We start from the raw sequence: 72089 nt of genomic DNA, 5'->3' as shown, positions 1-72089 counted from the left end.
TAATCAGTGGATATCTCAATTAATTCAGTATTACCCAATTATTCTCATGTATTTTAGATATTCATATATACCAATATTCAAAACATGCACAACAGATATAATATGAATATAAGTGCAGAAATATAAAAAGAGATAGAGAGAGAGAGCGCAGACACCGAATTTTTAATGTTGTTCGGCCAAACTTGGCCTACGTCCTCGCCTTGGACAGAACACCCAAGGATTTCACTAATCCCGCTCTTTTAACTGAGGCAGAGCTTCCCGTTACAAACCCGCTGCTTATAAAAGGCACAACTTCCTCCTACTCCGCTGCTTACAAGAGGCACAACTTCCTCCTACTCCGCTGCTTACAAGTGGCATAACTTCCTGCTTCCCCAGTTCACAACTCGAACCGTCAATACAATAGATTTATAAAATTCATGAACACTCAAATGCTTCTCATCAGGCTAATGAGTACAATAAAATTCCTAAAACACATTCATAGGAAATAACTTGAAGCTCAATGAATGTATGTGATGATTTCAACAATAATCAAATATATGATCTGTGTATATAAAAGTATGTATGATGAGTTTTCTCAAAATCGACACCCAATGCAATATATCACCAAAAATTGATTTTTCAAATAATATGTGTTGGAGACCTAGGGTTTTCTCAAATAACTTTTGGCATGAATAAAAGAATATTAAATCTTTGAATAAAAATAATATCAAGAATGCTTCAAAGATTTAAAGTCCTAGAATGAACTTCTCCCACAAGATTTTTCAAACAAAAATATGAAACTTAGGGTTCTAGCTCTCCTAATAAAATATAAAATAAAAATATGAGAGAATAAAAAATTTTACAATGAAGATTAAGTGCCAAAATATAAAACCTTGTATACCAAACCTCAATATCAAACATGCTTAGCAAGATGTGTACGTGAATGCCCTTGAACAACTAAGAGAATGCCTAAAAGATGTTTTAAATTGATAGAGTGTAGGCAAAGTATGCAAAGGCTTTCAAAAGTATGCTCAAAGTGATCTTCCCTTCTCTTGTTATCTCTCCTAGGGTTTTGCGTTAGTGTATATAAGCAATCTCACCATCTAAAAAATTTCTGGTCGTTGGATCATTTAAAACATCACATTTACATATGTGTCCGTGCTGAAATGCCATTCTACATCACGACATTCCTCAACAAGAGCACGCATTTGTCGATGAGTGTACAACACCCCTTCGTCGATGAGTGTACAACACTCGTTCGTCAACGAGAACCTGAGTTTGTTGATGAGAGACCTGTCTAAACTTTTGGGCTCTCGGTATTTTTTTTGTTGATGAGACAACACTATTCATTGCTTAATGGCCTTCATGCATTCATCGACGAGGCCTCTAAAATTTGCCTCTAAAAATTCATTCAACCTAGAACTAATGTAAATGAATCTTTCATGAAATGCATGAGTCCTAAGGTCTTTCTAGGGTAAATTTGAGCTTCGAATTATATCTTATGAAATATGTAAATACAAGTGAGATTAAATACACATTACAACTGAAAATCTGAGGTGTCTTCATCCTTTTGCACTTTTAATTTCATGGAATATGCCAGGTCATATGCGCTTCAAATTTCTCATGGCTTCCATAGCATTCGTACCATCCGTGCGTGCTAAATAATGATCCTTCTAAAAGACTCAATGCATAGATGAGATAATTTTGTTTTGTCATTATCAAAACGAGATCGGACTCAAAAAGTCAACACATATTGTTGGGGCCTATTGTTTCCGCTAGGGGGATTTAAGTAGATAGAGCTAATGTAGAGTTCATTTTAAAACTTCCTCCCCTACTTTTTTTAAACAAGTTAGATAGTCCCTAGGGCACGCTGATTTTTTACCGATGATTCATCGAGGACTTTAGAAAAATCCATCAACCCTTGACCAACTTGTTAGTAAAAGATGCACCCCTTAAGTTCAATAAAAATTGTCTTACTGAATTTGAAATTCTGAGGACTCTGCTTTTTTCTGCCCTGATTATGCAGCCACCTGATTGGTCCTTCCCTTTCAAAATCACGTGCAATACGTCAGATTACGTCATAAGGGCTGTGTTGGGGCAGGGATTTCATAAATTTCCCCACATCATATACTATGCTAGTAAGACTCTTCAAGGACCTCAATTGAACTGCACTGCCACCGAGAAAGAGCTTCTAGTAGTAGTATTTACGCTTGATAAATTCCGCTTTTATCTCCTAGGGTCAAAGGTCATCGTGTAATCCGATCATGCCACCTTGCAGTACCTTCTTACAAAGAAAGAGACAAAACCTAGGTTGATTAGGTGGATTTTTCTTTTGTAGAAGTTTATTATAAGATTCTGGATAGAAAATGGATGAAAAATGACGTAACAGATCATTGGTCACGCATTCTAGTTGAGGGGTCTACTGACCCCTATCTAGTTTGTGACCCCTTTCCCGATGAACAATTCTTTGCAGTGTCTTCCTAGCTCCCATGGTTCGCTATGATTGTGAATTACTTAGCCATAGAAACCATTCCTTATGATTCAATTATCCAGCGATGCGATCTCAAAAGTGATTATCCCTGCATAATTGAGTTTGATCATACTTTAGAGTGCAGTGGTTACTTTAGTGGGAAGAAAATGGTGGCCAAAGTGCTTCAAAGCAGATTCTTTTGGCCCACACTTTTTCGGGATGCTCAAGAGTTTTGCAGAACATGCTTGCGGTGTCAGTAGACCGGGAATATCTCCTAGTGTATCATAATGCCTTTGAACCCCATTCTAGTGCTTGAGCTCTTTGATGTGTGGGGGATCAACTTTATGGGTCCATTCCCTTCTTCTAATGGGTATATGTATATACTTGTTGCGGTGGATTATGTTTCGAAATGGGTAGAGGTAGCCGCGACTAGGACCAATGACCATCGAGTGGTCGTTAGATTTATTAAAGGTCTTTTTTGTCGTTTCAGGTGCCCTCGAGCTATCATTAGCGATGAGGGAACTCATTTCCTCGATTATTATTTTGCAGAACTCATTTGAAAATATTCCATCACTCACAAAGTAGCCACACCATACCATCCCTACACTAGTGGACAGGTTGAGGTTTCAAACTGTGAGATCAAAAACATCATTGAGAAAATTGTAAGGATGGATAGAAAAGATTAGTCATCTTGGCTAGATGATACTCCGTGGGCATATAGAATGGCCTACAAGGCCCCGGTCAGTATGTCCCCATATTGGTTGATCTATGGTAAGGTCTGTCACCTCTCGGTTAAGTTAGAGCAACACGCCTATTGGGCAATTAGAAAGTTCAATTTTGACATGGTCGTTGCCAGTTCCTATTGCCGCAAGAGATCTGAAATAACTCGTCTGAAAATGCCAAGATCTATAAATATATGAAGAAAGATTTTTATGACAAGCACATTGTCTTGAAAACTTTCAAGCCTAACCAAAATGTATGGATTTTCAATTCGAGGTTGAAATTATTCCTGAGTGAGCTGCGATCTGGATGGCATGGTCCCAATATCGTGAGTTATGTGTTTCCACATGTGCAGTCAAAATTGAGGATCTGAAGACTAATACCCTTTTTAAGGTGAATGGTCAGTGTCTAAAGCCATGTGTGGGAGGGGTTAGTGAGGGACTCATATAGGAAATTTCTCTTCGTGGCCCGATGCATCCAACTTTAGCATTCTTTGTGTCTGGCTGAGGATGGTAAGGTTAGTGCTTTTGGAAGGCAATCCAAGTGTTTTTATTGATCTTGGTGTCTTTAGGTTATACATTGTGGGATGTGTAAGAGTCTAAAGTCGTTAGTTTAGGTCTTAACTCTAGTGTCCCAGTCAAACTAGGTGCGATTAGGGCTTCCTTATATGCAACTAGGTCAATCTCTTAGGGTCTTTAATTAGGGAAATGTGACAGTATTCATAGAATAGATCGACCATTAGGTGACTAGGACCCCCACTAGGTGTGACCTGGTCACCACTATGTGTTCCTAGTGACCATTAATTTCTAGGCAAGGCTGACCAGGACGCGACCATCAGGCCATTTTGGCGCGACCTAGTTGCTAGTTTCTTTTCCACAATAAGTTAAGGGTCTGCCATGGGCTTGACCAGCCTCAATCTAGTGTGACGTGGTCGAGTGTGTTACAAACAATTTAAACATGGCCCCAATTTATGACTATCTTTTTGTCATTCGTGCCTGGTGTACTGATTTTTTCATCTCTAGTATTTTGGTTTTATGCTAGGTGTGTGCTTGGGCAGGTACACTTGTTTTGCCTCTTGTCATTGTGTAGTATTTCCTTCCCCTGTCTTCTAGGTGTTTTCTATCTTTACATTAGTAGGGACACTAAAGTCTTAAGTTGGGGGTTATAGGGTTAGGAAGGCACTTCACATTGCATTTAAGGCACAAATATGACATGTTTTTAAAAATTTCAGTGACCATTATATTTAGTACTCCATATTAACACAATCTAGGCCTTTTACATACTTTTATATAGCATTTTGGTTAGAATTTCATGTTGTATGTGTTGAATAGTTTTAATATGATCACTAACGATGAAGTAAGTTGTTTGTGCATAGTTTCATGAGGTGTAGCTAGTTTTTCCTGTTGACAACCTAATGAGAGTTAATGGTTAGTTCATTAGTTTTAATGTTGTTATATTAGTTTGGGTATTTACATAGTATATTACAAGGCTTAGTCACACTTACACATGATTTGTTTCACTTTGGTGTCTTTGTGAGCACTGAGAGAACAACTGTGGTGACTATGACACCTTGTGAGGATTTTGTTAAGCCTTTCATTTTTTATGAGAGTTATTTACATGAACTCCAAGTTCATGAAACTCAACTATTCTTCTTAGGATATTCTTTGTATGCTAGTCACCTTATTTGCATTTGCTAGCCTAGAGGTGACGTCTAGTAGGGAGATATAAACCTAGGTCTTGTAACCTACTTGAGATGTGAATATTAAGCCACCCCTAGAGATGAGCATAATTCATGAACTTTCTTTTTGAGTTTAGTTTTCTATCGGTAGCACGAAGACAATATAAGTTGTATTGATTGCTTTTCTTGGCCATGAAAGTAAATGGAAAAAAATAAAGAAAAGAAAACTGATGAGCAGAGGAAAGAAAAGAAGAAAACGATGAAAAATACATAGATACTTGCTCCAAATACAAAATAAAAAATAGAAAGAGAATGACCAAGCTAGGATTACAACACACCACATTCCTGCAAATATCAAGCTTCTTCAGGTGCTCCAATGCATATGGATGGAGTCACGCATTGGTTTATGAATTATCAATCTAGGGTGGTCTTGGTAGGATGTGGCGAGTAGGTGAGAAGGCGCTAGGGTGAAGGGCTCGACACTTTGATAGTAGCCTAGATCCCATTCTCCTAAGACTAGATCACTCCATTTTCTTAGTTGGTTCTTCGATATATGTGATATGTTTGATTATGCATGTTTTTCCTCGGATACGAGGGTGAACCCATTTTCATGAGTGTTTTTGAGAGTATGCCGGTGAGGCTGAGTTAAGACAACCGTTTTCTAGGTGTACTAGGATTATTCGAGTAAAATGAATCGTTGACCTTACACATGCCTTGTGATGATGCTTGTTTATACTTAGATTTATATGATGATATTAACTCTGAATATGAATTGCTGATTGATTCTTTAAGGGGTATGTTTCATGATGGCTATATCTTGTTGAGGCATGTATGAGTGATTTGCTTTGGAGTTGTATTTATAATGGGTTATTTGTAGAGGAGCATGTTTGTAATGATGTTATATATCTTTATGGGAAGTGTTACTGTTGTGTTACTTTTTGAGCTTACTTGATGATTCATTGGGATAGGTGTTTGTGGGTATCGCTCTGGAAACCCTCACGAGACTACAACTCATCTACTAGGGTCATATAGAGGTTCAAAGCCTTGTTGCATATGGTAAATGCAATCGTGTTTCCCACGAACAAGGAGTAGTTAGGAATTCGTTTATCTTTTATAGGGTTTTCTTAGTTTTTCCATGCTCTAGGACTAGCAAAGTGTAAGTTGGTGGTTGTGATATGTTCCTAAAATATGCTATTTTAGGCCCCCATTTACCCATGCAATGTTCTTATTTATGTTGTAATTATCCATTCTTATCATTGTTCAGAGTTACACGTGGTGTGTTTCATGTTTCAAGATATTGGAGCTTAAACTAAGGAGTTAAGTAATACAAGGAGCCAATGAAGTAACTTGGAAGTGCAAGGCTACACCAAGTGCTCGACCAGGTCACCAAGTCCTTGATCTAGCTAGGAAGACTCCAAAGTGCTGATTAACAAGCAGATTCACAAAGTATTTTGACAAAAGGCGCAACCAAGAGACTTGGAATGGGCGACTAGGTCGATGAAGCCATCAGCTGAACAAAAAATTAATTGAATACTTTCAAGAGTGTCTCGACTAGGGCGCGACCAGGGGAAGCTAAGGTGTGACCAAGTTGATTGCTATCGTGTTCAGAAATTTGCTGCACGAGATTTTGGGTGAAATTTTCCTAATTTGAAATTGATCGCGTGTAAACCCTAATTTGTATAAAATCAAGCTTCAAACAGTTGATTAGGGGTCGCCCTTAGTTCCTCTTTTGTCCCATGACAAACCTAGAGTGTTATTGGGTTGTCGTTAGAATAGTTGTAGCATAGATTGGTTTACCTTTTAATTCCTCTTGGCCCAGTGACAAACCTTGAGTGCTGATTGGTTGCCATTAGATTAGATTTCAATTTCATTGTCAATTTACTACTTTCTTTAATTTCAAGTGCAAGATTCAATTCCATTCATTCCTGTTCTAAATTTCAATTCAAAATTTCAATAAAAGTCATGATTTCAATTATGTCTTTCAATACCTTGTCTTTAATTTCATGCACCATGAGTAGCTAAATAGTTCACTTCTCTGGTTGTGATGAAACCCTAGGCTAAGAACTGCATAGCTAGGATTCAGGAAATTATGCATAATAGGGCATGGTTGTGAAAAGGAATCTGTGTTTATTGGATAGTATACCCCGTTCTCTCGATTGTGCTCCAAATGATTGGTGTGAACCCGGCTACCTTATGCCACTTGAGTGGATTACGTTAAAAAGGGAATTCATGTTCGCTCGATAGGGTATACCTCGTTCTCCCTATTGTGCTCCATAAGATTGGTGCGAGCCTAGCTACCCTATGCCACTCGAGTGAATTACTTATCTTTGAAACCCTAATATGGGATAATTGGCTGAACCTAGTTATGGCTCAATAAAGACCTAGGGTGGACTCATAACCAAGGAATTTCCTTTCAATAAGTAGTTTAATTCACTTTTAATTACTTTCGTAGATTAATAAACAAATCAAAATTCAGTCTTTTCCTTTTGTTCAAGCGTACTAAACTAGATTAAATTGGTGCACTACTGCACTAGAGTCCTTGAGGATCGAAACCTGACTTACTCATTATTCTACTAATTGTTGGAGTCATCTTGCCAGTGGTCGACCAGCTTCTCTAGGCGGTCAATCGGTCTCCCCAAAGTTTGAAAATTTAAGTTGTAAAAATTTGATTGACTAGATAATGGGGATTGGCATGTCTTACATGTCTCTTTTTTAGATGTTGTGACACATGGAAGACATCCAGATGTCCACTCCATTGTAGATGCAATGACACATGGACAACCTCCGGATGTTCCCTATTGTTCATAACTCCTTTGCAGAAACACATGGATTATTTGAGGACCTTTTGATTTGAAGACCATCTACTATTTGGATGGAAGGTTTTATTATGTTGATTTGTAATTACTTGGATATTATATTATTTTCTTGGATATGTTATTACAAGAATATTAGGTGCTTAAAGATCCAAGAGAAGTGTTGAAGCATGATACAATTCAAGACCCATATGGGCCCCACACAGCTCCATTGCGCCCCACACAGATTGGGCCGCCCTTTTTTTTTGTGTTGTATTTAATTTGTAATCTTGCAAGACAACTTGCTTGTTTGCATGTGCATGTTTAGTAAGTTGTGTTAGTAGTTATTGTGTTTTAGTAAAGTTGTGTGTGTTTGTAAGTTGTTTTAGTAGTTAATACGTCTAGTAAGTTGTTATAGTGTTTATTGTATTTTCCTCCCATGCTAGCTTAGCTAGTTAAAGCTTTGTCTCCCCCTTCCCCTTGTTAGTCTATATATATGTCATGTATCATTGTAAGAAAGAAGCATAATATTGTTATTGAATTAAAAAGGTATTTTCTTTGTGAAGCTTGTTAAGCTTGTCTGATCCTTGTGATTGTATAGTGAGAGGCTAGATCATTCTCCCAAAGATCAGGTGGTGAGAGACCACTATTCTATCCAACAAATCCATCTCCACATATCCCACACTCATAGCACAATCATATGCACCAAGATACACTCCATAGCCACCAATCCACCATTACATTGCTGCATATATATTGGTATATCACAACTTGCACGAAGAACTTCAGACGAGATCTAACTAACTTGAGTAGTATATCGTCAAGCCATCCTTCATAATTATTGGTAAATTCAACATTCATTTGAACCATTTCATATACACACAGTAGTTCCACTTCCATTATTGTATTTTAAAGCTTGTTCCAAGGATTTTCTAGTAGGATCTTAGTTTGTGGTGAACATAACAATTCATCCAATGATTTCTTTTAGTAAGGTTGTTCTTTTATTAACCCTTAAACTAGTTGTGAACTCCTGCTTTGAAGCCCACCATCCCATTTGAAAAATAGCCCTTGAGTTCCTACACTTTATTCACAATCCGTGGGAGTTCAAGCGGCTAAACTCAATAATTCATTCAATTGAACTACTACTGCCACTCAGGAATTCTGTTTTGAAATTCATTAGGTGATTGAGGTCATTGGCTCAGTCAACTGAACTGCTATTGCCCATCTGGAATTTTGTTTCTAAATTCTTCAGGCGATTGACCCTTAAGTCCAGGCGACTGAAGTCACTCCGAACCTTTATTTTTCACTATTAATTCACATTGTTTGAATCATTTCTTAATCATGTGTAAGAATTTTCTTGAAAATCTAAACTTCTATGTTTGAATAGCACATTTGAGCAAAAAGATTACAATATTAATACTTGCTAAGCTTAAAATCAATTTTGGGAATATTGTTGTGCTGAACATAGAACTTTCATTCTTGAAATATTGAAATAGAATCTTTTCCAAGTTTAACTTGTTTCCTTTGTGAAAGAACTCTTGGGACTTATTTATGAACAACATCATACACCTTTTCAAAATCCTTGAACATGTGAAATATTGTACGATTTTTTTTTGTTTATATTGGTTAATTAAATTATTAATTTAAAGTGTATTGAGTGTATGTGCTTGTGAGGGTTGAACCATAGGAAATAGGTCGACCAATATATTGACCTTATGGGTCATATCCCGTTTTGATTATGACAAATACTTTTGTATTTAATGTTTGCCGAGTTTGTGTGCAGGATCATATTGGCAAAGTTATATGAAAGCAAGTGGTGACTTGAAGAAAATAAAGACCCAACATATTTATTTTTTGTAATTTATATTTCATTCAATTTGGGTCTATAATATTAATCATGGTTTGTAATAATTAATTCATTGCATGCATGATAGGATAGATAAGCTCAATGATAATAGTTTGATCATATAGGAACCATAAGCTCAAAAAGGCCTTAGAAAAAACCTAGGTCATTGCACAAGCACTTAGGAAAGTCCCCATTATCATATATGCTATCAGGGGAAATCAATTTTCAAAAATACAACTTAAATGTTAATATATTAAACATTCAGGTGACCAAACCTTGGCATTGAAATCGCCTCGGTCGACCGAACATTAGGAAAGTCAAAATGTTGACTTGACTTTGGGAGACCGAACTCAAAAGAACTTAGTGTTCTCGGTCGACCGAACCCATAATAAGGAATTTTCCAACAACTTGGGTGCCCGAACTTCGCGGTCATTCTGACCTCAGGCGACCTAATATTGAAGTTCGGCAGACTGAAATTCTGATCAGGCGACCGAACCTCAAGCAGGGTGGAAAATCACCTTGACCAGCAGACCAAACATGTTTTGAAGCACCCGAACATGAAAATTCACTTTTTCTCTTCTGTTTGTTCGGGTGACCGAACTTATGGCTCGGTTGACCGAAACTCTCGGGTTGCTCAATTTTTACCAAGGTTAAACCGGGGTTATTTTTTATTAACCTTACTTAAACTTTTTCAGAAATACCAAAATGAGTCCGGAATGGTTATGGTTTTTGGAGTGTCTATATATACTCCCTCATTTGGTTTAAATAGCAATTGATTAGCAAACATCATTAGTAATATATTCTATGAATTTTCAAATACCCATTTTTCACATACAAGCTTACCACTTCCATTCTTACTCATCATACTTGTTGAAAATCATTCAATAAGAGTGTTTTAGAGATCATACTATAAACTTACACTCTCATTGCTTGTATTTGATTGAGATTGATTTTATTGAGAGTAAGCTTTAAGTTTTCCCTTGTGATTTCGTCCATAAGTCATCTTTGGGAAAACTCTCTAGAGCTTGTAATTCTTGCATTATTGTTGCAAAACTCAAGAGCTTGTATTGTGTTTGTTTGTGAAATATTTTTACAAACTAATTTCAAATATCTATTGTGCTTGATTTTTGAGAAAAATATTTTTTGAGATATTTGCTTATGTGTTCAAGATCTTTTATACTGCTCCTTGTGATTGATATTGTTATCTTGATTCAAAGATCCTAACACATACACTCTCACATTCTGATTGCTATACTTGCATTTCACTGAGAGTAGTTCTTTAATCGACATTAAGCTTATCATATCCCATCATCTTGTAGTGTACTGATTATATTGGTACAAATCTGCTTATTAAAGAAGCATATATTTTTGTACACGAAATTTGATTGATTACTTATTGTATTCTAGGTGTGGCTTGAAGGGGTGTTAATCCAACCTGAAAGGATTGGTTGTAAAGCTTAAGGTCAACCTTGCTTTAATTTGACCTGGATGTATTAGGTACCGTTCTACCCTTTAAGTGAGTCGTAGTGGAATCCTTGTGTTTGTGAGCCAAGGCGGAGATGTAGGCGCATTTGCCGAACCTTGATAACATATTTGGTGTTATTACTCTTTACTTGCTTTGTTGTGCATGCTTGAATATTTTAGTTGCGCAATTTAAATTTCAGCTACGTTTATAAATTCATTTAATTATCTACTTTAGATGGACCCTAGGTTGTGCAGTTGGACAATTGACTTAGGGGAGAAAAATTTTAAAATACCAATTCACCCCCCTCTTGGGATTACAGTAAAGTCAACATTTAGAATCGGAGCCTAGTTGCTTAGACCTAATGATTTTTTTGCAAAAAAGATTAATATAGCTCATCATACTATAACCCCTTTTCTCGAGGGACCCTCTTCCACACGTCCTCCTATTTTTAGTAGTGTGAATTATACTTTATGGAAACAAAGGGTGCGCATATACCTTCAAACTGTTCATTGGAAGGTGTGTAGAGTTGTATCTAAAGGAAATTTTGTTCCCATGTGTTGATTTAGGTGTAATCCCAAGAGGGGGTGAATTGGATATTTTAAAAAAATAAACTTATTTATCAATCAATCCCTATTTCTATGTTTAACAAATTAATGGCTGGAATTTGATGTTGATTTGAATTACAAAATCCATGAATTTTTTTTTTCAATTAAGTGCATGTAAAGTTATTCAACAAACACAAGCAAGCTAGAAATTGAAATATGATGTGGAAAATAAAAAGGATAAGGGAAGAGAGAATGCAAACACAATTTTCTGAGGTTCAGCCAACCCGGTCTACGTCCTCGCCTTGAGCAACCCACTCAAGGATTCCACTATAATTTCTGCTCCTTAAATTGGGATGGAGCTTCCCTTACAATCCGCTGCTTACAAGAGGTGCAACTCCCTCCTAATTTGCTGCTTACAAGAGGTACAACTTCCTCCTAATCCACTGCTTACAAGAGGTACAGCTTCCTCCTCACACCCGGTTCACAACCCAAACCTTGTTTACAATTTAGGCTCAAATATGCAAACACTCAATATTGCTTCTAACAAAAGTTGGTGAGTACAATTCAAAATCCTAGTACATTGACATATGATGTAAGCTCAGAATATAGGGAAACAATACAATCGTTTATGTATGATATGCTTTAACACACAAATACTATTTTTATGAAATCTCCTAAATAAAGATACATTTAAGCACTTTGGAGAATTTTAGGGTTCTAGTTCACTTGGTAAAAATGCACAAATATATCTTTTGTGAACTTATCAAAAAGCTTTGAAGATTATATCAATTACAATAAAAAAGGTTCCTTTCAAATATTCAATCTTAACACAATCTTTGTTATATGCAAGCATGTACATATATATATATATATATATATATATATATAGATAATGATGTTCAACACTCACAAACTGAATATATTGTTGTTCAGAAAAATATCCCTCAAAAGAATGTTTATTTATAAAAACCATGATATTTAACCAAGCGTTAATATATCTAAAATATAGATCCTTTAACAACCACACACTAGAATCAAATCTTTTTAACCAATAAAAAAAAAACTTAATCAAGTAGTGAGATTATCCAAATAATCTATGTGAAAATATACTCACTATCATTCACCTGGCTTATTTCAACAATAAATTTGGAATGAGAAGTTCTTTGAAAAATATATTTACTCTTGAATCAAACACTATTCAACCAATAGCTAAAACCTTTCTCAAGTAATGATCTTGAAAAAAAAAATATTTATATATATATGCACATTCAAGATCAATTTCTTTAATGATATTCAATAACAAATAATGAGATGATAAATTCTTGAAAATAATAACTTGAATGATCAAACTTCAACATTAGAATGAAAAACTAGATGAGTAAACAAGTTCCTTTCAAGATTCTAAGTTGATTTGCCCAAGCTCGATGATTAGAAGTTGATGTGTAGGCAATCGTATAACAATGAGAGCAAGTTTCTCAATATTCTTTCAATAATATGTATTCTTCTCTTCTTGTGTGTCTTAGCTTGGTTCTAGGGTTTAGATATTTAGTATTTATAGTGTCTTACCCTTAGGATTGATCTCTACCATTGGATCAAAGAAAAAGCTCACGAGTTCTATTAATAAAAATATGATTTTTAAACTTTCCCGCGACTTCAGGCTACTAATGTTGAAGTTCAGGCTCCTAAAGTGACTTCAGGCAACTGAAGTACCTTAGCCTTCTTGCTATGTTTTCCCATTAATTCGTCAGGCTACCAAACTTAATCTTCAAGCTCCTGAAGAAATTCTTCAGGCTACTAAGGGTGAGTTCAAGCTACTGAAGTCCCCTTTTTCTCAATTTTCCTTTTTTTTTTTTTAATTTAAAAATCTATTTTACTTTCTTTCTTGGCTCTTTTATAAAGGTACTTTCCAAGGTTTCAAGAATATTTCTAAGTGCATAAAAGTCCCCTAATGATATACATGACATGCATGAATCCTAAAATCATTCTAAGTCATGTTGAGCTTCAAATTAAATCATACGAGAATGTAAATACATAAGTTCTAAATACCCATTCCCAAGATGTTCTTGAACTTTGCTGCTTGCATCTTGATTCTTGTACTCTTTGATTTCCATGGAGCTTTCCAAAATGTATCAGCTTTACTTTATGGCTTCCATGACTCGTTATCTTTCCGTGCATGCTTAATATAGGTCCCGTTTACAAACTCAATGCACAGATCAAATACCAAGTGATTTGTCATTATCAAAATAGGATTGGACTCGTAGAGTAAAACATCTCCCCCCCTTTTGATGATGATAAATACACGTGCAAAAATATATAATGGGTTACGCCTAACAAGACTCCCCCTCAATTAATGCATCCAATATTCAATGAATGACAATATGCTCATGTTCGTACACAAAGTGTTTAACCTGAATCCAAATGAAATATGAAATATGGTCATAATGAATATGCTCATGATGTTTCAACTATGACATCAATAACAGTTTTTCCCCCTTTGTATATCTCACCCTTTGCATAACATCAATAACAGTTTTTGCTCATTCTTCTTTGCTTTTGATTTTTGTGTGTTATTATTTTTGCTCCTGATTTTTCTCCCCCTTTCGACATCAACAAAAAGGTGTATAATAATAAGACACGAATGGACATACCTTTATGTTCTTCTCCCCTTTGAAATCTTAAATTTTTAATCTTATTCAACTATTAGATTTTTAACAGACTTTACTTCTCCCCTTTTACATCAACCATCCCCCTTGGTAATGCATAAGATTCAATGATTATGTGAGGATACCAAATATTGATTCATGTGATATCAAATGTGGACTAATGTTATATCAAATGAGAACAAATGTTGATTGATTTGATACCAAATGTGAATTAATGTGATACTAACAGTTGATTGATTTGATACCAAGTGATTACATCTTAAGTGACATTGCTCCCCCTGAATTATTATCTAATATATTTTTAGGCAACCATGTTTATTTTAGCTCAAAAAAGTATCTCTCATGTTTTATTCATTTAGGCGCATACACATAGTAGCTTATGCAATAGAAAAATCTCTCCCGCTTTAGTGCTCATCCAAAAAATTTACTCTATTACATATCTCTCACCTTTTGGATTTTCAAACCAAGTTATGTTGAAGATATTTGCTTTAAGTACATTCCAAAAAGAATTATAACCAGAAGGACTAACCATACAGATTCTAATTATATCAATGCATTTCAAAACAAGGTCATGTGGTTAACTCAAGCAATTTTTGGCAATGCAATATATTTTTCATTTTGCATATTCAATAGAATCATCAAAATTGAGTGTGCATGCTACAGAAAGTTCACTGCACATCTAAGCATAATAAGATAGGAAATCATTTCGAGATGCTCCCCCTGTGAATTTTAATACTTGCATAGATGAGATGAAATGCTTATACTTATCAAGGATTAATTTCACTACTAGTTCAAAGTCATATAAGCAATCAGTGTAAACTATTTTAGACCAATCATAGTGATGCTATGGTGCACATGAGTTCTCTATGCTCTTTTTCTAGGAATGGAGCTCAGCTCCCCTAAATATTTTCAAGCATGCAACAAGTTTAGTTCAGTATAGTTTCAAAAATACCACATCATGTGGTTAACATGTTGTATCAAATGTGCACACAAGAATTTACACATATCATTCATGATTTGATACCATATGTAAACACAAAATACGATATTTAATGTGCTTATGCTGATGTTTCAGAGCGATAGTATTTTCAAGTTAGATTGCTCCCCTTCGGTTATACTCTTATCATAATCTTATATTTTTTCCTTGTAATCATTCTTCACCAGTTTAGCCAAGTGTTCTAAGATTTGGAATGATTTATACTTGATTTTACCAAATTTAGCTTAGAAAACCAAAAAGTCATAAACCATTTTACTTCTGAGTTATAAGCCTATACTGCTTCTTTTCTTATGCATCTCAATGCACAGTTTTCCAAGTCATTTGCATTATCATATAGATTGAAACCTATAGCATATAGCTTAGACATTTGACACATTCAAACTCTTCTAATAGATTTGACTTGAATTTTGAGAGCTTGTGAAGTGAGATTTGCAAATACTCTTAGCCATTTAATTATCATTAAGTTCAGAAGAAGATTCATTGTGTGTCGACAATAATCAGAATATTTTCATGGAAGTAGATATATCCAACTACATAGGCCAAAGAGCAATTTGGAGAATATTAATTTTTCAATATTGCTCTTTAGGTGTTTCTAATTATCCAATTATTGGACGGTACCTTATAAGTATGTCTTCACTTTTAAGCAAGGGTACTACCCTATAATGGATGAATCTTTATCGGATATGATCATGGTATGGTAAAGATTTCTTGTGGAGGATGTTGCTTAATCACATATCAAACTTAGGGATTTTTATGTTTTAAGAACAACGGGAATATTCATTAAGAATGTCTTTGTAAACAATTTTATTCCCTTAGAGAATGCCCTAGATTTGATTATAATGGGATATCTTTTAATAAACACTTGAAAGATATAGAGTTTATGATTATTAGTGCTTGTGGCTAGAGTGATGACTGATTTTAATCCTTTGAGGCTCTAAGAGTGAGTTTAGGATTAGATGATTTTTAATATATGATTTATTCCTAAGGCTCAGTCTTATGCATTGGACATGATCTGCTTAACTTAAGGATTTTAATATTTAAGCATGTGTTAAGCACTAAGAATTATTCGTTAAACAACAATGCTTTAATCCATTTTGGAAGTGGATTTATTCTTCAATGTTATGACTCATGTTACTCATTGCAAAGTATAAATTTCCCAATATTTTAGCTGTTAATCTCTCAACCTTCACCTTGAATACATCTAGATTTTCCTATTATTCAATGTTTTAGCATTTCACCTAATCATTACGATATAAAAGCATTAGGTAATTAGATTGGATATCTTGATTAGAGAATCATATTGGCATAACTTTCTCATAGGATTCTTAGTACAATAATAGTGTAGTAGATACACATACTCAGATTTACATTTTAAGCATGCACTATTCCCAAGCCTATTAGTTATCACGTCCCCCTTTTATTTATGTGGTTGATTTCACTAAATTCTCAATCCAAAAGTCTAATGAGGAATTTTTTTTTTTTTTTGGGTTTTTTTGGTACACATTTTTCTTTGATTTGCCAAACCTATTTGAGCTTCACACCTTTCCTTTTAAATGGACAATCAAATTTAATGTGTCCTTTATTTTTACATAATACACAGGTGGTGTGTGCATATGGACTGGAGGAGGTACTAGCATAGAATTTTGACTCTTTAAAAAAATACCACATGTATAGGTTCTTTCTTCACCTATTTTCAATTCCATTGTAACCTATACCTTCTTTGTCTAAGGTCATCTTTTGGGAACCTAAGAGTTTGTCAAAATTTTCTTTTCCCTTAGTAAATGTGTGGATGATCTTAGCTTGATCCTCTATCTTTCTTTCTAGGTCTTGAATTTTTGGATTCTTTAAGCCTTTGCAAACAGCTTGTAATTTTACCAATTCATCGGTCACTTTGTTTGTTTTGCATTCAAGTTCAAAGATTTTAAGATCTTTTGCATTATCACTCGAAATCTTAGATCTTAACTCTTTCAGCTCTTTTGCCATCATATCATTCTTGTTTTCTAATTTCAAGATTTTCAAGTCCTTTTCTTTTTCAACACAACTTTTTGATTCTAAATCCTTCAGTAATGCCTCATTCATGGTTACTAATCTCTTAATTTCTAAATCTTTTTCAATCTTTTCTTTTTCCGAAGAAGTATGAGACTCTCGAAAATCCTCTAACTATTTTGCTAAGTCTTTATTTTTACTTTCCAACATTATTTTCTTTTTGATCATCTTTGTTAACATTTTATAAGCCTTAACAAATTCCTTTTGTAATTCCTCATAAGACGGCATGTTATCATTATCAGATTCATCATAATATTCACTGTTAGAACTATCACAAGATGTGTCACAGTCATTACATGAATCATTTTGAGAATTTGAATGAGAAGTAGAGTGGGTAGAGTGTACCTCTTCATCAACCAATGCAACTAGGCAATAGTTTCCTACTACCTTATCACTTGTGTGTGTATCTTCCCAAGTAGAGGACTTCTTTCCTTTGGTCTCTCCAAATCTCCTATCGAGTTCTTCCCATATCTCCTTAGCACTTTGACATGACTTGATTTCATGAAAAACATTAGTATCTAAACCAAGTAATAGAATGTTCATAGCACTGAAATTTATTTGCATTAATTTCATGTCATTCTCATTCAGCTCATATTCAGATTTAGGGATTTCAATATTGTCAATAATTTTCATAGGAACTAGGTTTCCTTGATCAATTACTCTCCAAGTTCTCCGATCCATGGATTTTACAAAAATAGTCATTCTCATTTTCGACTCGGTGAAATTTTTACCATAAAACATTGGAGGTCTTGCAGAGATTTGTTCCACACCAAATGGGGATACACCAAAATAATCCATCAGGATCTTTTTACAAATTAACAATTACGTCTATGTACACCCACTCTGATACCAATTGTTGATTTAGGTGTAATCCCAAGAAGGGGGGTGAATTGGGTATTTTAAAAAAATCTTTAAAACTTATTTACCAATCAATCCTTATTTCTATGTTTAACTAATTAATGGTTGGAATTTGATGTTGATTTAAATTACTAAATCAATGAATTCCTTTTTACCAAATTAAGTGCATGTAAATTTATTTAACAAACACAAGCAAGTTAGAAATTGAAATACGATGCGGAAAATAAAAAGGATAAGGGAAGAGACAATGCAACCACAATTTTACAAGGTTCAGCCAATCCGGCCTACATCCTCGCCTTGAGCAACCAACTCAAGGATTCCACTATAATCCCTGCTCCTTAAATTGGGACGGAGCTTCCCTTACAATCCGCTGCTTACAAGAGGTACAACTCCCTCATAATCTACTACTTACAAGAGGTACAACTTCCTCCTAATTCGCTGCTTACAAGAGGTACAGCTTCCTCCTCACACCCGGTTCCCAACCCGAACTGTGTTTACATTTTAGGCTCAAATCTGCAAACACTCAATGTTGCTTCTAAAAAAAGCTGGTGAGTACAATTCAAAATCCTAGTACATTGACATATGATGTAACTTGAAGCTCAGAATGTATGGAAACGATACAATCATTTGTGTATGATATGCTTAAACACACAAATACTCTTTTTATGAAATCTCCTAAATAACGATATATGTAAGCACTTTGGAGAATTTTAGGATTCTAGTTCACTTGGTAAAAATGCACAAATATATCTTTTGCGAACTTATCAAAAAGCTTTGAAGATTATATCAATTACAATAAAAAAGGTTCCTTTCAAATATTCAATCTCAACACAATCTTTGTTATATGCAAGTATGTATATATATAGAGATAATGATGTTCAACACTCACAAACTAAATATATTGTTGTTCAGAAAAATATCCCTAAAAAAAATGTGTATTTATAAAAACCAAGGATATTTAATCAAGTGTTAATATATCTAAAATATAGATCCTTTAACAACCACATAGTAGAATCAAATCTTTTTAACCAATAAAAAAAAAACTTAATCAAGTAGTGAGACTATCCAAATAATCTATGTTACTCACTATCCATCACCCGACTTATTTCAACAATAGATTTGGAATGAGAAGTTCTTTGAAAACTAGATTTACTCTTGAATCAAACACTATTCAACTATAGCTAAAACCTTTCTCAAGTAATGATCTTGAAAAAAAAATATTTATATGTATATGCACATTCAAGATCAATTTCTCTAATGATATAACAAGTAATGAGATGAGAAGTTCTTGAAAATAATAACTTGAATGATCAAACCTCAATACTAGAATGAAAAACTAGATGAGTAAACAAGTTCCCTTCGATATTCTGAGTTGATTTGCCCAAGCTCGATGATTAGAAGTTGAAGTGTAGGCAATCGTATAACAATAAGAGCAAGTTTCTCAATATTCGTTCAATAATATGTATTCTTCTCTTCTTGTGTGTCTTAGCTTAGCTTTAGGGTTTAGATATTTAGTATTTATAGTGTCTTACCCTTAGGATTGATCTCAACCGTTGGATCAAAGAAAAAGCTCACGAGTTCTATTAATAAAAATATGATTTTTAAACTTTCCCGCGACTTCAGGCTACTAATGTTGAAGTTCAGGCTCCTAAAATGACTTCAGACGACTAAGTTCCACTTCAGGCAACCGAAGTACCTCGGCCTTCTTGCTATGTTTTCCCATTAATTCGTCAGGCTAGCAAACTTAATCTTCAGGCTCCTGAAGAAATTCTTCAGGCTAGTGAGGGTGCGTTTAGGCTACTGAAGTCCCATTTTTCTTAATTTTCCTTTTCTTGTTTTTTTTTTTTAATTTAAAAATCTATTTTACTTTCTTTCTTAGCTCTTTTATAAAGGTACTTTCCAAAGTTTTAAGAATATTTCTAAATCCATGAAAGTCCCCTAATGATATACATGAAATGCATGAATCCTAAAATTATTCTAAGTTATGTTGAGCCTCAAATTAAATCGTGCGAGAATGTAAATACATAAGTTCTAAATACCCATTCCCAAGATGTTCTTGAACTTTGCCGCTTGCATCTTGATTCTTGTACTCTTTGATTTCCATGAAGCTTTCCAAAATGTATCAGCTTTACTTTATGGCTTCCGTGACTCGTTATCTTTCCGTGCATGCTTAATATAGGTCCTATTCACAAACTAAATGCACATATCAAATACCAAGTGATTTGTCATTATCAAAATAGTATTGGACTCATATAGTCAACACCATGAAAATTGAAGATAAGGTTAAAGTCCCTAAGAAAGAGGTAGAATATTCTGATGATGATATGAAAGCTATAAGTATAAATGCAACTGCAATAAATATTTTATACTGTTGACTTGATGTAAATGAGTTTAACAGGATTATGGTATGTTCTACTGTCAAAGAAATTTGGGATAAGTTAGAAATCACTTATGAAGGTACTAGAGATGTCAAAGACAGTAGGATTGATATGTTGACTAGTGAATATAAAGCATGTAGGATGAACACTAGTGAGTCTATTCAGAACATGTACACACGATTTACTCATATCATTAACTCTCTACATGCATTAGGCAAGACATATCCCACATATGAGATGATTAGGAAAATTCTTAGGGATTTTCCACCTGTGTGGGAAGCTAAAGCTACTGCCATTACTGAGGGTAGAGAATTAAAAGCTATGTCCTTAGATGAACTGATAGGATCACTCATCACATATGAGTTGGCAATTAATGAGATAGTAAATGAGAAAAATAGAATAACGAAAGTGATTGCTTTGAAAACATCAAGTAATACTTCTAGTGAGTGCTACAATTGTAATAAATTCGGGTATAACAAACTTGAGTGCCCGTTGCTAAAAAAATAATCTAGGAAAAAGAATAAAGTTATGAAAGCAGGCACCTCGTGGGATAAACAAAATAGCAGTGATTTAGAGGTTGCTAACTTGTACCTAATGCCACGGGATGATGAGGTATTGTCTTCTTCTTCCTTATTTCCATATTATTCTGATAGTATGTCTACGTATAAAGAATTGCAATATGAATATATTTGTGTGTCAAAATTGTTAAACAAAATGACTAAGGAAAATGATGTTTTGAAAAAGAAATGTGAAAATTGGTCAAAGCTTGTTGAAATGGAAAAATCTGTTCATTCTTCTTGGCAAGAAGAAAAGAATTTGAAAATTGTTGAACTTAAAAGAAAATTGGAGGATAGCTCCAAGATTATCAATAAATTTACAGAGGGCCAAAGCAATTTTGAGAAACTTCTTAGGGCCCAAAGAAACTCACTTAGCAAAGAAGGTCTTGGATTTAATGGGATTGAAAATGTTAGGTGAAATGATTTGTATATGGGATATTTTACTCGCAAATCAAAATCCTACATTCCACCTAAAGAATTAGTTAGGCAAATAACATATTTTAAATGTAAACAGATAGGTCATATTCAATTTGATTGTCCATTTAGAAACAAAAAAGTGATAATTACGAAAGTGTGGAGAGTTAAAGGTGAATCAAGCACTAACCCCTTTAGACCCAACATAATTTAGGGACTAGCGTCAGTTACTTAGATATTGTTGTAACTATGCTTAAGGTCGTCCTCTTCTAAGGACAAGTAGTATATGGATAGCAGTTGTTCATGACATATGACTGGTAATAAGGCCAAGTTCGCATCCATCACTCCCAATGAAGGAGGGTTCGTGACATTCGGGGACAACGCAATAGCGAGAATCATCGGAGTAGGTAAGGTTGGTAAGGAATCTTGCCTCATTATTGATAATGTCTTACTTGTTGATGGCTTAAAACATAATCTACTAAGTATTATACAAGTATGTGACAAAGGGTATAAAGTATCTTTTGGAAATGATAAATGCTTTGTTAAGAGTAAATCTAATAACAAAGTACTTTTTACTGCTGAACGTCATGAAAATGTGTATACCACTAGTTTAGATAATTTAGCTTCTCAACAAGTTACATGTTTTTCCGCCATAAATGAAGTTAGTTGGTTTTGACATACACGTCTAGGACATGCTAGTATGGATCTTTTATCAAAACTTGTGAAAAAGGATTTAGTTAAAGGCTTACCAAAAACACATTTTGTGAAAGATAAAATTTATGATGCATGTCAAATGGGCAAGCAAACTAGATCAAATTTTAAGAAAAAGAAAATCATATCCACCACTAGACCTCTTGAAATGCTACACTTAGATTTGTTTGGTCCTAATCAAGTTCAAAGTCTAGGAGGAAAATTGTATGCATTCGTAATTGTAGAAGATTTTTCTAGGTTCACATGGGTACCTTTTCTTGCACATAAAGATGAATCATGTGAGCAATTTACTAAATGTTGTAGGAGAATTCAAAATGAAAAGGGCTAAAAAATTACACACATTAGAAGTGATAAGGGAAATGAATTAAAAAATGATGGCATAGAAAACTATTGTGACTTAAAGGGCATATCACATAACTTTTCTACACCTAGGATCCTATAGCAAAATGGTGTTGTAGAAAGAAAGAATGGGTCCTTGCAAGAAATGGATAGAATCATGCTTAATGAACATAAATTACCCAAATATCTTTGGGCCGAAGTAGTGAACACTGCTTGTTAGGTAATGAACCAAGTATTAATCAGGCTATCTTTTAATAAGACAGCTCATGAATTATAGAATGGTCATAGACCAAATATTTCTTATTTTCATGTCTTTGGTTGTAAATGCTTTTTACTTAGGGATAATGAGCACCTAGGAAAATTTGACTCTAAATCTGATGAGGGTATATTTCTAGGTTATTCACTTAACAGTAAAACATATAGAATATTTAATAAAAGAACTTTAACTTTTATTGGATCTATCCATGTTGTATTAGATGAATCTAATCCTTCTTCCAAAAGAGATGATGAAGATGACATTGAAATTAGAAAAGGATTAGATAAGCTATCTATTGAAAATATTGTGGACAAAAATTCAAAAATTAATGATAAATCAATTGAAGATAATAAAGTTGAAAGTGAAGTTCAACAGCTGCCTAGGGATTGGAGGGAACCACCCTTTAGATCAAATTATAGGTGAATCTTCACGTGGTGTAGCTACCCGATTTTCCCTAAGAAACCTAGTGAGTCATTTTGCATTTTTATCCTAAGAAGAACCCAAAAATATTAAGGAAGCCATAGAGGATGAATATTGGGTAATGTTTGTGCAGGAAGAGCTTAACCAATTTGAAAGAAGCAAATTTTGGACCCTAGTTCCTAGGCTCGATGTTCATACTATCATTGTAACTAAATGGGTTTATAGAAATAAAAAAAATGAAAATGGGGTAGTAACTAGAAAAAAAAGTTTGGCTAGTTGCCCAGGGATAAAATTAGGAAGAATGGATAGATTTTGAGGAATCCTATGCTCCCGTAGCTAGAATGGAAGTTATTCGTATGTTGCTTGCTTATGCCGCTTTTAAGAACTTTAAATTGTACCAAATGGATGTAAAAAGCGCCTTCTCAAATGACTATATAAATGAAGAAGTATATGTAGAACAACCACCTGGATTTGAAAATCATAAATATCCTAATCATGTTTACCAGTTGTCAAAAGCCTTGTATGGATTGAAACAAGCTCCTCCTAGAGCTTGGTATGAGAGGTTTAGTGGGTTTCTCCTAGATAATGGTTTTACAAGTGGAAAAATTGACACTACACTTTTCATCAAATCTAAAAATGATCATATGCTCCTTGTTTAGATATATGTAGATGATATTATCTTTGGAGCAACTAATGATGAACTGTGTAATCAGTTTGCCAAATGCATGCAAGGTGAATTTGAAATGAGCATGATGGGTGAACTGAGTTTCTTCCTAGGACTCCATAATAAACAAGCTAAACATGGAACCTTTATATGCTAATATAAATATGTTAGGGACTTGCTTAAGAAATTTAATATGGAAGATGGTAAAATTTTGGGAACTCGTATGAGCTTTTCCACAAAACTTGATAAAGATGGGCAAGACATCCCTATTGATGTGAAACTTTATCGTGGCATGATTGGTAGACTTCTTTACCTTACAGCTAGTCGACCTAATATCATGTTTAGTGTGTGTATGTGTGCTAGGTTTCAGGCCGCTCCTAAGGAGTCTCATTTGTTAGCGGTTAAAAGAATACTTAGGTACCTAGTTGGGACAGTTGAATTAGGTTTGTGTACCCTAAGTACACATCATTTGAGATTTTTAGTTGTGTTAGCTTTGGTGTATTCCCAATAGGGGGGTGAATTGGGTATTTAAAAAATTAATCCTCTAGGTCAATCGGTTTAAGAGCAGTATTACTTAACCTAGGGTCTGTCTATGCAATTATAGACCTAATCATTCACAATAGTAAAATATAAACATTCATGTGCTGGAATTTAAAATGTGGATATTAAAAGCATGTACAAGAAATGTTATCAAGGTTGGGCCAACTGTGCCTACATCCTCGCCTCTAGCTCGCAAGCTCGAGGATTCCACTAAAGCTCACTTAATGGGTGGAGCGACATCTAATACAACCAGGTCAATTAGCACAAGACTGACCTCAACCTTTACAAATTCTTCTTACGAGGTGGAGAAGGCCCTAACAATCCTTATGGGCTAGATTACCGCCCCCTCAGGCCATGTCTGAAATACAACAGTATTTTTCACAACATAACTGGTACAGTGATTATACTTCTTATGTAAAGTAGATATGTTCCCAATATAATCAATCATATACACGTCAACAATATAGGTAATGTAAGCTCAGTGATGTGAATACATGTGCAAATAACACTTAACAAGATATGAACATAATAATGTTGAAGAGTGTTCCAAGCAAGTTGTATATTTGAAACGAGCTAAATGAAATCTCTGAAACCTAGAGTGTAGTCCCAAGAGGGGGGGGGGGGGTGAATTGGGTTATTTAAAATTCCTTAGGTTCTTTTTAAAAGTTCTTGACTTTTTACAATCTTTTAAAGACTTCTTATATTTTTGTTGATTAGGCAATCCATACAAGCACTAACTTCTATTCAATCCACAATAAACACAACCAATTAATTAACTCTTCAAGCTAAACAACCACAAGCAATTAGTTTTTTCTTTTTTTGATTTGCAATATTCAGCAGCCCTGTATATAAATGTGCAAGTCCTACAGTTGGCTTTTGAACTGAAGACTAAAATGACATCCAAACACTTTTTCAAGATGAGAATTTAAATAAACCTTCAGCTAATAGGTTTTGGGTTAACCAATCAACGTACTTCCTTATGGTTTTCGCAAAAAAATTGATTAACCAACATACTCCAATTAGTTTTTTGTTTATTTAATTTCCAATATGCATTGTTTTTATAATTGAAAGAATTACAACATCCACATAGTTTATATTTTTTCTAGAATTTAAAGAGAGAAAGGGAAAGAGAGTGACACCACTGTTTTTATGGGGTTCAGCTTACCGCAGCCTACGTCCTCGCCTTAGGTCAACCATCTAAGGATTTCACTATACCTTGTTCCTTCCGGAGGAACAAAAAAATTTACAATAACCGACCTTTTTTTTAGGACGAGAAACCTCTCCAAGCAACAACCTATGCTTGATCCAACGATTCAACAATACCTTGAACTGTCAAAGATCTGGTAGAAAGGAATGCATATTTGCATACAAAAACACTCTCAAATAGAGAGTAAGTTGTACAAGTTAAATCTCAAATCGAACTTCAAAAGCAAAACTAAATAGAAAATGTGAAGCTCAAGGTTTAAAAGTCATCAATGGTTCTTTCTTAAAGATTTTGATGCAACTCAGAACCAAACCCTTATATTTAATCCATCAATTTCATAGAGTTTTCCCTCCAGCAAAGGTGTGAGCAAGAATAAGCTTTAAAAGAGTTTTAGCATAGAAATTGTGTATTGCTTGAGTGTATTTTTCATTGAGCAAGGGAGGTATTTATAGACTTCTTAAATAAAAGTTTCCTCATTTAACATGGAGCATTTAGGTTACTTTTCAAAAGATATTAAATTAGAGAATCGATTTTGAAAATCTTCCTGTAGGTTTGAATTTTAAAAATTCCCCGCAGAGTCAATCGGCTGACTCACTTGTTTGGATTACTTTTTGCACCAGTCAGTCAGATGGATAGGCAGTTGACACCATTCTATCTCTCAAAAATTAATTATGATAAATTGTCAGTTGGCTGACTGAACCACGTTCAAAATAGTTAGTCGGTTTGGCATTGTTAGTTGGCTGAGCATTTTCAGTTCATTGAGTCAGGCGGCTAGACATTTAACTTTGCTGAAGGTTTCCTATCATTCGGCTGACTAAACCACGTTAAAAAATGGTCAGTCGGCTCGGTACTGTCAGTCAATTAGGTACTTTTAGTTTAACGAGTCAGTTGGTTGGGTAGTCCTCTTTTTTAAATATTTTCTATTTTTTTATTTCTTTAAAATCTAGTTTACTTTAAAAACTTAATTATAACTTTTAAAAAGCATTTTCAAGAGTTTTTCAAGTGCTAGTTTCTAAGTCTTCGTATCTTAAGGAGCTTCACATATCTAAATAGTAATGATTTGATGTACTTACAAATATCCTTCTAAGCATGATCTCCTTAATCCCTAAGTCTTGCAGCCTCCTAAGGTTCACTTTTTACTTCAAGATCTGCTTGGCCTTTAAGCTTTTCGTTTTTCATTCATTGCTTCAATATACTGAGAAGCTTTCACTTGATTGACATTGATCTTCGGCTTGCTTCCATAATTAACATTGAGTGTGCTTAGACCTAAAATAAAACCACTCAACAACACATATTAAGCCATCCTTCATTTTTTTATCATCAAAACAAGATTGAAAAGCCCAGTGAGGCCAACAATCTCCCCCTTTTTGATGATGAAAAATAAGGGGTAAAAATTTGAGTAAGCCTTAAAAAGACTCCCCCTTACAACAAGCATCATTGTAACAGTTTTTCTAGTTTCAAGACCAATTACAATATCATGCTCATTATACAATATCATACAATATCATGCTAATTACATCATTCAAGTTCAAGATCATTCAATATCAAATACTTCTCCCTCTTTCTTTTGATACATATCTCATGTTTGAATTTTTTCAATATCATGCTCAATTTTTGCTCAATACTACTCCCCCTTTTGACATCAATCAAAAAGATAAAAAAATTAAGTTCAAATGAACATATGAACACACACTTCTCAATATATTGCAATATAGTATATATAGTGTGCTTCGATAGTCAAATAGTCATGCATTTTTCATTTTGTCATTTGTATTGCATATGTGTTGTGACATCTTTAAACTTACAATCAGGCATATGTTGTACAACATTCATATTTGCGAAAAATACTTCAAAAGTCACACTTGTCATGCATAATGCATCATTCAAATACCAAGATTATGACAATATTATCAATATCGTTACATGCTCATAATTATGCTGTATTGCTCAAATACCAAGTGATATACTCATGGATACCAATATACTTCTTAGAGACTAATGTTGATGTCATATCATATGCTGCTCATGCCAATTTTTCATTTATTCATGTGATCCATTATAAGCATACATGGTCAAGTCATTTCAAATTCATGTTTCTGAATCATGCTTAATAACTTTATGCTCATACACATGTAGCAAATTTCATATCATATAAGCATGAAGTCTACTATTCAAGAAACAAGGGGAAAGAAAGAAACCAAGCTAATTGTTGTGTCATACAACATATCAAAGTACACACCAAAACAAACTTAGAGCACTTGAATAGACAAACCTAGGTCAGTTGACCGACCACTCAAATGACTTGAGTTTTATAAACGAGTTTAGGGTTGCTCTGTCAGTCAGTCAGCTGACCTCAGGGTCAGTTAGCTGACTGCTCTCTAGTCTAGGAAGAATTCTTCAATCAATCGGCTGACCTCAGGGTCAGTTGGCTGACTGGCCTCTGTTCCAAAAAACTTCTTCAATTAGTTCACTGACCTTAGAGTCAGTTGGCTGACTGTAGATTTTTCTCTAAGCTTTGTCCTTTCAATTAGTTTCTCTACTATACAGTAGACCAAGCTCTATTGTAATCGTTATAAATCTATCTTCTGAGAGAGGTTTAGTGAAGATATTAGCCCATTGATCATTTGTATTAATGAATTCTAGAATAATGTATTCTTTTTTAGCATGATCTTTTAAGAAGTGATGTCTTATGTCAATGTGCTTGGTTCTTGAGAGTGAAATGAAATTTTTAGATACGTTTATCGCACTCATATTATCACACTTAATTGGTATAGTTGTGTATTTCAAATTGAAATCTCTTAATTGTTGTTTCATGTACAGTGTTTGTGCACAAAAACTCCCAACTGCTACATATTTAGCTACGACAGTTGACAAAGCCACGGAGTTTTGTTTCTTAGAGAACCAAGAAACTAAAGATCTTCCTAAGAAGTGGCATGTGCCACTTGTACTTTTTCTATTTATTTTACACCCTGCATAGTCCGCATCTGAATAACTAATTATTTCAAAATCGGTGTCCTTAGGATACCATAGTCCTAAGTCTATAGTGCCTATTAAATATCTTAGGATTCTCTTAACAACTATTGGTGTGATTCGTTAGGTGCTGATTGAAAAGGTGCACACATACACACACTAAACATTATGTCACGTCTATTGGCTGCTAGATATAGTAGACTTCCATTCATACCTTTATGATACTTGGTGTCTGCGGGTTTTCCCTTTTCGTCTTTGTCTAGGCTAATGAAGGTACTCATAGGTGTTCCTATGGGTTTACTATTTTCCATACTTTTATGTATTTGGATTGAATTATAAAAGTCTCATTCTTTGCTTGTTTAATTTGTAGTCCAAGAAAATATTTTTACTTTCCCAACATGCTTATTTCAAGTTCTTCTTGCATACATTTTGCAAATTCTTTACAAGGTGCTCATTTGTGGCACCAAATATTATATCATCTACATAGATTTGAATTAAAAGTCTGTCATCTTCCTTAGTTTTAATGAACAAGGTACTATCAATTTTTCCTCTTGAAAACCCCTTCTCAATTAGAAATCTACTAAGTCTTTCATACCAAGCCCTAGGGGCCTATTTTAATCCATACAAAGCCTTACTTAGTCTAAATACATTATTAGGATTTTATATATTTTCAAAACTAGGGGATTGTTCAACATATACCTCTTCAATAATGTACCCATTCAAAAATGTACTTTTGACATTCATTTGGTAACTTAAAATCTTTGTTGGAAACATAAGCTAACAGCATTCTAGTAGCCTCCATTCTAGCTACAGGGGCAAATGTTTCGTCATAGTCTATCCCTTCTTCTTGGTTATACCCTTTCACTGCAAGTCTAGCTTTGTTTCTAATGATTATACCATTCTCATCCTTTTTATTTCTAAATACCCATTTAGTTCCTATGATCGAATGATTTTCAGGTTTGGGTACTACCATACTTTGCTTCTTTCTAATTGGTTTAATTCTTCTTGCATAGCAATTATCCTAGAGTCGTCTTTAAGGGCCTCTTCAACATCTTTAGGTTCATTTTGAGATAGGAATGCATAGTGATTGCATAGATTCTTTAGAGAAGATCTAGTAGTTATACCTTTAGATGGTTCACCTATAATTTGATCTTGAGGGTGATTTTTTTATACTTATATTCTCTTGGTAATTCTGGATTTTTTATAGGTTCATCTTTTGGGTCTTCTTCATTTATTTCATTTTCTTCCTTGATTTCTATCTCATCCTCCTTTTTGAAAATATCATCATTTTCTTCATTTTTGACTTCTTTTGAAAAAGGATTGGATTCATCAAAGTCTATGTGAATTGATTCAATTATGGTGAGTGTTCTTTTGTTATAGATCCTATAGGCCTTACTATTTGTAGAGCATCCTAGGAAAATACCTTCATTCGATTTATCAACAAATTTTCCTAAGTTATCTTTGTTATTGAGTACAAAACACTTACACCCAAAGACATGAAAGTAAGTTATGTTAGGCCTTCTTCCTTTCCATAACTCATAAGGTGTCTTGTTTAGGCTTGATCTAATTAAAACCCTATTAATTACATAGCAAGTTGTATTTACAACTTCGGCCCAAAAATACTTGGGTAAGTTATTTTCATTAAGCATAGTTCTTGCCATTTCTCGAAGGATTCTATTTTTTCTTTCCACGACTCCATTTTGTTCTGGGATTTTAGGTGCTGAAAAGTTGTGGCTAATGCCATGATCATTACAAAAATTTTCAATGTCTTGATTCTTAAATTCTCTTCCTTGGTCACTTCTTAGATTTGAGACATTGTACCCTTTCTCATTTTGGTGCTTCTTGCATATATTGATTAACGAATTACAAGCTTCCTCTTTGTTAGCTAAAAGCAAGACCCATGTATATCTAAAGTAATCATCAACAATTACAAAGGCGTATTGTTTTCCTCATAAGCTTTGGGTTCTAGTAGGACCAAACAAGTCTAAGTGTATGAGTTTTAGGGGTCTACTAGTTGATATATGTTTCTTCCTTTTAAAGATTTTGTTGATTTGTTTTCCTAATTGACAAAGCATCACACACTTTATCTTTGATAAACTTGGTGTTAGGCAAGCCTTTAACTAAATTATTTAAAAAAAAAAAAAATAGATATAAGATCCATGCTAGCATGTCCTAGCCTTCTATGCCAAAGCCAACTATTTTCACTCATGACAACTAAGCAAGTTATATCTTGTGAGATCAAGCTATCAAGGTTTATGCAATAAACATTGTTCATTCTATGTGCAGTGAATAGTGCCTTATGATCCTTAGAATTCTGAATTGTGCATTTGTCTTTCTTAAACATTATTTCAAATCTTTTGTCGCTAAGTTGACTAATGCTTGAAAAATTATACTTTAGACCATCAACTAACAAGACATCATTTATAGTGAGTGAAGAGTCTTTACCTATTTTACCAATTCCGATGATCTTGACTTTTGCATTGTCACCGAAGGTTACAAATCCTCAATATTTTTGATTAAGAAAAGTGAACTTATATTTATCTCCCATCATATGCCTTGAACATCCGTTGTCCAAGTACCATTTATCTTTAGACGGAGTGGTCCTAAAGCAAACCTACAAGAAAGGATTTATGTTGTTACTTTTGGAACCCAAACTTTCTTAACTTTCTTTGAATCTTGTCTAGCTTTAGCTTTTATCTTCCATTCATTTTCTACTTTGATGTACTCTTTCTTGAGTGGACAACTAAACATTATATGACCTATATTCTTACACATGTAGCAAGTAGTATACTCATAAATGTTTATTGATGAAGTACTTGCATAATGTTTAGATTTATTTACAAAATATCCCATAAACAAATTTTTCATTCTTTTATTTGGTGTTCCACTGTAACCAATTCCTTCTTTATTGTTTGTTATCCTTTGTTGTCCTACCATTTTTTCGAAGTTATCTTGACCTTTGGTAAAGTTGTAAATAACCTTCTCCTTATCTTGAATTTGGTTTCTAAGATCAATTATTTCTTGCACTCTCTTGTTATCTTCATTCACTTGAGACTTAGCTAATTTTTGAGATTAGTTATCTACTTTCTTCTCAAGCTCTTCAATCTTTTAGTCTTTTTCTTTTTCAACAAGTTTCGAGGATTCAAGCTGATTTTTAAGTATTTCGTTTTCTTGTTTCAAGCTTATGTTCCTCTTTGAGACCTTAATGAACTTATTATGGAGAGAGAATAATTTAGCTTGAAGTTCTTTATAAGAAGGCATGCTTTCACATGAATTACTACATGATTCATCACACTAATCTTTAGATAGAGAGAGTAGTAAGAGTTTACCTCTTCGTTGTGCACCATGAAGCACATGTTTGCTACTTCTTGATTGCTTGACTCGCTCTCCAATTCACTCGAACTTGTGTCATCCCAAGTTGCCTTCATTGCAGGCTACTTTTGCTTCTTTTATTTGTTGAGTTATGGGTAGTCTGACTTGATGTGTCCAACCTTTTTATAGTGATAGAAATTGGGAGGTTCATTTTTGCTTTTGTATTCCCTTTTATTACTTTCACCTTTTTTAGCTTTTGATCTATTGTATTTTCTAGTGAATTTCTTATTTCTTTTGAAGAATTTTCCAAGTCTTTTAGTTATGAAAGCTAAATCTTCATCTTCTAATTCACTAGATTCATTATCTTCTTCACTTGAATGTTCTTTCAAGGCTTTTAGAGGTATAGACTTCTTATTCTTATTTTGAGTGCTTCTTTCTTTCAAAATCATTTCATAGGTTAGAAGTGATCCTATGAGTTCATCTAATGAAGTTGTTTTGAGATTTCTCCCTTCCGTTATGGCTGTGGCTTTCAGTTCCCAAATAGGTGGAAGTGCTCTTAGAATTTTGTGGATCATCTCATAGGTGGAATATGTTTTTCCTAAGGCACTTAAGTGAGTTTATGATATGTGTGAACCTAGTGTACATGCTTGTTATAGTTTCATCGAACTTCATCCTAAAAGCTTCGTATCCACTAGTTAACATATCAATTCTACTTTCCCTAACATCTTTTGTGCCTTCATAGGTTACCTCTAATTTATCCCAAATTTCTTTAGCTGTTTTACATGCCATTACTCAATTGTATTCATTTGCATCAAGTGCACAATATAGGGCGTTTATTGCGCTTGAATTAATTTGCAGCATTTTGTATTCTAATTCAAGTTGTTCTTTATCTTTTTTAGGTACTTCTTTTCCATCTACTAGTTTTGTGTGGATCAAATTTCAATTTGTGACAACATTGCAAGCCTTCCAGTCAATTGTTTGAAGGTAGATTCTCATTCCTTGCTTCAAAAAATGTGTAATTAAATCCACAAAAAATGGATGGTCTAGTTGAGGATTGACCCTCACCAAAGGGAGCTACTCCTATTTGAGCCATCTAGATCTTTAGATAGCTACTTGTTAGGTTTTTCTTTAACCGCACTCTGATACCAATTGAAACGTAGAGTGTAGTCCTAAGAGGGGGTGAATTGGGTTATTTAAAATTCCTTAGGTTCTTTTTAAGAGTTCATGAGTTTTTACAATCCTTTTAAGACTTCTTATATTTTTTTTGATTAGGAAATCCACACAAGCACTAACTTCTTCTATTTAATCCACAAAAAACACAACCAATTAATATTAATTCAAGCAAAACAACCACAAGTAATCAATTATTTAGTAGCCCCGTATATGAATGTGCAAGTCATGTAGTTACCTTTTGAACTGAAGATCAAAATGACATCGAAACACTTTTTCAAGATTAGAATTTAAATAAACCTTTAGCTAATAGGTTTTGGGTTGTTAACCAATCAACGTACTTCTTTACGGTTTCCGAAAAAAATTGATTAACGAACGTACTCCCTTTCGATTTTCGCAAGCCCAAGAACAAATTAGGGTTTGGTTTATTTAATTTCCAATATGCGTTGTTTTTATAATTGAAAGAATTACAACATCCACACAGTTCATATTTTTTTTAGAATTTAAAGAGAGAGAGGGAAAGAGAGTGACACCGCTATTTTTACGAGGTTCGACTTACCCCAAACCTACGTCCTTGCCTTAGGTCAACCACCTAAGGATTTCACTATACCTTGTTCCTTCCAGGTGGAACAAAAACCTTTACAATAACCAACCTCATTTCAGGAAGAGAAACCTCTCCAAGCGACAACCTGTGCTTGGTCCAACGATTTGACAATACCTTGAACTGTCAAAGATCTAGTAGAAAAGAATGGATATCTGCATAAAAAAAACACTCTCAAACACAGAGCAAGTTGTACAAGTTAAATGTCAAATCATACTTCGAAACCAAAACTAAATAGAAAATGTGAAGTTCAAGGTTTAGAAGTCACCAATGATTCTTTCTTAAAGATTTTGATGCAACTCAGAACCAAACCCTTATATTAAATCTAGTAATTTCGTAGAGTTTTCCCTCCAGCAAAGGTGTGAGCAAGAATGAGCTTTAGGAGAGTTTTAGCATAGAAATCATGTATTGCTTGAGTGTATTTTTCATTGATCGGGGGAGGTATTTATAGACTTCTTAAAGAAAAGTTTTCTCATTTAACATGGAGCATTTAGGTAACTTTTCAAAAGATATTAAATCACAGAATCCATTTTGAAAATCTTCCTGTAGGTTTGAATTTAAAAATTTCCCCGTAGAGTCAGTCGGCTGAGTCGCTCGATTGGGTCACTTTTTGCACTAGTCAGTCGGCTGGACAGGTGGCTGACATCAGTCTATCTCTTAAAAGTTAATTCTGATAAATTGTTAGTCGACTGATTGAACCACGTTCAAAATAGTCAGTCGGCTGGGCATTGTCAATCGGCTGGGCGTTTTTAGTTCATTGAGTCTGTTAGCTGGACAGTTAACTTTGCTGAAGGTTTCCTATCAGTCGGCAGACATGTCCACGTTCAAAAATGGTGAGTCGGCAAGGTACTTTTAGTTTAACGAGTCAGTCGGCTGGTCAGTCCTTTTTTTCAAATGTTTTCTATTTTTTTGATTTCTTTAAAATTTAGTTTACTTGAAAAACTTAATTATAACTTTTCAAAAGCATTTTCAAGAGTTTTTCAAGTACTAACCTTTAAGTCTTTGTATCTTAAGGAGCTTCACATATCTAAATAGTAATGATTTGAAGTACTTACAAATATCTTTCTAAGCATGATTTCCTTAATCACTAAGTCTTGCAGCCTCATGAGGTTCACTTATAACTTCAACATCTGATTGGCCTTTAAGCTCTTCATTGTTTCAATATACTGAGAAGCTTTCACTTGATTGACATTCATCTCCGGTTTGCTTCCATGATTAACCGTGAGTGTCGTTAGACCTGAAATAAAACCACTCAACAACACATGTTAAGCCATCCTTCATTTTGTTTGCATTAAAACAAGATTGAAAAGCCCAGTGAGACCAACAATCTCAATAGTAAATCAGGGTTTCAAAGATGTTAATTAAATATTCAAACTTAACTCAAAATATATTCCTTCAATGTTATAAGCACAAAAGTAGTTTGAAAATATTTTAGCTTGTCCAAAAATATTTTGCACACCAAAATCAAAGCAATGGGACATTTGTAATAACAATGCGAATATCCTAAGCTTGCTAGTTTATCCCAACACAAGATTTATAATATTGAAATCTGTGGGATAAATTTAACTAAAATCCCAAAAACGAATCAAACAATTAACTGAACAAATAAGAGTATTAGCACTATCTAACAAACACAAGAACAATCAATAAACTCTCACAATATCAAGATGTATCAAGAGAATGAATATTTGAGAGTATTTTGGGAAAAATGAGATTTTGAGATAGAGAGGATTTTTGCAAATAATTTTGGCTAATCTACTCTTAATCTTCACAAATGAACCCACATTTATAGACAAGGTAAAAAATACAACCGTTTGGGACCTATTGGGTATTATTAGAAAAGTTCAAAACTGCTTAAGCACTATTAACCCAAATTAACTCAATTTTACCTTGGTTAAAATAATTTTAACCCGACAAGGTTCGGGTGGCTGAATCGAGGTTCAATCACCCGAACAGAGACATTTTTGAAAGGCCTTAAAAATGGTTCGATAGCCCGAGCGTAGGTTCGGTAGCCTGAACAAAAATCAAAAATATTTGTTTGTAGGTTTGAGTGCCTGGTCCTAGGTTTGGTAGCCTAAACGCACGAGTTTGGTTGCCTGGAGCCTATTTTGAACTAAATTCCCTGGTAGCTCGAGTTGGTGAAAAGGTCAGATCTAGGGGTTTGGTCGCCCGGGGAAGATATGGTCAAAATGTTTTTGGTCGCCCGAAGCATGGTCAAAGTGTTGACTTCTCAATAGTTCGGGCGCCCGAGATGAAATGAACCGCTAGGGTTCGGTTGCCCAAGCTCTCTCAATTTTCCTTATATTATTCAATTTTATTCTTTTTTAACACTCCTTAATTTTGTATGATATATGTGCATGAGTGTTGGGACCTAAAGTCATACTAGGGTCTTATTGAGACCATTTTGAGATAGTCCCAAAAATTTGGCGTCGGTTGACCAACGGTCGATTGAAAGGTGCCCTAAGGTCATTCAGTCCCTATGGTCAATCTACGGTCATTTTTGAGCTTACAAAACGTACATGCATGACATGCAGAAATTATTACAGACCAATATAAATAATTACTGACCCAAATAATAGAAATTACAACAAGAAATAATCTTCAAGGTCTTCAAGCTTTACTTCGTGTGCCATCAATTGAATTGCTAATATAAACCTGCACATAAACTTGAAAGCTATCAGATACTAAAGTATTTGCCCTTATCAAAACCGGGTGTGACCTATGAGATCAACATTCTCCCCCTTTTTGATGATGACAAATAAACCATACAAAAAGTGGGTATAACCTTGAAAGGCTCCCTTTAACAATATGCATAATGTAAAAGTATTTCCTTAAGTGCAACCCAATTTTTGCCTCTTATTCATCTCCTCTTTTTGGCAATAGAAAAAAGGGCTATGAAAGTAATAGCCTTAGGCAATGGGTATGAATCATTTATATACATGATAAGTTTGGGAAATTTTTAAAAATTTTGATAGCATGCCGTTTGAAAGCAGAACATATCCCAAAAATACCTATACACAAGCAACTTGATTGAGTAATATATTGACAATATATCCACAACTACTTACTCAAACAGTCCAGTATTCTCAACACATAAAATAGAGGTATAACTTTAGTCATTCAAAAAATATAATAGTCATACAATGCAAAAGGAATGACAAAAATAACCTCAACAACTAAGCATACAAACAATATACTAGTTATTTAAATGATTTAAATGACATGAAAACAAGGTTAGACCATAAGCATACGCAAACCATTAGTGTAACTAGTTCGCATGCATTTTTATGTGAAGTTATCGAACCAGTTATGCAATTAAATATATATATATATATATATATGTATGTATAATAATGATAAAGCAAGAAATAAAGAGTTTAGTTTTGAACGTTTATCATGCCAAAGAGTATATGTAAATAGATACATACATACATATATACATATATATATAAGTATATATCCCCCTTGATATTTGCAAAAAGTGCTAGGGGTGCTTGCTGAAAAAGAAACTTTAATTTTAAAACAAGAAAACAACATTTTTCTGGTTTGTCAATTAACCACATACAAGAATATAACTAGGGGTGAGCAAACGGTAGGTTCGGTTAAATTCGGGTAATTAACCGAATTAACCGAAAATTTTGGTTAAATAATACCATTAACCGAACCGACCGAATTGACAAAGGACATCGAACCAACCCCAACTGAATTGCCTATTTGGGTAATTCCGTTAACCGATTTTAACCGAAATCATTTAAAATTAATTGCTAGAAATATAATACAATTATAAAATTTTTTTAAAACCAAATCCAACTTAATTAAATACCTTTTTTATTAATTTTATTAATGAAAATAATATTTTACCATAGAACAAAGAATCCAAATAGGTTAATTAAACTCCTTAATGTACTTGCATAAGAAAAATTTATATTCATAAATTATATTTAAAATCTAATTAATTAGTAATTCGGTTAATCGGTAAACCGAAATTTTTTTTACCCTTAACCAAACCAAAACCGATTAACCAAAATTTTGTAGAATTATAATCGAACCGACCGAACCGGGATTTTTACCCGAACTGAACCGGCCAATTTTGGCCGATTAATTCAGTTAATTCGGTTTTCACCGAATTATGCTCACCCCTAAATATAACTAGAAAAATCAACCATAAAGATCCTAAAGATATCAGGCAATTCAAAACAAGGATCATATGGCAACACAACTGACTGTGGCAAAACAACATATTTCAACTTAAAATTTTTCAATATGACCATTTTATTTAAGCATATGCCACATTTGATTCAACAACATATCTAAGATAAAAAGTTTGTGAGCATAATATGATAGGCATTTTAGTTTTAGATGCTCCCCCTATCAATTTGAGTACGTGCTTAGATTCTTTAACTACTTATACTAACCAAAGATTAATTTCATTTTGCTCAGTAGTATAAGCTATCAATCCAAATCTTTAAATCAATTGTACTGAATATTTATTAACAATATTTTTCTCTAATCAGTATAGTCATCCCTATAGACAACAATTGCATCGGAAATAAATATTAAGGCATTCTATGCAATTCATGACCCAAGAACATTTCATATAAAATCATAGAACTTTATGTGCAAGATATAATGTTCAGGGATATCAGAAGAGCCTCAATATTTTAATAAACGATAGTGATGCATGTGAGTCCTATAAGTTCTTTCTATAGGAAAGGTGCTCAGGTCTCCTAACTACTTGATTATTATGTAAGGATGAAACTTAATTTTCAATTAATTTTCACTCATCCTTTCAAAAATATTTTAACGTTAATTTTATCATAATCATCTTTTACACAAAGTTTTATATGGGAAAATCCTAGCGAAATTTCGGCAGCATGCCGTTTGTATATGGGACATTTTCCCATAAAACCTGTACCTCATAGATTCAAGCAAGTAATATATAGTTCAATTTGAGCATGCAAGAACCTATAATCCACTACCAGCATGCAATTCATATCAACTGCATCCACCATGCAGGAGGTGTTCTAAACTAAGCATGCGATCAGGTAGCAATCAACAAATGATATATAAGATAAACCATCCATTAGAAAATATAATCATTTAATGCATAATGAATAGTAGGAATTTAGTGCTTTTCTTATGAAGGCATATGTGCATAAAAGATAAAAATCATGAGAGCATTTAATGTATATATATATTCATGAAGAGAAATGCTCTCCTTGAGTTATGCACTTATTCAATTTATGTCTTTTCTTGATTATCTACTTCTTTAGCCAAGGTTATAAGATTTTCAATAATTTTAGCTTGGCTTTGAATGCTTAGGCTTAGAGGACCAAAAAGTCACAAATAGTATTTTTCAAGGTCATAAGCCAATCTTGCCTCTTTTCTTATGAATCTCAGAAGTGTACGAGGAACAAGTTCAAATGGCTTTCCATTTTTAAAGTTCGTGCATAGATTTCTTATTCATTTGCATTTCTATGTATATTGATACCTAGAGCAATTTTATTAGCCATTTAACTTCATTGAAGGTATGAACCTCTAAAGGGATTGATTTAAAGTTTGAGGGCTTATGAAAGAAATTTTGGATTAATACTCTTGAAAAATTAAAATTTAAGTTATCTTCAAAGAGTATTCATTATGAATTGACATGATTCAAGATATTTGCATGGAAGAGGAAATGTCCAAACAATTTATATAAAGAGCAACTAGAAGAGTACGAATTTTGAAGCATTACTCTTTGGTGATTGGAAAGTATCCTTTAGGTATGATCATATAGAGGAGCAAGGATACAAACCAAAGAGAGGGTGGATCTTTACTTGATGTGATCGTGGTATGGTAAAGATTTCCTATGGTGGATATAAACCAAAATTAGAGGATTTATAATTTAAGCTCAAAGGGAATTTTTGATTTAACAGTGAAACTTGAATCCCCTAGTGGATGCCTCTAGTTTTGATCAAGAGAAAAGATGTCTTTTAATAAGCACCAAAAGTATTTGGAATTTATGATCAATAGTTCTTCAAGCCTAGAATGATGACTAACCATTTTATTAGCCATTTAAGGCTTTCAAGATGAGTTTAGGACAAGATGTTTAAATAGAAGAATTTATTTCCTAAAACTCAAACTTGTGCAATGGAAGGAGTATGCTTAACTTTAGATATTCATATTTAAGCGTGAGTTAAGCAATTTAAATTATTTACCAGGCAAATAATGCTTTGTCCATTTGGAAGGGGATTTCATTCAATTATGCTAGGGCCAATGTTTTCATATTTTATCCAATCATCATGATATTTCTTCATTAAGTGATTAGATTAGATATTTTTCATGACTTTTCGTATTGGCTAAATTTTCAAAGAATTTTAAGTGTGCACCACTTCTCGAGCCTATAGTCATCACTACCCCAAAACCTAGGAACTAAGGGAAGAATTAAAGTATTTATACAATTTCTATTAGAATCCGATCTTCCTTAGATCTTACAAGGTTTGCCTTATTGATTATCCATTTCATTTCTTTTCCTAAGCCTCTGGCACTTCTGAATGGACAAGTGGATAGACACGCCATTTAATTTTATGACAAAAGCAAGTTTTAAATTTTCATGAAGATCCATGCTTATTAATCTTGTGTTTGCGAGATGAGGCATGAAAATTTGTATTTGATTTATTAAATGATTTTGAACCCTTTTTGAAAATATATTTTTTAAATTCTGAGGGTTTATCATCTCCCATTTCTCCCTCCTAATAGATTATTTTCAATATTTTCTTCATCTTTTTCTCTAAGGTGGCATGATGATCTTTTAATTTCTTTAATTGTTTAGCCAACCTTCTATTTTCATTTCTCAAAAATATTTTCTTTTTATGCATCCTAACAATGAAGTTATGAGCACTAATGGATTCCTTATGCGATTTCTTAGAAGATGTCATGCTTTCAATATCATATGCACATGATTCACTACAGGATATGTCACAATTTATGTTGTCAGAATCATTTCATGCAACATCAGAAGTATTATCACAAAGTTCAACAGATGATTCAACACATGGTATTTTGCAACAATCAACACAAGAATCATCAACTGCATCACAAACTGAAATAAGAGGTGAATCATATACCTCTTCATTGATTGGCGTTATTAATGCACGATTTACCTCCTCTGGACCATTTGAGCTTAAATCCTTCAGAATGATGGTCTCATTTTCTTTTGCCCCGCCATATTTCCTATCAAGCTCCTCCCAAATGTCCTTTGCACTAGAACATGCCATAAACTCATGTAGAATATTAGAATCTAAAGCACAAAATAATAAGTCCATGGCATATGAATTCGCATGCATTAACCTAATATTATTTTCATCCAAAGGCATACAAATTCAATTAACAATCACCTACCAGGCCATCCAATTCATTGATTTTATAAATACGCTCATTCTAATTGTCTAGGTGGTGTAATAGACACCACAAAATACAGAAGGCCTAGAAGGTGAATGTCCCTCTCTGAATGGGGATACACCAATTTGAGCCATTGCAATCTTTTAGTAAAAGTGTTTAAGTCAATGCCACGAGACTTTGATACCAATTGTTAGCTTTGGTGTATTTCCAAGAGGGGAGTGAATTGGGTATTTTAAAAAATTAATCCCCTAGGTCAATCAGTTTAACAGCAGTATTACTCAACCTAGGGTATGCCTATGCAATTATAAACTCAATCATTCACAATAGTAAAATATAAACATTCATTTGCTAGAATTAATATGCGGAAATTAAAAGCACACACAAGAAATGTTATCGGGGTTCGACCAACTGTGCCACCGTCCCTGCCTCTAACTCGCAAGCCCGAGGATTCCACTAAAGCTCACTTAACAGGTGGAGCAGTACCTAATACAACCAGGTCAATTAGAACAAGGCTAACCTCAACCTTTACAAATTCTCCTTGTCGGGTGGAGAAGGCCCTAACAATCCTTACAGGTTGGATTACCAGCCCCTCAGGCCACTCCTGGAATACAACAGTATTTTTCACAACATAACTGTTAGAGTGATTGTACTTCTCAAGTAAAGTAGATATATACCCAATATAATCAATCACATACACATCAACAATATAGGTAATGTAAGCTCAGTGATGTGAATATAAGTGCAAATAACACTCAACAAGATATGATCACAATAATGTTCAAGAGTGTTCTAAGCAAGTTGTATCTTTGAAACGAGCTAAATGAAATCTCAATAGTAAATCAGTGTTTCAAAGATGTTAATCAAATATTCAAACTTAACTCAAAATATTTTCCTTTAATGTAATGAGCACAAGAATAGTTTGAAAATATTTTAGCTTGTAGAAAAACAATTTGCACACCCAAATCAAAGCTATGGGACACTTGCAATAACAATGCAAATATCCTATGCTTGCTAGTTTATCCCAACACAAGATTTATAATATTGAAATCTGTGGGATAAACTTAACTAAACTCCCATAAATGAATCAAACAATCAACCGAACAAATGGGAGTATTAGCAATATCTAATAAACACAAGAACAATCAATAAACTCTCACAATATCAAGATGTATCAAGGGAATGAACATTTGAGAGTATTTTGGGCAAAATAAGATTTTGAGATAGAGAGGATTTTTGCAAATGATTTTGGTTAATCTACTCTTAATCTTCACACATGAACCCATATTTATAGACAAGGTGAAAAATATAATCATTTGGGACCTATTGGGTAATATTAGAAGAGTTCAAAAATTCTTAAGCACTATTAACCCAAATTAACTCAATTTTACCTCAGTTAAATTAATTTTAACCCGACAAGGTTCAGGTGGCTGAACCAAGGTTTGGTTGCTTGAATATACACATTTTTAAACTGCCTTAAAAATGGTTCGGCCGCCCGAGTGTAGGTTTGGTAGCCTGAACAAAAGTCAGAAACATTTGTTCATAGGTTTGGGTGCCCGGTCCTAGGTTCAGTAGCCCGAACGCATGTGTTCGGTTGCCCAGGGCCTATTTTGAACTAAATTCCTCGACAACCTAAGTTGGTGAAAAGGTCACATCTAGGGGTTTGGTGGCCTGAGGAAGATATGGTCAAAATGTGTTTAGTCGCCCGAAGCATGGTCAAACGATTGACTTCTTAACATTTCGAGCACCCGAGGTGAAATGAACCCCTGGGGTTCGGTCGCCCGAGCTCTCTCAATTTTCCCTATATTATTCAATTTTATTCTTTTTTAACACTCTTTAATTTTGTATGATATATGTGCATGAGTGTCGGGACCTAGAGTTATACTAGGGTCTTATTGAGGCCATTTTGAGATAGTCCCAAAAATCCGGCGTTGATCGACCGATGGTCGACCAAAGGGTGCCCTAAGGTCATTCGGTCCCTATGGTCAATCTAAGGTCATTTTTGAGCTTACAAAACCTACATTCATGACATGCAGAGATTATTACAAACAATTATAAATAATTACAAACCCAAATAATATAAATTACAACAAGAAATAATCTTCAAGGTCTTCAAGCTTTACTTTGTGTGTCATCAATTCATTTGCTAATATAAACTTGCACACAAACTTGAAAGCTATCAAATACTAGAGTATTTGTCATTATCAAAATCGGGTGTGACCTATAAGGTTAATAAGTTGCATAGAAGTTGATTTTACTGGTAGTAAAGTAGACAGGAAGAGCACTAATGACACTTATCATTATTTTAGACAATCTCTAGTTGGTGGTTTTCCAAGAAATAGAACTTCGTTGCCTAATCCATAGCCGAAGCTAAATATATTGCGGCATCTTATGGATTTTGGGTTGCACTATGATACGGTTCCAATTAAATGTGATAATACCAGTGCAATTAATATATCTAAAAATCCATCCTCACATTAACGAACCAAACATATTAAGATTAGACATCATTTCATTCGTGATCATATGCAGAAAGGGGATGTGGCCCTTGAGTTTGTGTGTACTAATGAACAGTGGGTTGATACTTTTAGCAAACCTCTTTAGGAAGATAGGTTTATACGGATTAGATGAGAAGTAGGTCTAATGCATAGTAGAGAGGCCACTTAACAACATGGTTAAGTGCACAAACTTAGGGGGAGGCTCTGAAAATTTTACAACTATCTTTGCTTATACTCACTACAAAAAAAACCAGTTTTTAGTGACGAAAGTATTAGTAAGGAATTTAATTTCATCACTAAAAGTTGATATTAATGACGGTTTTTAAGAACCGTCACTAATTCTTTCGTCACTAAAAACCATGTGGGCAATAATTTTTCATGCGAAAATTTTTTCGAGAAAATATTAGCGATGATTCTAGGGTATTAATGACGAATTTAATCTGTTACTAATAATAGGGTATTAGTGACGGTATTGAAATCATCACTAATAGTGCTTTTATTTTAAAAAAATATAAAAAATAATTTAGTTAAGGGTATTAGTGACGGATTGGGAGATTCATCACTAATAATAGGGCATTAGTGACGGTTTTGAAACCGTCACTAATAATGCTTTTATTTAAAAAAATATAAAAATAATTTAGTTAAGGGTATTAGTGACGGATTGGGAGATTCGTCACTAATAATAGGGTATTAGTGACAATTTTGAAACTGTTACTAATAGTGTTTTTGTTTAAAAGATATATAAAAATAATTTAGTTAAGGATATCAGTGATTGATGGGGACACTCGTTACTAATAATAAGGTATTAGTGACGGTTTTGAAATCATCACTGATAGTATTTTTATTTAAAAAAAATATAAAAATAATTTAGTTAAGGGTATTAGTGACGGGTTAGGAGATTCGTCACTAATAATAGGGTATGAGTGACGATTTTGAAACCATCACTAATACTTTAACCTAAGCTAAATTCGTTTTTGCGCACACGTTTACCTCTCCTTCCTTTCCCAATCTTCCTTTCCCTCCTCCCTCCTTTCCTCTTCCCTCATTCCTTCTTCCGACTACGCGTCCTTTCCGTCCTTCCCTTTCTTATTTTTAATGCATAAAAAAGGTGATTCCTCTATTTTCTAGGGTTAGATAGAGAGATGGCCGATCATCGTAGAGGGAGTAAGAAGGGGGGTTGAAGATTGGGACGAGGATGAGTTCGAGCTCGGAGTTGGTGAGGTCGATCCAGGCGGCGCTGTGGGTGTCAATGGAGTCCGACTGGGCGGTGGTGATTGTGACGACCTTAGTGCATGTGATTGTCGGCTTTGTGATGTTTTAGTGGCAAAGATCGGGGGAGCAAGGGAAGGAGGTGAAGTTAGTGGTGGCGCTAAAGTCTATGGTGGTTGCGGCGAAGGAAGATGGGGCTAAAGCTGATTTGGAGAAGACAAAGGTTACTATCTTCTTTGGTACTCAGAACATTCTTAAATAAAGATTCATGAATGTGCTATTTTTTTCCCCTGCAGGCACTTGGTTTTTCACTTGTTTTGAAGATAGAAAATAAAATACTATCATACAGTGGCCATCACGTTCTGGGCTGATGTGATGATTGTATTTATTAATTTTTGTATTAAGGAATCAAATTTTTGTTTACTAGTTCAAGGGTTGAATATAGTTCACCTATTTATGTATTTTGAAAATCCTTATTAGACTTCTTCTTCCTTATTTTTTTCCATAGTGAGGCCTTGCGAATTTTCTTTTCTATTCTCTTGTTTTGGGTTTGAAGTTTTGTATTCTACTTTTGTGATTTAGGATTCTTGTTTGATTGCAGCTAGAGATGGGTATATATCTAAGCACTCCCAAAACTGAAAATTTATCTAAAGATGGTAAGAATGATGGGCTTAGACACAGTTTTTCATCCATGCAAGGGTGGCGGGCAACCATGGAAGATGCAGTTAGTAACAAATTTACCTTTTGACGATTCTAGCTTAAAATATTTTTCAAAAATTTGGATAGTTTAGTGATAGTTCTAATCCGTCACTAATAGTCTACTATTAGTCTGCTAAAAAATATATTACAAGCGCATCACTAGTATTACCAAAATTATTCTAGTAGCTAATTTCTTAATTATGTTATGAAATGTGTCACTTTTGTGTGTGCGTGTATGTGTATGTGTGTGTGTTTTTTTTTCTTTCTTCAAAATTTATTTTTCTTACTATTTTAGCCACTTTTATTTACTGTACATTTTCTGTTTTGTATGTATAATAATTTATCCTTCCTAAATTTAATTTAATATTATATTTAAAAATACATAAATTTAAATTAAATTTCAAAATTCACATTACCAAGCACTACCTTACTTATTAAATTTAAATTGTGCAAACATGTGTGAAAGATGGGCCTCATGGGAGAGACCAATTTATTGGTGGCTTGGAAGTATTTGTTGATAGAACATGGCCAACCAGCAAGCCATGTTTCTATCAAAATCTAAGTGGGCCACGCTTCTACTAAAAACTTTTGGGTCTCAGCCTTAAGAGACCTGTTCAAAATCAAACAAAAATGAAACTAACCCTATCAATCTCAGGGCATTAATACAAGCGAACGTAAGTTTGACCTTTAGATGAGCCATGACCAATTAGTAGAGCTGCAAATGACTTAAGCTTTTCGTGAGCTTCTCGATTTGATAATGACTCAGTTAAACTTATTAACAAATGAAACGAGTGAAACTTGAAGTCAAATTTCAAGGTCATCAATTAAATAAGCCAAGTTTGAGTTAGTTCATACTCGACTTATTAAACTCACACGCCGACTTATTTATTAGTTTGTTTACAGATTCATTTTCTCATTACTTAGAAAAAGTGAGCCACCTGTTCAAGCACAAGATACTATCATTATTGCCTAGACAATTAGACATCCAACCCATAATCGCATCAACCCAATTCCAAGAGCGGAGCTCTACCAACTGAGCTATAACCCCCCGAGCCAAGTGAAGCATGCATGAAGGAGTCAAATGCTTCTTCTACTCTTTTCCTTGGCACAGATGGGCCATACTGGACTTAAATCAAAACCTCACCCGTGAAGTAAATCATCGAACCTATTGTCCGACCAATTGGGAAAGAATCAATAGATTCCTTTTTAAAAGCGATTCATCCTTCCCGCACGTAGCATATACAACTCTCAGTTGTACTGCTCTCTTCAAGTTACTAGTTTGTTAGTAACTTAAGAACTAACTTGATATTAGGCTTGTGAACTAATTTGGTATTAGGCTCATGAACAAACTCAATATTAATATCATTAAATAGTTGACTTTAAATTTTTTACTTTAAAGATATATTTATGGAATTATATTTGTTAATTATTAATAAATTTAATTAGCTTAATTAGTGATTTGGTTCATTTATTATTTGAAACGAGCTTCCTTCAAGTCAGGTTTGAGCTTGAGTTTGGCTCATTTAAGTTTTAGTCGAGTCAAGTTCGAGTTACATATACTAAAGAACCAAGCTCGAATAAAAAACTTTAAGGCTGAGTCAAACGCGAGCTTGCCACAACTCAAATTGATTTGGCTCATTTGCAGTCTTAGGACTAGACTTTGACCTCTATTACAAAGAAAGAAAATAATAATAATAAATCTAAATAATAATTAAATAAAAAAATAAAAAATAAAAAGTAAAAATACTACAAGAAATACCAACTTATTCTTTGTGAAATGTTGAGTTCACCGCTTTAAGGCCCATAACTTAAAGTCAATATTTCAATTGTTCAATCGGTTTTGTCCATTCTAGGTTGATCTACAACAGAGTATAATGTCTCAGCTGCACAATGATTAGGGTGACTAATACCCTTGGGAGAGTCCAACAATTTGGCCTTACGAATTTAATTGTGCACATTATTTTAGGCATTTATACTTCTAATTTTGAAATACAACAAAGGTGTCCAACTCGGTTTTGGAAATTAAAATATAGGGGAAATTTGGGGACGCTCGCTATCACTATAGAAAATTATAAAAAAAAAAATATTAAAATAAAAAACCAGCAATCTATTTGGTTAAAATTTATAAAATTAAAATAAATAAAAAGCTCAAGTAAAAATAATACTTATTTTTGTCTTTAAATCAACTAAAATATAAAAAATATGAATAAAATAATAAAATGCATAACAAAATCAATTAAAAATATTATAGTAAAAATTATTATATTTATTTTACTTAATTGTTTTTATTTTAAAATTCACTTTACTATAGCAATCTTATTATAAATGACAATTGAAAAACAATAAAAATATTTTCTAATTGGAAATTATCATTTTGTACCTTTTAAAAAAATTTATGAATATTTTTACTTAAATTTTATTTAAATTAATATGCTCATTTTATCTCAATTTTAATTTAAAAATATATAAAACAAATTATTTAACTATTAGTGACGGTTTTTAGAGTATTCCTGGCGGTTTTGAAATCGTCACTAATGCTCTAAAACTAAAAACTCTATTCCCCCACGGTGATTCTCCAAAATTTTCCACACATTTCCCTAAAATTTCCATCCTCCTCTCCCTGTGTATTGTTCCCTCCTCCCTCTATCGCCGCCGTTGTTCCCTTCTCTCACCGCCGCTGCCATTATTCCCTCCTCCCATCGCCTCTGCCATTGTTCCCTCCTCCCACCACCAAAAGCAACCGCCGCCACAAGCAATTACCACCGCTCCTGGGTTCTTCTTCTTCCTCTTCTTCTTCTTCTTCTTCTTCTTCTTTTGTAAATGACTGTGTGTGCGCGCGCGCGCGCACGTGCGTGTGTGCGTGTGCGTGTGATAGTGTGCGTGTGTGTGATAGTGTGTGTGTGTGTGTGTGTGTGTGTTGTTTCTCCGTGGGGGCATGTGGGTGGAGTTGTTTTAATTTAATTGTCATATCTTGAGTTTGTTGATTTACTAAGGTTGTAATGTTACTTGTGTGATTTGTTATTATCATTCTTTCTTTCCTAATGTTACTTGTGTGTTCCTAATGTTTGTTTTTAAGTGTGCAGTGGAGATAGAATCCACTTTTGAGAGGATCATTGGCTTGGGGATGGAATAACTCCTGATGTTTATGTCATTTCTTTTAGGAGTGAGGAACAATTCTCTCACTTGTTTTTTCCTTGTCCATTCTCATGGGTTTTATGGAACAACTTTATTGGGATTTTGGGTAAAATTGGGTGTTGCTGCTTCTATGGAGAGTTTCAAACTATTATGTTTAGGGTTTTCGGTAAATAGGAAGAGAGGAAAGTTTTATGTTGCTGTACTATTTTGGTTCTGGCACTAGAATCCTACTCCGATACCGATTGTTGGTTTGGGTAGGCATCCAAGGGGGCTAACTTGAGTGATAAATTTTTCTTTTCTTCTTTTTGACATTGCATGATTTATATTCAATTTGATTTACTTAATGATTAGATTGCACGCTATAATTATAAAACAAATATCCAGTTAGATGGGTAGGATTAGTTAACAACAGCTTCCTCTGAGGATCATTGCCTTTAATTTCCCCATTATATGGCCTGAAAAATAAGTTTTATGTTTGCAACTTCAAAGATGATATATCACAATACACACATGCACACGCACACACAAATTGTTGAAATCCAAAATTTCCTATCTTCTAAACCAAAATTTATTTTCCCTTAATTCACTAGCATGAAATGTCCCACATAAATCATTGATTCTATTTCATAAATACAATGAAAAAACTCTCCATTTTACCTTATATCCTCAAGACACATAACAAGAAATTGACCACTTATGTTTCTTCCTAATTCAGTTGCAATTGAATGAAGTGCGAGATCATGATCTACTTTTCCATTTTGTTTATACTTCTTAAGAGCACATGCAACTGCATAGGATGTGCGCACAACTGCAAGAATTTGATCTTCACCTAAGTACTTAGCTAGTATTCTAGAAATATACAAATATTGAAGGATTAGAAAATATGGGAAAAAGGGAGAGGGAGTGAATCTCTAAATTGCCTTGATCAAGTGGGCAGGATTAATATGAGAGTAAATTGGGAGTAGATGGGGAGATAAAGGTAAATGTATATCCACAAAGTTTCCACTAACCTATTTCATCTTAAGTGAGATTAGAACACCAAATTAATTATTGTCATTTAATTGTTCTCTTTAGTCGTTCATTATATGCTTGTGTTCATTGAAGTTAAAACGCGTTCAAGAATGGTTACTATACATTCATGCTTTATTGTACATGTGAGACAAATCAATTAATATTCAATTGATTATTAGTCATAGTATGTAGATTAATAATCAATTGAACATGTTAATTATTTGTTGATTTTACGATTAGTGATGTTTGTATTAGACCTGATCAAGAATTGTTCAATGTGGAAAATTTAGGAAGTTGTGTTTACATTGTAGTCATCGTTTACGATTTTTTCATTGTCATTACATATTTCAAGAGGGTCTCTACTTGTGTTCTGTGGGTGCATAGTGAGGTGTCATGACAATTTTTTAGTGATGAAAAACTAGCAAAATGTTCACTTCCCCCATCTCATGTACTTGGAGAGCCATGGGGAGATGCTGAAACTTAGAATGACTTTGATCAAGGAATTTGAGCAATTGACTGTAATGTAAATGCAACATTCTTGAATGGGATAGGATCCGTACCCTTTAGACAAAAGGTGGTTGATTTTAGGATTCACGATGCATGCCTCATAAACATTATGAGAATATAATCAACATCATTTACTTAAACATGCTATTGGCTAATAAATGAACATGGATAAGAGTTGGATGAAGGCTCGGGGTAGGTTTCTGCCATAATACATGAAAGGGGTACATAATTTCATTGAGTTCGCCCATCCTCGTGTAGAAAAATCCAGTAGAATAAGGCGTCCTTGCAAGAAATGGAAAAACATAACATTTCGACACATTGATTTAGTTGAAACACATTTATTAGACAATGGAATGGAAAAAAGTTACACAACATGCGTGCTTCACGGTGAAGATTACACACTTCTGAGCGATGATGATGAAGATGAAGATGAGGGGGCAAATATAGTTTTACACGTTCAGAAGGGATAATTGAAATGTTAGGTGACTTGAAAAGGGGGATCCCAATGGACACGAAGGATGTCAATGTGTCGCATACTGGTATCGAATCTACTTTAGTAGGTACCATTCCTTATGATCCTTGTCAGTTAAATAACCATTGTAAACCATTTCTAATCTTGTGAGGGATGCACGGGCATCCTTATATCCAAACTGTAAAAACTTCTCAAAATTGGAGTTCCTGATAAAGTTGCTTCATGCAAGGACAATGCATGGGTTATCTCAGAATGCATTCAACATGCATTTAAGCCTAATTAAGGCAGCACTTCTGGATGGTGAAATACTTTCAAAGTATTTTTATGAGGTGAAGACATACATGTGTGAATTAGGTCTCGATTACACTCCAATACATGCGTGTAGGTAACTCACTTGAAAAATGAGCAGTTCGGAAGCTATCCTAAGTATAGGAGCTCAGTCGTGTAATACTTAGCCCAAAGGTCAGATCATCTCCTTGAGGAATGTAGTTTAATTCCAAAATTTGTACAAATACAAAAGAAATCAAGAAAATAAAAGTTTACTGAACACAGTTCAGATTCGGGTTATTGAATTTTTGAGATTTTTGTACTGAAATTTAAACCCAAACTAAAAATTAAACATTCATAAAAATACCAATTAAACGCCAGAATCAAGACCAAAAAAATTAAATGAAAGAAAATAAACCCTACAAATATTCACTTAAATAAAACCACTATACTAAGAAACAATTAAAATCCAACCAGATAAAACACCAGATTTAATGGACATCAGGGAGAATCAAAATCTAACGAATTACTGAATAAAAGAAACTATCTTTATTAAATAAGCACCCAATAAAATTAATTAAACCCTAAAACAAAATTTAAATAACCAAAAGGCAATTCAATCGAATAATCCCCTAAATTAAACTTAAAACAATAATTAACTCAAGCAATAAATAATAAAACAAATTGCAAATTAATACCACTAAAGAAAGAAGAAATTTAAACCTTAAAAGATTTCAAGAAATAACAATTAAACAAAAAGTAATGTAAATGATAAGCAAAATAGAAAATTTTGAATTTAAAATAAGGTGAGAGATGAGGGATCGATGGGAACTAAGAAACGAAGAGAAAGTGGTGCACGTTGGAGAAGATTGGAGCAGTAGCAGCAGCCGTGGCTTTGGTCCTCAAGTTCCCTGGTTGTAGGATGGCACCAGCTAGCATCCGTGGCTTGGGTCCTTGGGTTCCTTGGTTGCAGGATGGTAGTAACCAGTAGCTCAGGTTCTAGATGGCAGCAACAGTACTCGGCAAGCTGGGGGCAATAGGTTCTCAGGTCTTCACGAGCAGAAGCGCACAACCACAACAGTGGCTATCGGACTTCAGCTTAGAGGAAAATAGCTACAATACCAACAATGGCAGCAAGAGAGTTCATGGGCAGCAGCTATAGCAGGAAAGAAGGGGAAGAGAAAAAGGAGAAGGGAAAGGAGGAGAAGGGAGAGAATAGGGAAGAGGGTGCTGGTCGAGAGTGGGAGAGAAGGGAGGGAGAGAAAAGAGAGAAGCAAGGGGAGAGAAGAGGTGGGCGAAGAGAGAACCGAGTGGGAGAAGAGGATAGGGAGAGTTGAGAGTTGAGAGAGAAAGGAGAAGGGAGAGTTAGGCCGGCCGAAGGAAGAAAGAGAGAAGGGAAAGGGAAGAGAGTTGGAGAGGGTGAAAGGGTGTGGGTTGCTGGAGAAAAGAAGCAAAAAATATATAGGGGGAGAGACCTACCCAACACACAGCTAGATGGAGATATCCAGACCCGGCTACATGGCTTGGTCATATCAACATGTTATATTTTTTATTTTATTTTATTTTTTTTTCTTATTTCTTCTTTTTTCTTCCTTTTGTTTCCTAGCAAATAGGCCTAGTTTTGACTATCTTAAAACCTGTATCTCTCAAAGCTTAAAATAGAAAAGTTTGTAGATAATCTTCTCATATTTTAATAGCCTTTTGAATCATCTTCATTAGAGCTCAGATGCAAAATTATGCACAAATTACAAAGTAGCATTGGTTTTAGCGTCCAATAATTTCCCTACAGTAAAAAATTCAAAAAATTTATAAATTACTCAATAAAATCCAAATATTATAAGTAGGACACAATGTTAAAATATTAAGAATAATTAGGTATTTAATTAAGAATATAAAGTCTCAATGCTTAAATTAGAGCACCTAATTATGCAGTTTAAGCACGTAATCACACCCCCTACTAATGTTTTGCTAGTCTCTAGCAAATAATGTGAATAAATTCCAGGGCGGTATCCACAAACACTAACTCCAACAAACATGAAATGAATGTACATGCGACACCACCATGCCATTTTACATATAGGAATATAACCAAATTTCACACAAGCTCATCGTATACAATGCACACAACTCCGAAGTAAGTCATTCATGCAAGTCTCATTGTTATATGGCCCTTAAAAACAGTATACTCACATGAAGTTAACTAGCAGTACAATTCAGTGTTAATGTGGTCATATAAATCTGAGTATAAATAGGTGAAGTCTTGAGGTATGTGTAATGTGTATGACTCGTTACACCCAAGATACTAGTGGACACCTATAGAATGGTTGTTTTGACTCGGCCTAACTGGTATACCCTAAAAAACACTAAAAAATAATGGGTTCACTCATCGTATGTGAGGAGGAGTGTTGCGATCAAGCATCCCACATATTGAAAGGAACAAACGCTAAATGTATGGAGAAGACTAGTATGAGAAGGATCTAGCTTATATGTGAGGTGTCGGGTCTTTCACCCTAGCATCTTCTCACCTACTCGCCATGTCCAACCAATGCCACCCTAGATCAACTTATTCACAAACCTAGTGTGAATACATTTGAAGCATGAAGCGGTTGAAGAGTTTTCATACGTGGAGAACATGTGTCATGTCTCTAACTTTTTGTGGTATTTGTATGGAGCAGGTTTTAACCTTTCATTTCATGTACATTTTTTTTATTCTTTCTTCTACTCATTCTTCAATTTCCATTTTTTCATTGTCAATGAGGACAATCATTACACTTCTTTTATTGTTTTCATACCACTAATGGGAATTAAGCTCAAAAATAATCCATGAACTAAGTCTATCTCTAGGGGTGGATCAGCCTTCACGTCTTGAGTAGGCTACAAGACCTAGGTTTTTATCTCCCCACTAGATGTCACCTCTAGGCTAGCAAGTAAAAAACAGAGACTAGTGTACAAAGAATCGTCCAAAAGAAAAGAGAACCAAGTTTCGTGAACTTTGATTTGATGTTAACACTCAAAAGGATGATAAATAGCTCAAGGATATCTCACAAGGTGTCATAGTCGCCACGGGTGTTCTCTCAATGCTCACAAGGAACCCTAAGTGTAATGAATCATGTGAATGTGTCTATTTAGCCTCATAAGATGTCGTGTAAATACAAGAGTTTATATAACCAAATTAACACGAATAAACTACCAACCAATTCTTCATGGAGTTACAAAGTCATATAAAGAGAAACTATACATAAATGACTCGAGTTTGTAATTCTTAGGTTATATGCAAGTATGTGAAAGGTATACGTCAGTGTTAATCATGGCATAAGTTAGTGTAATTCCTCAATACTCTTTCTTTCTTTTCTCTCTTTTTATTTTTTTATTTTTTATTTTTTATTCTTTATTAATACAAAACCCAACAAGTAGACGTGCATAGTGTCACATGCAAATTCTCACCCCCCCCCAACCCAACTAAAGTGGAACATTGTCCTCAATGTGAAAACATAGGGGAAATAGAAAAACTGTGCACGGTGAACAAACTAATAGAAGAAAAAAATATAGAAAATCACTACCAACTAATGCGACATAAAAAGAAAAGAAAGATAAAAATAAGAACAAATAAAATGAAAAGAAAAAATGAAAAAGAAAAACAGTAAAATAGAAAGGTTAGAGGAATCCCCTTTTGCAAGACCTCTTGATTTGGATCGAAGGGAGTCGTGAGAGGCTTGAGCTACTGTTCATTGACCATGAAGCTATTATCATTCATTGGATCGACAAGTTCTACTGTGCCATGGGAATGAACATATTCAACGATGAACGAGCCACCCCATCGGGACCTCAGGTTCCAGGGAAACATATGTAATCTAGAGTTGTAGAGAAGATCTTACTGATTTGGGAAAAGTTGTTTATCCTTGATTTTATGCAGCAGGTTCATCCGCTTCTTCGCTAAGAGGTCCTTATCATAAAATTTCCTCTTGGATTCTTTAAGCTCACGCACCTGCAACTTTCTCAAGGCTATGACATCTTCAAGTGAAAAGTTAATCTATTTTATAATCCATAATGCATGATATTGAATCTTGACAGGTACATACCATGCTTTACCGTAAATCAAACTGTAGGGAGTCATCCTTGAACTTTTCTTGAATGCAGTTTGGTAGGCACAGAACGCATCAACCAATTCCTCGAACTAGGCATTTCGATTAGGACAACCCGTCTTCTCAAATATTATCTTGGTCTTTGCAAAGAACTGATGCTTATCCTGCATTATCCCATGTTCTAGCGTTCGATCGGTGACAAGGTAGTTCACTATATCATCAAACCAAGGGCCGCGTGGCATGTCTATAGTAGGATAGATGATGTCTAACATCTTTAGCTCTTCTTTCTTTATCACCTCCGTCATGGTAGGGTTCAGTCTCCATCGCACATCATGGACTGCTATTGCATCTATCTTTGTGGAATGCCCCTCTATTTCTAGTAACTCTATAATGAAGGGAACTTTTTCATCAAATACCTCAGGTAGTTTGGGAAATTCACCCTCAAATGTACCATCAAAACCAAATTCTGACAACAACTCTAACATATCCAATTCATCTACCACATCTAATGTGTGTACCTCTGAATCATCACACCTAGTTGGTGTCTTATTACACAAGTTCATCTCTAATGTCATATTTCCGAACATGAGCTTAAGTACTCCTTTTCGACAATTAATCAAGGCATTAGAGGTAGCAATGAATGGTTGCCCAAAAATAATAGTTGTCTGGTAGATGTTGGAGATAGGCTACTGAATATCCAAAACCTCAAAGTCCACTGGATAATAAAATTTGTCAACTTGTACTAACACATCTTCAATAACACCTCGTGGAGCTTTTAGTGATCTATCTGCCAACTATAGAATTATAGGTGTTTTCTTTAGCTCACCTAAACCCGACTGCTCATATATTTAAAATGGGAGCAAGTTCACACTACTCCCCAAATCAAGTAAGGCTCTCCTAATACGAGATTTACCAATCATGATAGAAATAGTGGGAGAACGAGGATCTCTAAGCTTATGACGATTTTGACTCAATATCAATGCACTAACTTGCTCGGTCAAGAGAGCTTTCTTCTTCACGTTCAATTTCCTTTTCACTGTGCATAGATCCTTCAAAAATTTTGTGTACGCAGGAACTTGCTATATGGCATCCAGAAGTGGAATGTTGATCTTCACCTGTTTGAATATTTCTTTAATCTTAGTGTGATACTTATTCTTTTGACTAAATGTCAATCTCTAAGAGTAGGGTACCACAGGTTGATACTCGTTAATAGTCTCATCCTCCTTTTTATCTGACTTCTTTGAACTTGAGCTTGCTTCATCTAATTTTTATTTTCCCTTATTTGTCTCGGTTGTCACTTTAGGTGTTGGAGCAACTGCTTTTCCTCTCGTCAAGGTAATAACCTCCTTCGCCGTTTCAATAGAATCCCCTGAAACAGTATGCACTAGTTGCTGTTGTTGTTGATATACCTAGGGATTTGGCAAAGGCTGTACAAGAAATTTCCCTTTTTCCAAGGTATTCAGTTTTGTTCTTATCTTATTCATGGTGTCTCTCAGCTCACTGAAGGCTTGATTATTCTGATTGTTTACCGTGACGTGAATATGCATGAATTGTTGAAACATGTTCGCCATCTGTGTCATGCTATCATCCAAAGATTTCTTTAAAGGAATAGGAGCTAAATTTGGTTGAAATCCTGGAGGTGCGTAGCTTTGAGAAATCATTTGCGGCTGATACTACTGTTAAGGTGCTGCAACTAGGTGATATAACGACTGATACTATAGTTGAGGATCTACAATTGGGTGATATAGCGGTTGCGGAGGTGGTGCATAAGATTGAGGAACTTGTTAATATAGTGAGGAAGATGGACCAGACTGATCATTTCTCCATAAGAGGTTCAGGTGATTCCTGCATCCCAGATTATAAGTGTTTAAGAATGGTTGATTTTGGGATTTGTTGACCTAATTTGCTAATTTTATCCGATTAGATCTACTCTTCTGCCAAACTAGTTGTAAATAAAAATCCTGAATTTTGTGGTCTGAGGTCTCACGAATAGAGCAATCCTCAGATTTCCCTTTTTGTAATTCCATAACCTCTAGTTTCTTAGATAATGCAGCAACAAGAGCTTGTAGACTAGTTTCCTCTTTGATCTCGTATCTGCCTCCATCACTAATCGCTCTAAGAGGTTGTGTTGCCATTGGTGCCTATTCATGACATGTGTTCCATTGTTGGGCACTCTTAGCTAAATAATTGAAGAATGATAAAGCCTCATCTGGTTCCTTGCTGAAGAACTCCCCATTGCACATGGTCTGGACAAACAGTTTACATTCAGGGGTTAAAGCAGTATAAAAATAATTCACTAACCTCCAAGATCGAATCTGTGATGTAAACATATATTCATCAGGTTCTTGAATCTCTCCCAACAAGCTTGGAACATCTTGTCACCTTTCTGCATGAACTGACTGATCTGGTCTTGCAGGTACTGAGTTCTCTAAAAAGAAAAGAACTTATGCAAGAACTCACGCTACATTTCAGCCCAGCTAGTAATAGAGTTTGGTTGCATAGAATTAAACCAGATTTTTGTCTTATCTTTTTAAAGAAAAAGGAAATAGGAGAAGTTTAATATACTCATTGGTTCCAACCCTATTAATGAAAGTGGTACAAACCATGTCAAAATCTGTCAAATGCTGGTAAGGACTCAAAATCCATCTTGTGAAACTAGAGTATCACAGATAACATGCCATGCTTAATTGTGAAGTTCGGTGCATCTTGTGGTAACATAATGCAAGAAGGAGTAGAAGTGCGTGTAAGCTGTAGAAAATCCTGAAGTGTATGTGGTGTAGGTGCAGCCATGACTTCCTCAAAGAATTGTTCAAATAGATTGCTGATATCAATTTTAGAATCACTCGTAAAAGTAACAGGAGAATAATCAAATTTTGTGCTCAGTGTGTCACTACTGGTGTTAAGTGAAATTTTGGATAATCTATTTGAAATATCTCATACCCAAGGCATCAAACATCAATTCAAATAGTAGGAGTTCACCAACACAACGGCAAACAAGCATGATCAATTTTTTTTTTTCAAATTTTACAATTTTATTATTATTTATTTTTTAATTTTTTAAATTTTTTTAACTTTTTTAATTTTTTTAATTTTATTTTTCGGTTGACCCAGGTTTGATCCTCGACAACGACACCAAAAATGAGTTCAGTCGTGTAGTACTTAGCTCAAAGGTTAGATCATCTCCTCAGAGAATGCAGTTTAATTCCAAAATTTGTACAAATCCAAAAGAAATCAAGAAAATGAAAGTTTACTGAACACAGTTCAAATTCAAGTTCTTGAAATTTTGAGATTTTTGGACTAAAATTTAAACCCTAACTAAAAATTAAACATGCATAAAAATACCAATTAAATGCATGACTTGAGGCCAAAAAGAAAAAAGAAAGAAAGAAAATAAACGCTGCAAACATTCACTTAAATAAAACCACTATACTAAGCAACAATTAAAATCCAACCAGATAAAACACCAGATTTAATGGAGATCAGGAAGAATCAAAATCTAACGAATTGCGGAATAAAAGAAACTATCTTTATTAAATAAGCACCCAAGAAAATTAATTAAACCCTAAAAAAAAATTTAAATAACCAAAAGGCAATTCAATCGAACAATGCCCCAAATAAAACTTAAAACAATAATTAACTCAAGCAAGAAATAATAAAACAAATTGCAAATTAATACCACTAAAGAAAGAAGAAATTTAAACCTTGAAAGATTTTAAGAAATAACAGTTAAATAGAAAGTAATGTAAAGGATAAGAAAAATAGAAACTTTTGAATTTAAAATAAGGTAAGAGATGAGGGATCGACAGGAACTAAGAAACGAGGATAGAGCGGTGCACTTTGGAGAAGATTGGAGCAGCAGCAGCAGCCGTGGCTTGAGTCCTTGGGTTCCTTAGTTATAGGATGGAAGCAGCTAGCAGCTCGGGTTCTGGATGGCAGCAATAGCACTCGGCAAGCTGGGGGCAGCAGGTTCTCGGGTCTTCATGAACAGTAGCATACAACCACAGTAGCGGCTATGGGACTTCAGCTTGGAGGACAACAGCTATAGCAGGGAAACAAGAGGAAGAGAAAAAGGAGAAGGGAAAGGCAGAGAAGGGAGAGAGCAGGGAAGAGGGTGTTGGCTGGGAGTGGGAGAGAAAGGAGGGAGAGAAAGAAGAGAAGCAAGCGGAGAGAAGAGCTAGGCACAGAGAGAACTAAGTGGGAGAAGAGGATAGGGAGAGTTGAGAGAGAGGGAGAAGGGGGAGTTAGGTTGAGAGAAAGAAGAGGGAGAGAAGGGAAAGGGAAGAGAGTTGGAGAGGGTGAAAGGGTGCGGGTTGCTGGAGAGAAGAAGAGAAAAATATATAGGAGGAGAGACCTACCCAACACATTGCTTGATGGAGGAGTCCAGACCTAGTTGCATGGCTGGGTCAAATCAATATGTTATATTTATTATTTTTTTTCATTTTGTTTTTTTCTTATTTCTTCTTTTTTCTTCTTTTTATTTCCCAGCAAACACGCCCAGTTTTGACCATCCTAAAGCTCGTATCTCTCAAATCTTAAAACAAAAAATTTGTAGATAATCTTCTCATCTTTTTATAGCATTTAAAATCATCTCGATCGGAACTCAGACAAGAAAATTATGCATAAATTACGAAGTAGAGTTGGTTTTAGCGTCCAATAATTTCTCTGCGATTAAAAAAATACCAAAAAATTAGAAATTACTCAATAAAACCCAAATATTATAAATAGGACACAATGTTAAAATATTTAGAGTAATTGAGTATTTAATTAAAAATATAAGACTCAATGCATGAATTAAAACACCTAATTACGCAGTTTATGCGCGTAATGAGTAGGTATGATTGCAAAATTTTTATGTTGAATTCGAAAATGCAAACGAGTGTCCAGGATGTTGTGAATCAAGGTATAAAACTAATCCGAGGAAGGGTAAAAAGATCCATAAAATTTTTTTGCAATATTGTCCATTAATACCGAGGCTTCAAAGATTATACATGTGCAAAAAAACTACTGCAGATATGAGATGACATAAAGAGAAATGCCTTCAAGAGGAAAACACCTTTAGCCATCCAGCGACTCAGAAATTTGGGTTGAGTATGATAAAATGCATTCGTGGTTTGCTAGTGATCCTTGCAACATTAGACTTGACCTTGCTTCAAATGGTTTCAATCCTTTTAGTAACATAAACAACCTTTATAGCATGTGGCCAGTTATGATGATGCCATACAAAATGCTGCCATGGGGATGTATGAAAGAACCGTTCACTTACATATCCATGTGTTGACTCTATTAGTCTAATCCTGATTTGATGATGACAAATCACTTGGTATTTTACTTGTGCATTGAGATTTTGAATAGGATCATAACTTAGCATGCACGAATGGTAAGTATGCTATGGAAGCCATGAGGGACACGAAGTGCATACCATTTGGCTCAATCCATGAAAGAAGAAGAGCATATGGATAAAGACAATCCAGATTTTATAATGTATTTCACAAATTAGGTTCGATTGTATTTGCATAACTCATAAGATATGTTGCGAAACTCAAAACGGCATATAGACTGACCCTAGGAAGCATGTTTTTCATGAAATATTCATATACATTTGTCATAGGGTGGATTTTTACTTTAGAATGATCATACGACTAAAAAACGGGGCACTCATCAGCTAGCCACATGGAGTCATCGACGAGCGAGTGTTGTACACTTGTTGACTAGTGAATCAACTCGTTGACGAGAAAATACCGAGACCCTTGTTTTCTCAAAGAACCCACTCATCGCCGAATCCCTTGTTCTCATCGATGAGCGACTGAAGGACATTCTTCAACTGGTATGGACATTCGTCGATGAGTTCGTGGTGTAGAACGGTGCTTCAGTTCAGAATCGAACAAAAAGTTTTTAATTAAATGATTCAATGGTTGAAAATTGATCAAAGTCCAAAAATTCTAATATGTACCAATTTTAAAACCTAGGTTAACACTTTTGCATAACTTATACAGATCTTTTGCTAAGCTTTACCTACTTTCAACGTATTCACATCAAGTTTGGGCATTCGTCAATATCATCTTCAAGATCCACGTGCTTACACTCAAATCATCTTACGAAAAATTGGTTTGGTCTTGAGATTTTATTAAGTTTATTATTGAGCATTCAATTTTATTTTTATAAGTTGATCTACTCCATTTTTATTTTACTTAAAATTTTTATTGGGAACAAGAATTCGAAGTTCACATATATATTTGTTTGAAAATTCTTTTGTAATATTCAAAGGTATATTTTTATTCAAAAGATTTCATATTATTTCTGCAAAAGGTATTTGAAAGCAAGAGCTTAAATCTTTGTGATATTCAAAGCTATATTCTAATTCAAAGATTTTATATTTTATTATTTTTTCAAAAGTTATTTGAAAGCAAACCCTAGGATATCCAAAGCATATTTTTAAGAAATCATTTTTGGGAGATATTGAATAAAGTGTAAATCTTTGAAGCATCTCATACACATATATTTTTCATATAAAGATCATATTTTTACATACATCATTGAGAAAAATATGTTCTCTTTTGAGCTTCATATTATATCACGTGAGAGTGCTTAGAGCTGATTGTACTCATTAGTTTATTGGGAAGTGTCTAAGTGTTTAGAAATTTATTATTCATTATTTGTATTAACGGTTTAGTTTGTGAATCGTGAGGAGGAAGCTACGCCTCTTGTAAGCAGTGGATTAGGAGGTGGCTACACCTCTTGTAAGCTGCGGATTGTAACAGGAACCCTTGTTACAAGTTAAGGAGCAGCATAGTGGAATCCTGCGAGGATGTAGGTCGGGTTGGTTGAACCTCGTAAAAACCATGTTTGCATCTCTCTTCTCCTAACTCATTTAGTTTTTGCTTGCACTTAATTATTTGTATATATGTATTAAATATTTAGCACGCTTGTAAGTGATTGGGAAATATTTATTGATTGATAAAGTTATACTTTAAAATACTAGGTTATGTAATATTGAGTTGCTTGTTACCTACCTTGTGCATCTGTGGTTGTAAGTTTTCAAAATTAGGAATTAAAGACCAAGATTTTTAAATACCCAATTCAGCCCCCCACTTGGGATTACAGCTAAATTCACACTCTGCTTATTCCTGGACCGGGGGCACTTGGTCATGATTTTCATGTTTGCCTGAGGCCGTTAATTGATGAGTTGAAAGAACTATGGGAAAAATGAGTGGAGACATTTGATGTGGAAACTAGGACAACATTTCAGATGCATGTTGTACTAATATGGACAATTAATGATTTCCCCACTTATGATAATCTATCGAGCTAGAGCACAAAAGATTACTTAGCATGCCCAGTGTATAATAAGGATGCTGGGTCCTTATCCTTAAAGCAAGGACATAAGTTATGCTTTATGTTTCATTGTCATTTTCTATGACTTGGGTATCCTTGGAGGAGTCGTGCTACCATAAGCTTTAATGGAAAGCCTGTATGAAGGTTGTAGGCAAATAAACTAAGTGGGGAAAAGATAGTAAACCAACTCAAGTTGATAAGAAATGTGAAATTTGGGAAAGCACTGAGCAATAGGAAAAAGAAACGTGCTGAGAATGAGTTAAATGGGACAAAGAGAAGCATATTCTTTGAGTTGCCATACTGGAAAGATATTCCACTATGCCACAACTTGGATGTTATACACATTGAGAAGAACAGTTATGAGAATGTCATCGGTACATTGTTGGATATAAATGGGTATACAAAGGACAATGCAAATGCTCGCTGAGATATGAACGATTTAGGAATATGACTTGAGTTGCATCTTTTTTGTGACGGGGACAAGCTTCTCATGACATCAGTATGTTACACATTTTCAAATGATGAAAAAAATAATTTCTTAGAATGTTTGAAATCAGTGAAGTTCACTAATGGATATGCATCCATCATATCTCGATGCATAAGCACGAAAGAAGGGAAGATGTTAAGAATGAAAAGTCATGACTATCATGTCCTTCTATAATGGGTTCTACATGTTCTCCTTCATGGACACTTGACTGAAGATGTTCACTCGATACTGATTGAGTTGGGAATATTTTTTCAATAGTTGTGCTCTAAGAAATGGAGCATAAATGTACTTGAACGGTTGGAGGAGGACATTGTAATCATACTATGCAAGTTAGAGAAATATTTCCAGTAGCATTCTTCAATGTGATGGTCCACCTAGCCGTCCATTTACCAAGAGAGGTCATAATTGCATAACTGGTGCAATATCATTAGATGTATTCTATTAAGAGGTAAATTATAAAGAACCAATAATGTTCACATGATTTCATCACTTTATTTGTAGAAGTCGCTAATGCTATATAAAATGCACAGGTTCTTGTCAATTTTGAAGGGTTATGTGAACAATAAGGCATGACCGGAAGGTTCAATCATTGAGGCATACATTGACAGCGAATGTCTAGCATTTTTCTAAATGTATCTACATGGTATTGACACAAGGTTCACTCATGAGGAGAAAAATGAAATTCATGGTAATGTTGAAGATGAAGAACCCATCAGCTTTGTATTTCGAGTAAATGTGAGGTCGTTCAATGGGTGGGTTTATGATTTTATTGATATGGAGGACCTAACAAAGGTGCATTTTTAAGTCCTCAATAATTATGATGAAATTGTTCCATATATCAAGTGCGTGGTTTCTAAATCCATATTGTGCACTATATATACATATGTATATATATACTTAGTTGACATTAACATGTACTATTATTGCATATAGTGAACATAAAGCTGAATATATAGACCAAAATGAAAGGAATGTTAATGAAAGACATAAAAAGGAATTTATCAATTGGTCTGGGAGCCATGTAAATAACAAATTTTATGTGAGTTTAAAGCAATGTACATTTTCAATATTGATGGTTTACTTTTATAAACTTTTTTTAATTAATAGATGAAAGTCATGTATTATAATAAAGAACTAATGACAAGTAAAGATTTGTACGATTGGTATGTGCCCTTGATCAACGAGTTAACCACTACAGTGGTTGCATTGTCAATGACTTAAGATTTCATTTGAAGTCCCTCAAACTGCATAGAAGAACCCAAAATTGTAGGGTTGCATTGTCAATGACTTAAGATTTCATTTGAAGTCCCTCAAACTGCATAGAAGAACCCAAAATTGTAGGGTTTCCGTGGTAGGCACAGAAGGAGATAAGGATATTGATTAATTTGGCATCTTCGATGACATTATTGAGCTGAACTATGGAGCCAATAGACTCATCTACTTGTTCAAGTGTGTCTGGTGGGACATTAGCATTAAAAAGAGTGGGATAAACACGAATGACTAGTTTATTACTGTCAATTTTAGTAAGACATGGTATTAAAATGACCTTTTTGTGCTAGCAATGCAGGCAGCACAAGTGTTCTACCTTAAGGACACAAAATTGAAGGGCGAATGACATGTGGCCCAAAAACTTCCTCCCTGAAGTTTGTATGATATTACAGAAATCATAGATGGGGAGAAAAATGTCAGCGAGGATGCTTTCCAAGAAGATGAGTCATCTGTCAGTGCAGCAACTCAATCTGATTTCATTGTTGCTAAGGAAGGAGTTGATCCTATACCAATGAATAGGGTTGGTGCCATGGAAGAATACATAGGGACCGATGACATTGGAATTGAACCTTATGTACATGTTGACTTCATCAACAATGATGAAACTAATAGGGAGGATGAAACTATGGTCGAGTATTGTATTAAGGAGGAAGACAAACTAGAAAGTGATGATGATATTGATATTGAGGATGCATAGGGGGTAAGCATGTTGTGTTGTCACCATGTATCTGATTTGTGAAAATAACTAAAAATATATTTACTATGCATCCATTTAGTATGAAATCCTTTTATTCAATGTTGTGTATAATCTTGCTGACATGGCACTAGGAGGTCTTCGATCCCAGAGGCGTAGGCTACCAGTATGGCCTCCCAGCAGCATGCAATGTACGAGATAGAGTTGGAGCACATCGGTGTTGATGCATCACCGTCTGAGCCATCAAGAACCCATCTTGACATGCATCCATCAACTTGGGAGACCCAAGGTGAGTTGCCCACCTATATAAGCAACATCGATAAGATTATGATTCTTTAATTTTTTAAATAAAATGATTGTCTTACGCATGTGTATATACATGTCTATAATGAATCCTTGAACTATTTTTTCAACATCGATCTCATCATCATCGACAACGAGGTAAAGCCATTGTGCAGCAAAGAACACCACACTCCGTAGGCACCTAGAGAGGACGCAGCAGTGTATCGGGATCAAGATTCCTCTAGGTTACACGACACCGTCAGGCGATTGGTGCACGGCCTGGACATGGGAGGCCGGCATTATATGCTGACAGTTTGCTCCATTCACCTAGTTCACTTGCCCATATGTGACTGAGGAGCAGTGCTTGGTTCTTTATGAGCACATAATGGTATGGTTTCCACCCAATTCTATTACTTTTAATATACAAAATTATTTACTGTATAAAATTCTATATGTATTTCATATGCAGGATTCATTTGATGTTGACATTCTCACCAACCCTAATGTCAAAAGGGTGGTGAACAATAACTTTTGCGCTTGGTTTAAGATGTATCACCACAAAATGCATGGACACTTTAAGGAAATGGAAGATGAAGTTGAACGACACCCATATGATAAGATCTCCCATGATGATTGGGAGCTGGTGTGCCTTCATTTTTGTAACCACTACTATGAGGTGATGTGCTTAAATTAGAACTACTTTTTGGTATGGATGTGGATTATTATCTTATTAAATATTTTCTATAGGATATCTGCCAAATAAATGCTGTGAACCGCCAAAAATTTGATAGAACACATTTTGGTGGGTCAAAGTTATTTGTGCATGATCGAGCAATAATTTATATAAAACTAGCTTAGTATTACATTACAAGTGTTATATATGTTTACACTTCCAAAGTTGTTAATACGAGATTTTATATGATAATGTAGCGTGATCCCGTCACTAGACAACCAGATTCGAGGTCTTCTCTTTATCAGAGAACACATCAATGGCCATCAGGGGAGTGGTGCCAGGGTGTTCAAGGAAAACATGTTAGTAAGTTATAGTATTTAGTTAATTATGGAATTGAAAAAGCCATTATTGCGTTGTTATTTAATCATTTTCTACATTTTTATGACTGAAAATAGGAGAGAATTGTCTAGATAAGGGATGTAGACATTCCTGAGGGTAGTTAGCCACCCACAGATGATGAGATCTGCGATCGGGTGCTTGGGCATCGACCAGGGGCTTACGTGAAAGGTCTTGGGAGTGGATACGTAGCCCCAACAACATCTTCGAGTGCAAATGCGTCTTCTCTTGCTGAGATGGAGTGAGTGTGTCGAGCCAGCGAGTATCGGGTGGACGCCATGGCTATAAGGCTGAACACACTAACTTCTCAAAACTAGATGTTGGAAGCGCAAGTGCAAGAAATGATGGGATGGAAAGTGGAACTACAAAAGATAAGAAGCTTGAAAGCACAAATGGAAGAAATGATGCACCAACATTGTGAAGATGCTGCGGGTGGCTCCTCCTCTCATTAGTATGCACGTAAATGGTAATGATGCAGTACAAACCAGCGGTGGGGTCCTAGGGAAATATGATGACTTTTACATGGTCCAAAAGTTGAGACTTTGACAACTACTAGTATTGCAAACATTTGCACACTGCAATCTTCTACATAAACTCATACAATATTAAACTCTTTCTCGAATATATCAATAGAGAAGATTAAAACCACCCTACTTACTTCTAGTTCATATTCAAAAAACGACCTTATTCTGAACCAAAAGTAAGTAAGGTGGTTTTAATCTTCTCCATTGCTTATTCTGAGTCAATGAAGAAATATCAAAAGGATTTAAAGAGATGAAAGCTCAGAGAATTCTGAAAGATCAGATACTAGCAACAAAGAAAGTTCAGAGCAAAGAAATTTTTTTGAGTATTTATAAGTACTTTAAGTTTATTCAAGTATGAAGTTTTCATTTTGAAACTCATTAGGCAAAGAAACTTAGAGACCTTAAGATAAACTTGGAACATGTTTTTAAAGTTAAAACAAATCTATATTCCAAGAAACAATGAGAGAGAAATCAAAAATTGACTAGAAAAGAAAAATAGTAAGTGGACAGACGACTGTCTATTAATCAACAGACGATTGGCTAAATTAACAAGGCTTAAAACTGAAACACAGAAGCTTGATAGATGACTGCCAGTGAAAAGTGAGAAGGCGGTGAAGGTTTCACCAAACGACTATCCACCTTTTATGTTATTGAAAGGCTTAAAATTACACATGGATAGATGACTGTCACCATATGGACAAACAACTGCCACCCCATATTCTAGTGACAGACAACTGCCACTCAAGGGACAGACGACTACCACCTTTCTGCCTATGTTTTTATAGCTATATTCAATGGGTAGATGACTACCAGGACTTCACAGTCGTCTGTCTCGTGGCATTTTTCTATTTTCCAACGGATATAATTCTTGAAATTCAAATATTTGGAAACTTAAATAAGTTTAATATAAGGAAACAAGTCTGAGTATTCTTGGGGAATAAGCAAGAAGGTTTTCTACATCTATGAATACCCATAAGACACATTGATTTCTACATCAAGATCATTAAGAAATCATATTCTGCTATCATACTCTCTCTCATTCTAAATTTCTGAAACTGTTTAAGTAGCTCTCATCCTTGCTCGAAATTAAGAGAAGTTTTTGCTGAAACTCTCACTGTGTTTGATCATTGAGTTGCTGATTCTTTCATTGAAAGATACTTACAGTGATAAGTTTCTAAGAGTTTCAATCTAAAATTCATATTCTGAATTTACTAAAGTGCATAAGTGTTTCAAATTTATACTAATGAGCTCTTTGAGGAGCAAGTTCTTGTACGTCTTGTTTTCTATCTTTGTAACAGGATTTGTTGACGATTTGAGTATTGAATCATTGGACCAAACAAGGGGAGATTGATTGGAGAAGGCGGGTTCCAGCCCTACCCAAGGAGTGCTCGTAATTGGTTTTGTTCCGGCTGATAAAGGAACGTAAATAGTGAATCCTTTGACAGTTTTGCCAAGGGTGAGGACATAGGCTGTGTTGAAGCTGAACCTCGTAAAAATCTCTGTGTTCTTCTTTCTCTACTCTACTATTTATTTTTACGGATATAATCTGCATGGTTGCTTTAAATTTCAATTTTGAATGTTTGGTTATTAAATAGACTGGAAGGTAATTCATTTTGGATAAATCAGCATTGATTGTGGAAACCGAAAGGGACTATGTTAGTTGATTATCCTTGACTTATTAATCCAAAAGTTTATTTAAAAACTGAATATGGGAAGAAGAATAATTGTGATACAGGGCTTATACTGAGTGCAACAAATTTTCACATATATTGTTACATAAATTAAGTGTTTGATCTTGCTGTGTTGATTGTGTTTGTTTTTAAGATTTACAACTTAAAAGAACTAATCCTAAAGGGACTATTTTTAAAAAAAATCCAATTCACCCCCCCCCCTCTTGGGTAGCTATTCTTAATTTCAATTGGTATCAGAGCCTAGTTATAGTAATTCCTAACAAGAAACTATAAAAAGATCAAATTGCAAATATAGGAGTAGCACCGTTTGATGAAGGTCAATCCTCAACTGGCCCACCAATTTTTTGTGGACATAATTATATGTTTTGGAAAAAGAAAATGCAAATCTATCTCCAACACATGGATTGGAAAACATGAGAAGTAGTTATGGATGGAGACCTTATTCCCACTAAAATAGTTGATGGAAAACAGATTCCAAAAGAAAAAAGGGACATGATCGATTCAGACTATAAAATGCTTCAAATCAATTCAAGTGCTATAAATGCTTTATATTGTGCCTTAGATGATAATGAATTTAATAGGGTCATGGCATGCAAGATGGCTAAAGAAATATTGGACAAATTAGAAGTGACATATGAAGGAACTATTGATGTTAAAGACAATAGGATTGACATGTTAACAAGCGAATATGAAGCATTCAAGATGAATTCTAATGAAACAATATCAAATATGTACACCAGATTTACCCACATAAAAAATTCCTTAAGTGCCTTAGGGAAAACTTACACTACCTACGAAATGATCAGAAAAATCCTAAGAGGCCTTCCCTCAATATGGGAAGCAAAGGCTACAGCTATCACTGAAGGTAGAAACCTTAAGACTACCTCTTTAGATGAACTTAAAGGTTCACTTCTTACCTATGAAATGGCCTTAAAAGAAAGGAATCCTAAACCAAAGCATAAAAGATCTATTGCACTAAAAGCGTCTAGCCACAGCTCTAGTGAAGAGGAAAGTGAGACAAGTGACTTAGATCAAGATGAATTAGCATTCATCACTAAGAGACTAGGTAAGTTCTATAGAAGAAATAAGAGATTTCGTAGGAAGTTCAATAAAAAGAAACTTAAAAAAGGAGAGACAAGTAGGAAGAAAAATAAAAGTAAGAATGAACCTCCAATATGTTATCACTACAAGAAACCAGGGCATATCAAACCAGATTGTTCGTTGCTCAAGAAAGACAAGAAAAAAAAGAAGGAAGCTATGAAAGCTACATGGGATGATTCAAGCTCCAACGAGAGAGAAAATGAATCAAGCGAACAAGAGATGGCAAACATATGTTTCATGGTGAATGAAGAAGAGGTAAACTCCAACTATTCCTCCACAGAATCTTACAATGAATCGTGTGATGAGTCATATGATAGCATGCCTTCCTATAAGGAATTGCAAGATGAGTTGTTTTCTTTGCATAAGAGATTCATAAAATTTATAAGAGAAATATAACTTTGAAATATCAAAATCAAGAACTATTAAAGGAACCTGAATCTTTCAAAATCATTGAAAAAGAAAAAGACACTTGTATTGAGAAGTTAGAAGAGGAAGTAAATAAAGTAACTCAAGAATTAAGCGAAACTCATAAAGATAGTTTCAATAAAAAAGATTTAGAAGTAAATGAACTTAAGATATTAGTAGAAGATAAAGAGAAAATTATATATAACTTTACCAAAGGTAAAGATAATTTTGAAAAGATGATTGGATAGCAAAGGCTACAAGGAAATAAAGAAGGTATAGGTTATAATGGTAAGACAAATAAAAATAATAAGAAATTATACATGGGATATTTTGTCAAGGAGGTCAAGCACTATGCTAGCACTTCCTCAAACAACAAACATGAACATACCACTTGGTATATGTGCAAGACTAAAGGTCGCGTAATGTTTGACTGCCCACTAAAGACAAAGTATGTTAAAGTGCAAGGGGAGTGGAAAGTCAATAATGGAACTAACAACAAAAAAAAAAGAAAATTAAAAGAAATTGGATTCCAAAGACTAACACAAAAAATCCTCCATTGTAGGTATGCTTTAGGACAACACCATCAACGGATAAGTGGTAGTTGGACAATGGATGTTCAAGGCACATGACTGGCGATAAGACCAAGTTTACCTCTCTAAGACGAAAGGATGGAGGATATGTTACTTTCGGCGACAATGCCAAGGGCAAAATTATTGGCATTGGAAAAATGGGTAAAGAACCTTCTCTCACTATTAACAATGTGCTCTTAGTAGAAGGATTGAAACACAACCTTTTAAGCATTAGCCAATTAAGTGACAAAGGGTTTGAAATAACCTTTAAGAAAGAAAAATGTGTTATTCAAAATCCTAAGAACAATGAAACCTTGTTTATAGCTCATAGGATAAGCAATGTCTATTGTATAAATTTTGAGAACTTAGTAAATTAGAATGTAACTTGTTTGGCAGCAATGAATGAAATAAGTTGGCTATGGCATAGGAAACTAGGACATGCTAGCATGGACTTATTATCCAAAGTATCAAAGAAAAATCTTGTCAAAGGACTACCTAATACAAAATTCATAAAAGACAAGATATGTGATGCATGCCAAAAGGGAAAGCAAGTTAAAACAAGTTTCAAAGAGAAAAAATACATATCTACAAAAAGACCCCTAGAATTGCTGCACCTAGACTTATTTGGTCCAACTAGAACCTTAAGCCTAGGAGGTAAACAATATGCTTTTGTAATAGTGGATGATTATTCAAGATTCACTTGGGTATTATTCCTAGCAAACAAAGGTGAAGCCTGTGACATGCTTATTACATTATGTAATAAATTACAAAAATGAAAAGGGCTATAATATAACAAACTTTAGGAGTGATCAAGGTAGGGGATTTAAAAACAAAAAAGTTGAAAAATTCTATAATGAATATGGAATAAACCATAATTTTTCCGCACCTAGGACTCCACAAAAAAATGGAGTTGTAAAAAGAAAAAATAGAACTCTACAAGAAATGACAAGAACAATGTTGAATGAAAATAATCTACCTAAATACTTTTGCACAAAAGCTGTAAATGCAGCATGCTACATTGTAAATAGGGTATCGATAAGATAAAAAATAGACAAAACACCATATGAACTTTGGAAAGGTAGAAAACCTAATATTTTCTACTTTCATGTATTCGGATGCAAATGTTTTATCCTTAACACTAAAGATGATTTAGGAAAGTTTGATGCAAAATCTGATGAGGGTATCTTCCTAGGGTACTCTATAAATAGTAAAGCTTATAAGGTTTATTATAAAAGAACCTTTACTATTATGGAATCAATACACGTAACATTTGATGAATCAAACAATCATGACAATAAAAATGAGAATGATGAAAAAGTAGATACTCCAAAAAAAAAAAAAAAAAAAGATCTTGAAATAAAAGAAGAAAACAATAATGATGCTCCAAATGAAAACCTTATAGAAAATCTGAAGCTTCCTAAAGAATGGAGATATGATAAAAATCACCCAAAAGAACAAATTCTTGGTGAAACATCAAAAGGAATAACCACTAGAGCCTCATTAAAAAATATTTGCAACCATTATGCCTTTTTATCTCAAGATGAACCCAAAAATATTGAGGAAGCCTTAAATGATGATTCTTGGATCATAGCTAAACAGGAGGAACTAAATCAATTTGAAAGAAGTCAAGTATGGAAACTTATACCTAAACCCAAAGATAAGTCAATCATAGGAACTAAACGGGTGTTTAGAAATAAAAAGGATGAAACTGGGGTAGTTGTAAGAAATAAAGCTAGGCTTATAGCACAAGGTTACAATCAAGAAGAAGGCATTGATTATGAAGAAACCTTTGCTCCTGTAGCAAGAATGGAAGC

Source organism: Malania oleifera, chromosome 4 (genome assembly GCF_029873635.1).
Source record: "Malania oleifera isolate guangnan ecotype guangnan chromosome 4, ASM2987363v1, whole genome shotgun sequence".
NCBI classification, from domain to species: Eukaryota; Viridiplantae; Streptophyta; class Magnoliopsida; order Santalales; family Ximeniaceae; genus Malania; species Malania oleifera.
This window is presented reverse-complemented; position numbering follows the sequence as displayed.